This window comes from Xenopus laevis, chromosome 3L (assembly GCF_017654675.1).
Source record: "Xenopus laevis strain J_2021 chromosome 3L, Xenopus_laevis_v10.1, whole genome shotgun sequence".
Lineage (NCBI taxonomy): Eukaryota > Metazoa > Chordata > Amphibia > Anura > Pipidae > Xenopus > Xenopus laevis.
Window position 1 is genome coordinate 26,983,897 of NC_054375.1, and position 65,272 is coordinate 27,049,168.

The 65,272-nt window shown below is 41.1% G+C and overlaps 2 protein-coding genes across 3 annotated transcripts; one reads left to right on the plus strand and one right to left on the minus strand.

The window, feature by feature from the left end:
- Positions 1 to 277: 277 nt before the first annotated feature.
- dctn4.L (dynactin subunit 4 L homeolog) lies at positions 278 to 18,484 on the minus strand. Of its 2 annotated transcripts, XM_018251073.2 has the most exons (14): positions 18,157 to 18,484; positions 16,721 to 16,791; positions 15,572 to 15,750; positions 14,350 to 14,393; positions 9,605 to 9,712; positions 8,444 to 8,464; positions 6,850 to 6,923; positions 6,623 to 6,735; positions 6,187 to 6,296; positions 6,026 to 6,099; positions 2,685 to 2,739; positions 2,205 to 2,312; positions 1,923 to 2,020; positions 278 to 1,474 (listed from the first exon to the last, which is right to left on the minus strand). In XM_018251073.2, the coding sequence occupies exons 1-14, from the start codon at positions 18,289 to 18,291 to the stop codon at positions 1,252 to 1,254; spliced, it is 1,413 nt and encodes a 470-aa protein (XP_018106562.1). In that variant the 5' UTR covers positions 18,292 to 18,484; the 3' UTR covers positions 278 to 1,251.
- A 14,155-nt stretch (positions 18,485 to 32,639) lies between these two features.
- Positions 32,640 to 52,903, plus strand: LOC108710825 (small integral membrane protein 3-like). The gene is made up of 2 exons (XM_018251996.2): positions 32,640 to 32,841; positions 51,856 to 52,903. Exon 2 carries the CDS (start codon positions 51,883 to 51,885, stop codon positions 52,057 to 52,059), a length of 177 nt encoding a protein of 58 aa, XP_018107485.1. The 5' UTR covers positions 32,640 to 32,841; positions 51,856 to 51,882; the 3' UTR covers positions 52,060 to 52,903.
- The last annotated feature ends 12,369 nt before the right edge of the window (positions 52,904 to 65,272 follow it).

Here is a 65,272-nt window from a genome sequence, read left to right on the forward strand (position 1 = left end):
ACGGCTGCTACTGCAATGCATGCTAAAGATCCAATATAAGGCATATTGACGAGTCACACTGCAGTAAAATTGCACTAAACAAAAATTATATTGCGGAGGTCATAAGTATGTCTTGTAAGACCACATTAGGTCCATGGGTTTCCAGCTGAAGAGCTAGATGAATATATTATTACCTTATACTGAGTGAAAGGAGCAGAATTTGAAAATTTTAAATAAATAAATAACTGAATTAGATTAAAAAAATCTGAAGTTAGCCTGAATAAGGTGATTGCGTCAGTAATTTTAGTGTATTTTATTCCTCAAACAGCCAGGCTAAAAAGGGATATACTGAGTTCCAGTAGATCATGCAATTGCCAGGGTTTGCCACTTCACTGTTATAAGGTTCACCCAACAGAAAACAACAGGGTTTTAAAATGCAAATTCTAACAATAAATAAGGATTTAGCATATATATATTGGTTCAGGCAATGCATCGCACACACATGGTATTAAAAGTTATTTCCAGCTTTAGGTGAATTCATGTTGCTCTTGAAAATCCAAAGATCTGGATTATGTTCCAAACAAAAATGATGAAGCAGATGCATTGATCCCTATTATAGTGTATTACTAAAATGAGACATCTTAACTGTGGGGTACCAACAGTATTCATATTTAAAAGAAGCTGGGAAATAAGATAGTCTAAAGAAGAAGCCGTGGGTTCAGCCAGTAGCAATTGATATATCAGCGCTATTGTAAAACAGCAAGATCATGTTTTTTTCACCCACAGATGGGAACAAGTCAAGAACTAAATAAATGCCTGTTAGTAAGTGCCGTGTTACATTAACTATATCTATATCCCAGATATAGAGAATCTAGCAGCTAAGGAGATGCTAGTAAATGTTTCCCTAATTCAAGCTTAGAATATGTATTTAGTTTAGCTACACTGTATAAATATAAGTAGAACAGTTTTGCAGGTGCAAGTTAAGTGTGGGAGGTGCAGATCTTTGTGGGCAGTTTAGCATATTGATGTTTGACAACGTGTATGGCATAACTTACTAGATTGTTCCTAACAGAGTTAAAGAGATCCCCTAAAGGTCAGACAAGCGATGCTACTGGCAGACATACTTGCACTGTTGTTTCTTGTTAGACAAACACCACTGAGCACTGGCTACCTAAACCACTGGTACCACCACCCTAGCCTTATTCATCATTCAGAGCTGGAGAAGTTGGCCCCAGTTAACCTCTCCTGTGCAGGTGCCAGCTATTCAGCATCTTACTGGGCTGGTGGTACCACAAGTCCCAGGTCAAGCTCCACGTGATGAGTAAGCCAGACTGCCTCTGAACTGGATTCGTTGTCTTCAAGAGGTCTCATAGGAGCTGCCAGGTTTCGGAAGTCATGTTTAAGCTTAAAACTCACAATCACTTTTCCTTTTTCTTGAAGAGGAGTGACTTTGATGAAAACTCCAACTTTATTGGCCTTCCTAAAGGCAACAACACTAGAGAAAAGAAAGAAAAAAAAACTTTAGCAGCATTATTTGGACAAAAAACAGGCACAGACAAAATAAGGAGTATTGCGAGTGGATTATATGAGCTGTCATTTTATATAAATCAATAACTGGCTGCACAGAACAAGTACTTCCGAGCTCACAGTCATTAGAGATGGTGTTTTTGTCATTAAGCAGGTTTTATATAGATATATAGATAAAAGATTGAACTTGATTTAATTGCACTGGCAAAAAATCTGGGCAGTAACGCATGGCAACAAATCAGATGCCGATAGGTTTTATGTGTTACCGCCTGGGTGGCCCAAAAAGTTTCTACCTTGTAACCCACAACAAGCAATTGACAGGTAGTAGTTGATGCTTGTGTGTTACTAGCCCTTATATAGATATTTTAGAACCATTGTGAATGTTAAATAGCAGCAAATTGGGTCTGAAAGCTTACTCTGGATCATCCTGGAAATCTTGTGGTTCGGCCAGCTCATCATACTCTGCGGCAGCATCTTTTCCTGCTAGAATCAGCTCCTTGCTTGGTACAATCACCTGCAGTTAACGGAGATGAAGTATCTGCTCACACATTCTCTACAGTAACTCTCTAGATCTTTGTGTACAGCCAGCTAAACATATTCTACTTAACCTTGTGCAAATAACAAGGTCAATCTTAAAAATGGTTATTGATCCATTAACAATATCAAAAAAAAATATGATATGATATGATATATGTTACCTTTGCCGTGCTGTTGATGTCATCTTGGTCCCCCTCCTCGCATGGGAGAAGGTTCAAATGACTGAGGTTCTCCACTGGGTTAGTTAAAGTTAAAAGGACCTGGCTTTCCTAAAACACATTTAAGATATGTCAGAATACACAGATTACCATACACACATGGTATGGGGAAAAAAATTGTGGAGTTGTGATATACACCAACAGCCAATCCCATCATTTATTTCATAAGCCTATGAACTGAACGTTATAATGTCTCAATCATTTCGATCATATCTAAATATTGAGATATTCTCAGAAAGAACTCTCTATTAGTTACCTAACCAGCGTGGGGTTAACATAAAAGGGTTTTGCCATCTAACGAAATATGCTTAAAAAATGTTAGTACCTGAATGGCAGGAGCCCCAGAAGGGAATTCCCTAAAATATTTCTGTTAATAATAATTATAAACCAATAACAATAATACAATTCAGTAATGGCACGGACCTTCATGTAACGCAGATTGGGGATAGACATAATCCTCACTTCTGGAACATAACTCCTGCAAAGTAAAACACAGTATATGAGGCTCACTATTACTTTATTTCTCTGCTCACGTTGGTTTTACTGAAATCATTTACAGAAATCTCCAAGTTTAAGATGGTAAGGTAATTATCAATGAGCCTTAAAGGAATACTGTCATGGGAAAAAAAAAATATTTTCAAAACACATAGTTAACAGAATTCTGCACTGAAATCAGTTTCTCATAAGAGCAAACAGATTTTTTTTATCTTTAATTTTGAAATCTTACATGGTTCTAGACATATTGTCAGTTTCCCAGCTGTGACTTTACCATGTGACTTGTGCTCTGATAAACTTCAGTCACTCATTACTGTTGTACTGCAAGTTGGAGTGATTTCACCCCGGTCCCCCCCCCGGAAGATCTAAAAACAGCACTCAACAGTAAAATCCAGGTTCCACTGCGACACATTCAGTTACATTGAGTAGGAAAAACAACAGCCTGACAGAAAGCAGTTCAATTCTTAAGTGCTGGCTCCTTTTGAAAGCACATGACCAGGAAAAATGCCCTGAGATGGCTGGCTACACACCAATATATACTTTCTGGGTCAGAAATGAAATTTTATATTGTAGAATTAATTATTTGCAGTGTAATTTAGAAATTACATCATAAAAATCATGACAGAATCCCTTTAAGGTCTGAGACTGTATGACCAGCCTTATGCTGGGATCTTACAAGAAGTAAAAGGGACAGCTGTTCCTCTAAATTCCTTATCTGTGATGCACCGGCCCATAAGGCAAACTGGCTAATGAATTGTTCATTTTTGACATACATGCACAAATTGTTGGGCAGTATATGCGAAACTAGACAAATGGCCCAACCAAATCTGGAAATGTTTTGGCCAGCTTTAGCATGACATGGCTTAGCATGGCTTTAGTCAAGCCTTAAAGGGGAAGGAAACCTCGTCGGCGCTAACCCCCTCCCCCCTCCTGTATTTTGCCCACCCTCCCTCCTCCCCCCTGGCCTACCCCTCCCGCTGGGCAAATGCCCCTAACTTGTTACTTCCCCTTCTGCGCAGGTCCAGTCCAGGGAGTTCACAGGCGACATCTTCTTCCTCCTTTGACCGGCGCATGCGCAGTAGGATCGTTTCGCCGGTACGATCTACTGCGCATGCGCGTGACTTTTGGCGCATGCGCAGTAGATCCGTACCAGCGAACCGATCCTACTGCGCATGCGCCAAAACGCCGGTCAAAGGAGGAAGAAGATCGCGTGGAAGAAGATGTCGTCTGTGAACTCCCTGGACTGGACCTGCGCTGAAGGGTAAGTAACAAGTTAGGGGCATTTGCCAGTGGGAGGGGTAGGCCAGGGGGGAGGAGGGAGGGGGGGCAATACACGGGAGGGGGGAGGGGGGTTACCGCCGACGAGGTTTCCTTCCCCTTTAAACTAATGTCACAAAGGGAGATCAGTAAAGGTTATCTGCATCTTATTTTTCACAGTCTTTTTTTTCAGGGAACAATTGCACTCTGCACTAATGAAGCAGCCCCAAATTCCCCCAACACTAAAAAGTTAAAGGGATACGGTCATGGGAAAAAAATTTTTTTTCAAAATGAATCAGTTAATAGTGCTGCTCCAGCAAAATCCTGCACTTTAATCCATTTCTCAAACTTGCAAACAGATTTTTTTATATTCAATTTTGAAATCTGACATAGGGCTAGACATTTTGTCAATTTCCCAGCTGCCCCTGGTCATGTGACTTGTGCCTGCACGTTAGGAGAGAAATGCTTTCTGGCAGGCTGCTGTTTTTCCTTCTCAATGTAACTGAATGTGTCTCAGTGGGACATGGGTTTTTACTATTGAGTGTTGTTCTTAGATCTACCAGGCAGCTGTTATCTTGTGTTAGGGAGCTGTTATCTGGTTACCTTCCCATTGTTCTTTTGTTTGACTGCTGGGGAGAAAAGGGAGGGGTGATATCACTCCAACTTGCAGTACAGCAGTAAAGAGTGATTGAAGTTTATCAGAGCACAAGTCACATGACTTGGGGCAGCTGGGAAATTGACAAAATGTCTAGCCCCATGTCAGATTTCAAAATTGAATATAAAAAAATCTGTTTGCTCTTTTGAGAAATGGATTTCAGTGCAGAATTCTGCTGGAGCAACACTATTAAATGATTCATTTTGAAAAAAATTTTTTTCCCATGACAGTATCCCTTTAAGCATGGGTGGGGGACAAGGGGGGGAGGTTGCTTTGGAAAGGCTGCCTCAGGAGGCACAGAGGTCAGGATTTCCCCTGCGAGCATATTTAAGTTATTTCTGCAAAGAATATTTCAAATGACAATACTATTTCAAACCACTTATCAGAAATGAGAGTGCATCTATTTGTCAGTAACAGGAGATACATAAATCAAAATATGCAGCTCTGGCCAGATGTATCCTGTGGGCACGGCTCAGACAAAACTCTAAACATTATACGAAAATGGAGTGCATAAAGACTTATTTTCAAAAGTAAAACCTCAGAGAATAACCTATAAATTCAAATAAAACCAATGAATTCAAAAGAACACAAGACATTAGATCATGCAGGGTTTTGGGTAGATAGTTTAGTAACTCGGTGTAAGAAAGTTGCTTTAACTTTAGTTATTAACCTGGAAAACCTCTGATGCGTCTACACAACCCTGTCTACACTGGAATACAGTTAATTATCATAATAATTATCCACATAATTAAATGGGTTGTTCACCTTTGAGTTAACTTTTAGTATGATATAGATAGCCATATCCCGAAACAATTTGCAATTGGTTTTCTTTTTTTGTTGTTTGCATTATTTAGCAGCTCTCCAGTTTGCAATACCAGCAATCTGGTTGCTATGGGCCAAATTACCCTAGCAATCAATGTATTGATTTCAATAAGAGACTGGCATATGAATGTGGGGGGGGGGGTCTGAACAGAAATATATAATAAGTATAAAAAATAGCAATAACAAATGTGTAGCCTCACAGAGTATTTGTTTTTTAGATGGGGTTAGAGACCCCTGTTTAAAAGCTGGAAAGAGTCAGAAGAATTAAAAAACTACAATACTAAAAACTAAATACTAAAATAAAAAACATACTAAAAGTTAACTTAAGAACCTAGCTATCCTACAGCTTGCTCCCAGTAGCCAGGTTTAGCCTCCAGTCAGATCATTAGATCTAATACATCATGGAGTGTCTGCCGTTTTCAATACATTATAAATGATAAGTAATTTTAATATCAGCACAACACACGCTCATTTAACTTCACCAAGTTTGGAAACCTTTCCACGGTCACCTAACAATTGAGACCAATCAACTTACAGGGCCACCAGCTGGATCTTAAACTTGATAGATGTTGGGTTAAATTCAGGCTTGCTCAAATTATGTTCACATTTCTGGTTATAGGGAGAGAAGAAAATGAATACTTTAGTATAATGGTTAAATAGAAGTTAAATTCTTGATGAACTCATTTAGGTACTCACCCTGCATCGCAGTGATCGCTTGATTAATAGATGTTTGTGGCGAGGATGCAGCTGTGAGGCACATATGGGCTGGAAGTCTGGTTGTAACAAGCGCTGATCCAGAGTGGTAACTGTTATCAGACAAGACTCTATTATTGTCTTAAATAGTGATCACATAATGTGCATTCAATCATATTGGCCAGAGTCCCAGTGGAGATAAAGGTCTTATCATATTGACACATAGTAGAGTCAGTTTCCACAGGAGTCAATTAGCTGGGAGGAAACCCATTCTAGCTCAGAATGGAATATACAATCCAGGTTCTGCAAGGTAACCGTGCTAACCTCTGTGCCAAACCTATACAGCCGAAAGGCTGGATAAATGCAGCTACAAAAAAAACTACTGCTATAATTCTACAGAATCAGGGGTGTTATTTGGCATTTAACATCCAAACAGTACCTTCAGTTAGATTGATAGGCCTGGTGTAATAATCATCTGGCAATGGTTCCACTTCTTCAACAGCTTGCGCTGACTCAATCTTTATCTCTCTCTGGTCTTCGCCTTCTTTAAGACTGGAAATAACAAAAAGTCAAATGCTCTTACATGATTTATTAACCCTACAAAATTCCAAAGGGCAACTTTAACTCAAACAGCAAAGCCTCATGTTAGCAGGAATCCAAACTTACGTCAGTCCAGTAAGGGCAGTAATAGGCGCCCCTGGCCTCTGGCGCTGGAGCCTTGTTCCACGTCCATATTTATCCTGTAAAAAGAACAATGTCATCATTGCACTAACTTCAAGCTAGATAGTTCTTTATTTGTTAATGAATGTTGATAGCTGAAGGGATGCAACTTTATTAAATGCATGAAATGATGCTCATTAAGCAAGGTTTCTTATTCTTTTTAGCTTGAGTCCAAGATTCAGGGTAAAATAGTTTGGTGACCCTAGGTTTCATAATTATGTATCTGTTTTTAAAGGAGACATATAGGATAAATGAAAAAAACCCTAATTTTGTAGGCAATTATGAGTATTATACGGTGTTGCTTTTTCATGGTGCTAAAAATTAATATTATCTTTAGAAATAGTCCCTTTATTGGAGCTCCCTGTAGATGTTCTCTGGTCCCTGTCGGTGTTTCAAATGAGGGCGTGTCCTAACGGTCCCTGCCAGAAACACAGTAGGAGGGGGACAGCCAATCACAGCCCTGCAGTCACTCAAGCACAGACAGGCTTTAGTTCCCTATCAGGTCCTGCTAGATGATGATTGGTTCCTATTCTACAGTTCAGTGAGCCTCCGGCTCCCCCGAACAGCCTGGGAATTCAGGGAGCAGGAAATGGAAGAGAAGGGAGGGATTATTAGGGGTTTTGCAGAAATATTCAATAAATAAGCCTGAAACACTTTTTTTAAGCACAATTCTTCTATATCTAAAGGAGTATAACCCACTGGTAAGTTCTTATTTTTTACACAATATGTCTCCTTTAATGACTATTTTCTGTTGTAGGGGAACACAGCTGCTGATTTTCTTAATACGTTTTTTTCTATGTAACGATACCAAATTGCTTGCCTGTGCTAAAGCATTCCTTATAGAAATAAATGCGAATACCATCAGTTATTTCCGCTAGATGGTGCTGTTCAGAAGTCTATAGAGAATTCCATGGACAACGTACAGTCGTCTTGACTCGGATTCAAAAACGGCCCTGGCAATTCCAGTACACGGAGGCCGAACAGCCCCCACGCAGGCCCAATAAATAGTGACTGTCTATGGCATCTTTCAGAAGCCCCTCTGGCATTTAAAAGAATCCACAGATTGCCAGTTTGGCCTGGCAGCACTAATAAGTTTTGTGGGTGCAATCCGCCAGAACATAAAGGTAGCCATACACTATGAGATTTGCTTGTTTGGAGAGGTCTCAAAATGATTTAAATTGGGGCATTTAGAAACCGTTGGACGAGGATCACATTAATGCACCAATCTTGCCCTTCTTAAAGGAGAATTCAACCCCCTAATTTGCATCCCCCTTTCCCCCTACCCTAAATAGGCCCCCCTCCCTCCTGGCCTACCTGGCACCCTGGGCAAATGCCCCTAAATTTCTACTTACTTATAGTGCTGAGCCAAATGTCCTCTAATGAATAAATGGAGCACTTGAACCTAAAAATTGCACCCAATTGAATTTGAGTTGTGCTTATTGTGGCTTCAGTGTCACATTTTTATATCCATTGCTGCAAGAGGCATCAGATATTAAAAAGTTATTAAGCAGAGCAGTGATGACAAAGCCTTGTGACTTACCGCCACATGAATAGTATGTTGCTGGAGAAAAATCCCAAACGTTTGCAATCAAAGTAAAAACAAATAAAAACAGTTACCACTGAAATCGGTCAGTAATACAACATATGAATACATCTTTCTTGTGGTTTTTGATTTTGCATGTAGCCTAAATGGCCATCACCATCACCATCATCGGAAGAGCAAAAACTACTAAACAAGCTTCTTCTACAGGAGCATTATTTACAATATGTATGCTGCTGAATCCAAATAGCTCATGTATGGCTCAGAATGTAACCAGTGGCAGCTAGCAGGCAGAGGACTGCCATTATAGATCGGGCTTGGACAGTTACAAAAAATTGATAAATACAAATGTAGGTGAATCAGGATCAACCACCTAAAGGTAGCCATATATGGGTTGATACTGGAACACAGCTGTATGTACAGCTAATCACTGTATATGCTCTGTCTAGACCCCCACAGTGTCTCCCCACAAGGACTCCCACAACATGGGGCTCCTTTCACCTTGATTTGGCCTGCAACCTAGCTTGATTAATCATGTAAAGATCTGGCTGGTGTGTCTGCGACCTGCTCAGGCTGAAATAAATCTATGCCAACATAGATGTACAAGCACAAGTGTACTTGGCTCAATCCAGTATATTTGTATACGGAGGCTATGAGACAATATAAGAACAAAAAAGGCTAATTAGAGTTTATTTTCCATTCCAACACCCTTCCTAGTTATAGAACAGCATGTCTATTATTCATAAACATGAACTGAAATATGGCAGCTGCTAAAACAAATTTAACCTACACTTGTTTTTTAAAAGAAAATATTAAGCAACAGATAGTATATCTCAAATTTAGTGGTTTATTAAAGAATCTTACCAAACTAATTGGTGGGTGCTGGATCAAATCTTTTTGTATAATTATTCACATAGAACCGCACTCCAAATTTTTAGTGAATCACATCTCCTTTATCGCATAAATCTTGTGTGTCCAACATTTCGGGACCCCCTTGGGGCTTTTATCAAGGAAAAAGATAAAGGCCCTGAGGGGAGCCGAAACGTTGGACACACAAGATTTATGCAATAAAGGAGGATGTGATTCACTAAAAATTTGGAGTGTGGTTCTATGTGAATAATAAATAAAAATTTTAGTGGTTTAAGTAGCAAGGACACTTACAGAAAAGGCAAGCGGCATATAGTTGCGACGTCGCACCAGCTTCTTCCTGTCGCGTTCAATCTTTTCCTTCTGTGCCAGTTGCTGGTAATACTCTAGTAGTTTATTAATCTAGGAAGAAAGAAGCCCCAGCCAACCCATATCAGAGAATGATTATTATATGTAAATGCTTTAGGGAATTTTCAATTCCTGCTCCAAACTGGAAAGCATCCATTGATTATCTAATACTAAAGGTTTGTTTCAATGTGAGCACCCCTTTAAAGGATCAGTAACATCAACATTTTTATTTTTTTAAAACAATTTTTTTGTATACTATGAGAAAAAACACCCAACACATATTGACTAAAAAGTTATTCAGAAATAACTTACCGATTGGGTGATCCATCGTGCGGTGCTACATTTCTCCTCCCTACCTTCCTTATTCTTATAGCCAGGGAGGAGAAAGAGCGCTGCATGATGGGTCGTCGCCCTGTTGCCTTTTCTGAAGTGGAGCGCAAGCGGAGATTCGGTAAGTTATTTCTAAATAAAGACTTTGCAATTTTAAAGTTAAACATGTGTTGGTGGGGTTTTTTCGTAGTATACAAACAAAAAAAAATTTTTTTTTTGATGTTACTAGTCCCTAAAAAACAGAATACCTGGTATTACCACAGATGTGAACTACATATGCACGTCGAAATCTCGATTTGCGTTTTGGGACTTTCCTTTAAACTTAGTTAAGGAAAGAATGCAATCAAAAATAGTTATAATATTTAATTCAGTATTACTGTATTTAAAGGTTAGAACTGCCAGATTCTGAGGTTTGGCTAAAGTCAACGACAGAGTAGGACAAAATAGTGTATGCGTAATTAAGCCTGCAATAAATGAAATTAAATATTTTTAAATCAATAAATAATAAATTAAATATAAATGTATTCTATTTTTACACAGACAGCTAATTCCACTGAAAATGTACCATGAATCATACTTTGTCTGGGTGTCTGTCAGTCCCCGTCCCCCCCACCTTGTTCCATCGTGAAGTGTTGTATTCTGGGACTTGAACTCCCTCAGCTTTCCAGAAAATCTGTGCCCCACCTACTATGAAAAGCAGAAGAAAGTCAAGACCCACATGACATCATTTCACAATGGAACATGATATGGGTGGGGTTGCATTACTAAAGCGTAGATAGGGAACTAGTGTCTGTAAACAGAAATATGCTATCATGGGTTCCTTTTAATCTATGGTATAACTATAAGGTATGTATGTGTAGGAAAAAAAACTAGGATTTATATACCTACCGGTAAATCCGTTTCGCTGTAGTCGACGGGGGGACACAGGAGACCAGTGGGGTTACGCTCCATCCTCCTGGAGGCAGGACACTTGATTGAATAAGACAAAAAGGGTGGCGTGCCTGGATGTTCCAGCTTTACCCCTAGTACATCCCTCTTCAACTCAGTTCGTACCAAGAAACCGTACACAGAGAGAAGATATAACAGTAACACTATTTCAACAATCAACCTACAGAGGGTGGGAAGTCCTGTGTCCCCCTGTTGACTACAGAGAAACGGATTTACCGGTAGGTATATAAATCCTATTTTCTCTGGCGTCTCCGGGGGACACAGGAGACCAGTGGGGACTTAACAAAGCAGCCCCAACAGGGAGGGTGAATAAGAATTAGAATGTGATGCCTTTAGTCTCGCACCGCAGCATGCAATACTTTGCGACCAAAGGCTGCCTCTGAAGAGGCAAATGAGTCAATTTTGGTAGAATTTAGTGAAGGTATGGATTGATGACCATGTAGCCGCTCTGCAGATCTGCTCAGCCGGGACAGAGTTGTGCCAGGCCCATGATGCCCCTACTGCTCTGGTGGAGTGAGCTCAAACCCCGGAGGGGGGTGACTTCCCTTTAACAATGTAGGCTTTTTGGATGCACTCACATATCCACCATGGTGGCTTTAGAGGCCGGTTGTCCGGCTAATGGTCCAGCTGGAATGACTAGCAGGCAATCTGACTTGCGAGTCTCTTTGGTTCGTGATAGGTAGATTTTTAGCGGTCCGACCACATCACGGCCGGCATTCTTGGGATCCGGACATAAGGATGGTACTACAATGTCTTCGTTGATATGAAATGATGAAACAACCTTTGGCAGAAATTTCGGGTTGGTACGAAGTACCGCCTTGTCCTTGTGAAAATTTAGGAGATGAGGATCACATGAAAGTGCACCTAGTTCTGATACTCTGTGTGCTGAAGATACTGATAGAAGTAGAACTACTTTCCAGGTCATCCATGATGGTTTTACTGAGCTTAAGGGCTCAAAAGGAGGGTCCAGGATTGCATCGAGAACCACATTGAGATCCCATGTGGGCAGCGGTGTTTGACGTGGGGGGGCTATATGTGCCACCACCTGTAGAAAAGTCCTCACCGAATCCTCCAGGACCAACTTGCGCTGAAAAAGCAGAGATAATGCTGATACTTGAACCTTCGATGAACTTAGTTTAAGATCTAAGTCCATCCCTCTTTGTAAAAAGGAAAGAATGTCTGGAATGTAGCATTTTTGAAATTGGACCCCATTTTCTTGACACCAGGTCCAGTATGTCTGCCATTATAGGCCTTGGACGATACTGGTTTTCTAACCTGTAACAACGTGGCTATGACGTTTTCGGAAAAACCCTTTAGCCTCCAGATGGATTCTTCAACCGCCAGGCGCTCAAATTGTAAAGTCCAGGGCTGTGGTGGTTGATTGGTTCTTGTCTTAGTAGATCTAGTCTGTGTGGCAGTGGTATCGCCTGATCCACAGACAGCTCCTGGAGGTCGTAAAACCACGTTCCTCGAGGCCAGAATGGTGCTTTGACAATCACAGAGAGCTGCGAGCGTCTGATCTTTTTTAGTACTCTTGGGAGCATAGCAAGCTGAGGGAAAATGTACCCCAGTTTGAAGTTCCAAGGCTGTGTCATTGCATCGATTACTTCTGCCAGTGTCTCGGCAGCAGGTGAAGAACCGTGGAACCTTGCGATTGCATCTGGACGCCATGAGATCTATCTGTGGACGTCCACATAGCTGTACCACCTCTTGAAACACCTCGTGATGCAATTCCCATTCTCCTGGATCTAGCTGGTGACGGCTGAGAAAGTCCGCCTGCACATTGGATACTCCTGGAATGTGTATTGCGGACAGTTGTACTGACTTCTGTTCTGCCCAATGGATGATCAGTTGCGGCTCTGTGAGTGTGCCCCGGCTTTATGTGCCTCCCTGCCGGTTGATGTAGGCCACTGCCGTGGCATTGTCGCATTGTACCTTGACGGCCCGGTTTTGCAGTGGTGTCTCCCAGTGGGATAACGCTAGACGAATTGCTTTGAATACGAATACTTCGAGAATGTTTATTACCAACTGTGACTCGTCTGGAGTCCAAACGCCCTGTGCAGTCTTGCCGTTCCCATTGTGGTGCCCCTGAATCGGAGGGTGCACCTGCTGCCTGTTCGTGTGATGATCCTTCCTCTGCATCCTCTAACACACCAGGAGCAGCATTGGCATTATGTGCCAGTTGCCCCCCCCCTCCCCTGGAGAGCATGAGCGGCAGAGAGGATCAGCTCTACTCATGGGGAATTTAGTGTTGCATTTGATGCATGCAAAGTAAGACGTCACAGCCTAGCAACTATCCTAGAGTGCACCTAACTTTCGCGCCAGAACCGATCGTGCTAGGAAGCCTGCCTTCCCAGCTGCGCCGAGCGGTGACGTCACTTCCATGAGCCTTGTGCGCACTGAACCTTTGTGCAAAGAAGCCGACAGCAAGGGCAGATCTCTGCACCCCAGTCGGAACGCACCTGAACTTCGGTGCTAGTCATCAGTCAGGCAGAAGTTGTGGCCTGAAGAAAGCAGCATCCACAAACAGCAGGAAGTCAGCTACGAGTATGGGAGAGCGGGGGCAGATCAGAGGGGGGGACACAAGCAGGCTCAGAATAAGCAGCACAGCCAACAGAACAGGAGGCTATACTAACATACAAAGGACATCCCGGCCAGAATACCTTGGGCCCTGATGGGCAGGTCCAAGTCTGGGTGGTCTTAGTCCCCTAAGGGAGGTGGTGACCCCGGGTGTCTAATTCCAGCATTGGGGGGGTTAGCCTTTAGGAATCAGGTATACCTGTTCCTTGCCTAGCCCCTGGTGTCAGTGCTACCCACTGACCGACGAATTCCTTGGAAGGGTCTCCTAGAGACATAGGGTCCAACCTCCTGTGGACAGGACACTTAAAAAACGGAGTTGAAGAGGGAAGTACTAGGGGGGTAAGGCTGGAACATCCAGGCACGCCCCCTTTTTTTCTTATCCAATAAAGTGTCCTGCCTCCAGAAGGATGGAGCTTAACCCCACTGGTCTCCTGTGTCCCCCGGAGACGCCAGAGAAAGAGACACACACACACTTATGCTTATAGATAAACTTAAATGGCTAAGATAATGTCAAAATAGGGGTATATTTTCTCTTTAAATAGAAATGTCCATTATAATTATGGAGTTTTTAATTAAGGCTAGCATTCAGAAATTGTTGCCCTTTTTATTGGAAACCACAGGGATCATTTTACATAAGTTGGGAAAAAAACAGCCACCTTTTCTTTGTAGAGCTGTACCATCTCTCAAACAACTCCCTACACTCAGTATTCCAGTTCATGTCTCCCTGCACCATTTACACAAAGCCTTTTACTGGGCTATATATGAATTGTACTGTAAACACAGTGTTTTAGTTTAAGATATCAAGTAATTAACATTTACAGGTATATACTTACCCTCTGTGTGTGTAGATTCTCAGGTTCCTGCCATCCACCACTAGCTGCAACAGAAAACATGTTTCCCATTACAACAGTGACCAATATATGTTTTTCCCACATTTTCATTTGAATAGGAATGTGTTGTTATCAGTGAAAAGAAACTGTAAGAGAAATATAAGCAGCTAAAAGCCCCCCAAAGCCGCCCCCAGCCCAGCAAACCTTAGTAAAGGCGACCCTCTGACACTGTTAAATCATCTTCCTGAGTTGTTTCAGTCACGCTGGGGGCTGAGCAATCCCTCCATAGGCTAGAGTCCCGTTTTCATTAGTAATTAGCCTATGGAGGGATCCCGCCGCCACCAGCCCAGTGTGACAAACAACTCCGGAAGATGATTTAATGGTTTTGGAGGGTCACTTTTACCAAGGTTTGATGGGATGGGGGCAGCTTTGGGGGACTTTTAGCTGCTTATATTTCTCGCACAGCTTCTATTCACTGATACCAACATGTCAGTATCACTTTAAATTGCTGTGCCTGCCCATCAGCCTTTCTCAGCCAGATAGCTGTTTCTGCCTAAATCCTGACTGTCTTGCAGGTATGTGCATGCCTACATCATATTAAAGTTGACATTTAATTTCAGATGGAACCTGAGCCTGCAAATAATCTCACTGTACTGGCTCTGCAGCAAAGTTACAGTATATGATCTCTCTCTGATATGAAGATTAGATATCCAGAAAGCGCTGAATTATGAGAAGGCCATGTCCCATAAAGTCACTTTTAAACAAATAAATGTATAATAAAACAGTACAAGTATGGGATATGATTTTCGGAAACTCATTATACAGAAAGCTCTGAATTACGGAAAAGCCATCTCCCATAGACTTCATTTTATCGAAATCAAAATTTGTAAAAATTATTTCCTTTTTCTTTGTATTAATAAAACAATACATGGTACTTGATCTCAACTAAGATACAATTAATCCTTATTGAAAACAAAGCCAGCTTTATTTAATGTTTACATGATTTTCCAAATTATGAAAAGATCAGTTATCAGGAAAACCCTAGGTCCCAAGCATTCTGGATAAAAGATCCCATACCTGTACTTGACAGTATTAGCTACATAAATTCATATTGGTAGCATTTTTTCTTTGTAGTCTTCAGATTTGAAAAGTTTCAGTACAGACCACTATCATTCCGTGTAAATCCTATTTAGTTTTTGTTCAATTTGTTTTTTGAAAAACTCACCAACAGATTTGTCAGCCATCCCAACATCCCTGGAAGTCCAACGACAAAATCCACAGGCGAGGTAATAGGCTTTCTTCATGGTAGTTTTGGCTGGGTCATCTGGGAGTGGGGCAGGTATGTTAGTTGCCCGGGTGGAAAGAGTGTGCATGCAGCAAGGGCAGTCAAAGCAGTTTGCACACCTGTAAAAAAAAAAAAAAAAAAAAAAAAAAAAAGAAAAAAGACACACGTCCATCAAGTTGAACCTTTAAAGTCTATATATAACCTGCCTAACTGCTAGTTGATCCAGAGGAAGGTAAAAATACCCATTTGAAACCTCTACAATTTGCCCGAGAGGGGGAAAAAATCCTTCCCGACTCCAAGATGGCAATCAACTTGTACTATGAGCTATCTTCCATAACTCTGTATTCCCTCACTTGCTAAAAAGCCATCCAACCCCTTCTTAATGCTATCTAATGTATCAGCCAGTCAAGTCAAATTTTGCACTTCAGGCCGAGAGATTTTAGACATGTCAAGGAACCCCAAGGCGACGGACAGCTCATTTATTATATACACTCAATTTCTTATACATGAAAGGGAGTTTAACTTAAATTCAACTGTGTAAGTACTAATTTTCTTTCCAGTATGGGTGATTGATTTACAATGCTGAAATTAAGATAAAATCAACAGACTAAACATGTCTATGATACATCTGTGGTATAGGGTCTCCAAAGGTAAAGCAGTTACTCACCACATAGGGGAAGCGGCCCAGGTGCACCGCCTTGAGCCCTCAGCAGGGGGACAAACCGAACACCAATTGGAAGCAGGCACTCAATGAAGACAAACTTCCACCAGGACAATAGTTCAAAGTAAAAAATGTTTATTGTGTCCACAGCCTTAGACTAAACATGTCATCATCTGATGCACCTTACTGGCAGGTGCACTAACAGGGGAGGAAGCAAAATCAACCAAAATTCCTTTTGTCTTTCTGATGGAACCCAAAAGATCAATAGCATTTAACCATAACCATAAAAAGTTTGGTCTGCACTTGAAATTAAACGTGTGCTTTACCACCCTAAACATGGAGCATATTTTGCTGATACATTGATTTACACATCCCTGTGTATGGGAATATTAAATCCTCCGACCATTTGGAACTTAACACAAACAAACCTGTTCTTTTTCAGCTTTGCTTCTGCTGATGGCATATTCTCCAGGCAGCTGGGACAGTAGTGCGAGTCCACCTACAGAGAAAGAATTTAGGTCAACATATTTTTCAGGTAAGGGTCAACATAAGTGTAAGCATAGGCTTCCTTGCTAAAAGAGCCATGTAAATAAAGTGATACACAACAGTGTTTTTGATAGTATCTTAAAGGAAAGTGAATATAGTCTTTCAATGCCACCCACCATAGAAGAGTAAGTTTCTTTACTGTTTAACAGGCAACATGGCAAGTTCAAAGAGAAGCAGAAATAAAAGTTATAAAAGTATAAAAATTCTGTAATCAAGCTTAGAGGTAGTTAATTAAATTACCAATGCACAGATAATCCCTCTGTTACCGAAACAGTCACAAAAAAGGGGGGGGGAAGGAGGGATATACTGGTAATTTAATTATCTATCTACTCAGCAACAAAAAAAAAAAGGAGTCAATTTAATTTTCCTATTTGCCCTGAAATATTAAATACCAGAGATGTGTATGTGATTAAAATAATACACAAAATGCAACAACAAAAATAAATTTTATATATATATATATATATATATATATATATATATATATATATATATATATATATATATATATATTTATTTATTTATTTATTTTTTTAATTACAAATTGTCAATGGTTTTAAAGTTACATGTATCTGTATTGCTATTGAAAGGAGTGTTTGTCCCTGTCTAGTCTCTGCCCTTATGTCTAAGACTGTTGATACAATGTAAGACAAGGCAGCTGATTAACAGACCTGTCGCTGCTGGGGAACTAAGACTATTGCAACATTGTTTAAAAAGTAACAAGCAAATGCTGCTTTCAATAGCGATTGTTTTTACAAATAACTTGAAAGTTAATGCACTGGAAATGTTTTAATAAATGGAAAGTTGATTAGAATTGGGGCTTATTTAATTAGGCAATTTTTTATTTTTGGGTTTGACTTGCCATTTAACCCTCGAGTATTGGGCTGTCAGTGGGATGGTGGGGGAATGACAACTGGTGTTTGCAGACGCATATATTAATATTATGTCATTAATCATAAATGACCTGCACCTTGATCTAAATTCTCCCCCACACACTTTATTTATTTTTTTGCTGTGGTTCCAATGCACTAGCCGCCCTAACCCCACACTTCACAGAGAACGACAGAGCTCAGTCAGAGAGGCCTAGTTGGGCATAACACAAACAGCATCCACGGACTCAAATGAGAAGGCTACACCCAGCACAGGAGCTGTTCCGGTCACAATCCTTTGCCTAGTTGACACTTCCGCAGCTCCTCAGCCAATCACAGGCAAAATAATAATGACATCAACCAATGAGATTCCCAGCAGCCAGGCCAGGGCGTAGCCAGTCGCCTTGATACCGGCGAGTTAACCCATATCGTTGCCTAGCGGAGCTCACCTCGTGAGAGACACATTCTAGGGAGCGGAGCTCGCTGCAGTATCGGCAGAAATAGAGTTGAGAGAGAGGCGCTCGAATAGGCTTGTCGCCGTGTACTAGGTACAATACTCTGTCTAACTGCAGCAGCGACGCCATCTTGAGCCACAGGGAATATGAAACGCAGAAGCGTCTCCTGCGGCGTGCGCGCTCACGAGCTGTAGGGGCGTGAAACAGTGCCTGATCTCCGCCTGCGTGCTGCGTGCTCGTTCCAATGTTGTGATTGCACACTCCTCTATGGGTGGTCTTTAGTAAGTGGTTACTGTCAGTGACGCTATAGAGGAAGGGTAGCGGCTAGTTCCTAGGAAAGGACCCGACGTCACGGTCATGTGATCCTATCATGTGACCGCTCCACTGCGGCTTTACCTATTTGTGAGCGGCAAATTCAAACATGGGAAAGTGGTAATGGGTTCTAGTGGCGGGCTGCCGGCTTTTGACAGGACCTGCAACTAAATTCCCAGGGTTGCCAACTTGTATTGTAGGTTTAGTACAGGTTGCAACCTCTACTTTAGGTTTTGGGCCAGTTCATTGTGTCGCTGGATGTTTGTAGGGATTGAAGGCATCACTGCCTCTGAATTTCTGTGGGGTGAGGGGGGGGATCACACAGAAATTCTCAATATTTAGACACCCAAATGCAGCTACAATATTGTTGTTGGAGCTGGGGTTTTTTTATCATTACTCTCGCATAATTACAATGCAACAATGGCAAGATAAAATGAAAGGCAAGACATACTGACACAGCTATAACATAGTGAATAAAGTACCCCCTATTGTAAAATATAAGGATATTATAAGTTACCGAGGAGTTTCATGACCGAAGGCTGAGAGAGACTTCTAATATCCTCATATTTTACAACTGGGGGTACTCTAATTCTAATACACAAGTTTCAGTGAGTCGTGTGACAGAAATGACATCAGAACTCATTTATTACTGATGACATCAGAACTCACCGTTTATAAGGATATAATTTACAAGATATTCATGCTTTTGTGTAGTATAATATTAAATTCATTAACCATAAACAGGTTTTCTTTTCTGCCATCCACTGAAAGTCTCCTTTAATGGAGAATAATGTAATGGACAACTTGGGAACAATAAATTGTATAGAAACTGTTGCCTTGGTGTTTCATGAGCTGACGGAAAATGTGGAGCGCCCAGTCAAGTAATAGAACATGGATAACGGTCATGAGAGGGACTTCTATTTAAGGAGAGGATTATTGCCCCTAAACCTCATTTTCCAGTTTGCTGCCCAGTTTCACAACTTAGACAAATCACTCTGCAAAGTGGCAGCATCCTGCATGGAACCTATAGTTCTGCATAATTTAGTATCATCAAAAATAAAACAGTACTTTCAATGCCCACCTCCAGGTCATAAATAAACAAGTTGTAAAGCAAGGGACCTAGTACTGAGCCCTGCGGTACTCCACTAACAACACTGGTCCAATTAGAAAATTTACCACCACTCTTTCTAGTCTATCTTTTAGCCAGTTCTCTATCCAGGTACAAATACTATGTTCCAGGCCAACATTCTTTTAATTAACCAGTAACCTTTTGTGTGGCACTGTATCAAATATGCTTTAGCAAAGCCTAAGTAAATCATATCCACTGCCATCCCAGAATCGAGGCCCCTGCTTACCTTCTCATAAAAAGAAATTAAGTTAGTCTGGCAAGATCTATTACGCATAAAACCATGCTGGCACACACTCATACACTCTTTGTGATTTGCTATAAAGTCCATCCTTTTGTAACCATTCGAAAAAGCTTTCTTACCACTAACGTCAGACTAACTGGCCTATAGTTTTGAGGCTGAGAACGGGATCCTTTTTTGAATAGAGGCACCACATTAGCAATTCGCCAGTCTCTCAGCACTATGCCAGAACTCAATGAATCCTGAAAAATTAAGTAAAGAGGTTTGGCAATCACAGAGCTAACCTCGCTAAGTACCCAGGGATGAATACCATCTGGGCCCGGACCTTTGTTAATCTTAACATGTTCTAGTCTCTTTTGAATTTCCTCATGTGTGAACCATGCATCATTAGTTGTATTACTAAAATTGGGACTATTAAGAAGGAAACCTTCATTAACTGGTTCCTCATTTGTGTAGACAGGCGAAAAATATGAGTTCAGAATCTGTGCATTTATTTTGTTTTCATCAACCAGCTGACCACCCTCTGATACTAAAGGTCCCATCCCTTCCTGCTTCATTTTTTTACTATTAAAATATTTAAAAAATAATTTTGAATTATTTTTAAAAAACATCCTTTTCCATATCAATTTTAGCTTGCCTTATAGCTTCTTTGCATTATTTATTGGCCTCCTTGTACCTTATAAATGATTTGGCTGTCCTAGCTAACTTGAAAGCCTTAAAAGCATGTCTTTTCTTACCCACCTCAACACCAACACTATTGAACCAAAAAGCTTTTGCTTTGCAACGATGACCAATGTAACAGCTCCCCTAGTGGTAATAAATACGTATTGTTTTGCTTATTGTGCCTATGGGAAGAAATTGTAACTTTCATTATTACTGGGGATTAAACACAAACGGCTGGAAACCTTAATGTCTTCTTGTTTCTTACATTTCTCTAGGGCTCACAGTGGCTCTACAGGAAGGAGGAGAGGATCTGTAAGATCAATGATTTGGAGAGCATGAGGAAGGACATCATTGGCGAAATAAAATGGACAAGCTATGATTATTGTATAGCTAGAGACAGCCTGGAATTAACAAGGTGATGGAAAATCAGATTTATGGCTGAGGTCCTGCAGGACAAGATGAAGGCCAAATCCCAACTGAAACCCCTCTACAAACAACTAGAGGAGATAAACTGGGCAATTTTCAGGAAGTTCATGGAAACATATCCAGGTACAGTATCTAATGAATTTATTTGTTCAATTATTACTATTTTATAATAGGGCTGATGTATTGAAAGCCATTGCAATACTGTGATTTTGTTAAAAACAACCACAAAAAGAAGATATAAATCCTGTGCAGTTGAAACCTATTGAGATGCCATAGAAACTAATAGGAAGTGTATCTTCATCATTTTGGCAAGGAATTGGGATTGGGATCAAATGGCTGAGAAAAAATGCAGAGAAACCTGTGATTTGCAACTTGTCCCATAATCACAGAGGCAAATGGTTCATTCACATTTAGTAATGTTAATTTGCATAACTGCCATATTTCTGATTAAAATCCCCCAAAATGTTATAGAATTTCTACAGAGATATCACTTACTAAGGTAAAACCCTTGGGTACAAGTTTAACGTTATTTTGTTTGGTTTTGCAGAGAGCCCACCAGCACCGTCGCAGTTTACACGGTACCACATATCGATGCACCTCTGTGTAGGTGATCTTCAAAACACAGAGGTGAGTGAGCCATTCTCAATTCCACCAGCGGTGCCTCCACTCCAATACACCATGATTCCACCAGTGATGCTCCCCCTTACACCTAAAATATGGTTCCATAGACAGTAGCACCCTTAGGCCACTTGGTAGACCCTGCATTCCTTTTCAATCCATCCCTCAAACTACAGAAGCCGGGTCTGCAGGCTGCCTGGGGTCCAATGGAATGGCGAGGAATGCAGGGTTCACTTTGTAGCTTAATGGTGCTCGTGTATATGCAGCCATATTTCCTTCTATTTTAGTTCCCTCCACTGCAATTCCAACCACAGTGTCCCTTATTTCCCCAATTATTTCTACAGTAATTCCACCAGCGGTGCCACACTTACACCTCAAATATGGTTCCATAGACAAGAGCACCCTCAAGCCACTCGGTAGACACTGCATTCCTTTTCACTCCATCCCTCAGACTGCAGAAGCCGGGTCTGCAGGCTGCCTGGTGTCCAATGGAATGGAGAGGAATGCAGTGTTCATCTAGTAGCTTTAAGGCGCTCCCATGTATATGTAGCCATATTCCCCTCTGTTTCAATTCCCTCCACAGTAATTTCACCAGCGCTGCTCCCCTTACACCTAAAATATGGTTTTATAGACAAGAGCACCCTTAGGCCACTCAGTAGACCCTGCATTCCTTTCCATTCCATTCCATTTAAGCCACTTGGTGAACTCTGCATTCCTGTCCACTCCATCCCTCAGACTGCAGAAGCCGGGTCTACAGGCTGCCTGGGGTCCAATTGAATGGAATGTAGTGTTCACCTTGTAGCTTAAAGGCACTCAAATTGATACTGACACAATCATAGGAACGTGTCAGTATCAGGTGCTGCACCCGCAATAGTTCCCCTCAAAGCCACCGCCAGCCCCACGAACCTGCGTTGTACCGATCCTTTGACACTGCTAAAAGATATTCTGAGCTGTTTCAGTGACACTGGTCTGGGGGCAGCACAATCCTTTCATATGCTAATAACAAATGAAAACAGAACTTCAGCCTATGGAAGGATCACTCTGCCCCCAGCACAGCATCACGGAAGCAAGACAGAAGATCCATTAGTAGCGTCAGAGGGTCATCTTCTTTGAGGGGAACTATTCCGGGTGCAGCAACTACTTGATATTGACACATTCCTATGTTTTTTATAGCAACGTAACTTTGTATTACCGCACACCTCCTTCCACTTTTTCTGCGTAGTGGTGCTGGTCCACCGTTGACCTTGCCTGGTCACCTTAATGCTTTGTATTCTCGAAAAACGGTCCGCACACACCAATGTTGCAGTCGGGGATAGTGCCCCTTTTATTAATGCCACCAACAATAAATATTCAACGTTTCGGGGGGACACAGCCTCCCTTCTTCAGGATCAGGATCCTGAAGAAGGGAGGCTGTGTCCCCCCGAAACGTTGAATATTTATTGTTGGTGGCATTAATAAAAGGGGCACTATCCCCGACTGCAACATTGGTGTGTGCGGACCGTTTTTCGAGAATACAAAGTTTTATAGCAACGTGTCAGTATCGCTTTAAGGGGTGATATGATACTATGTACTGTATAAATATATAAGGGGATCATATAACAGTCTCTATAATGCTTTATTTACAAGTAGGTCTTTCCAGCTGACAGAAGAAAGAGGTTCCGGCTAAATATTCGGAAGGGTTTTTTTACAGTGAGAGCTGTGATGATGTGGAATTCTCTCCCTGAATCAGTGGTACAGGCTGATACATTAGATAGCTTTAAAGGACCAGTAACATCAATTTTTTTTAAAAAAAAAAAATTCGTTAGTAAACATCAAAAAATAAACACCAAGACAAATAAAATTTTAAAATTGCAAAGCCTTTATTAAGAAATAACTTACCAAAACTCCACTTCCTGTCCTCTACAGAAAAGGCGACACGGCGACCATCCATGGTGCGGCGCTGGATTTCTCCTCCTTGGCTCTGTCTGATGCTGTATTGGCAGCATGTGAAGCGGCTGCTGCATCAGGGAGCATCTACTAGAAAATCATGTAATAATTAAATAGTAATGGCTTCCACTGATCACCTTTGGCCAGTTAAGATACAGGGGAAACAGGCCATACCTACTTGCAAATTCAGGGATAGCAATATAAGTGAACCAGTACCATAGCTGTCTGCTCATTTAGAGTAGGATTTATGGAAACAACATAAAAACACCAGATCATAGGCAGGATGTTATGTTACCCCCAAAGGGCTGCCTCTGGACCCTATAGTTGGTGTCTTGGAGCAACTTAAAGAAATGTGAATCACAGTATTCATCCATTGGCAGCTCTAAACAAACCTTGACAGACTTAGAATTTCAAGGATTTTGTATGGACCAATAAACTTAGGTCATAACTAGGGATGCACCGAATACACTATTTTGATTTGGCCAAAAACCCCTAATCCTTCGTGAAAGATTTGGCCGAATACCGAACCGAAGTGGAAGAATGTTTTACTTCCTTGTTTTCTGACAAAAAGTCACGTGATTTCCACCGCCCCTAATTTGCATATGCAAATTAGGGTTCGGTTCGGCCTGGCAGAAGGATTCGGCCGAATCTGAATCCTACTGAAAATAGCCGAATCCCGAACTGAATCCTGGATTCGGTGCATCCCTAGTCATAATTGGGCAGAGGGAACCTGGAATTGGATATTTTTAGTAGACTGCTAAACCCTGGTACCTAGGAGTAGTCCTATGATGAATGTCAATGGCTCTGTTAGAGAAGGTCCTTAGACAGGATAGGAATTACCTAGAATTACCCTAGTTTATAACCCTTTACTGGACCTGTCAGGTATTTGCCTAATACAGATGGTTCCTGCACTGTTAGAGAAGGTCCTTAGACAGGATAGGAATTAGCTTGTTCTTAAATGAACTGACTAGTTTATATCCCTTTACTGGACCTGTCAGGTAATTGCCTAATACAGATGGTCCTTGTACTGTTAGAGAAGGTCCTTAGAGAGGATAGGAATTAGTTTGTTCTTATATGAACTGACTAGTTTCTATCCCTTTACTGGACCTGTCAGGTACTTACCCAATACAGATGGTTCCTGTACTGTTAGAGAAGGTCCTTAAACAGTATAGGAATTAGCTTGTTCTTATATGAACTGACTAGTTTCCTTTACTGGACCTGTCAGGTATTTGCCTAATACAGATGGTTCCTGTACTGTTAGAAAAGGTCCTTAGACAGGATAGGAATTAGCTTGTTCTTATATGAACTGTCTAGTTTCCAGTGGCATAACTACTGGGGGAGCAGGTGTGCAATTGCACCAGGGACCACTCCTCCTCGGGGCCCGCTGGAGATCGCGCTGCAGTGTGGTAGTCCCTCCAAAAATCACGGTGGTAAGTAATCCTCTCATCTAGAGGGGTGGGGGAGGGGCCCGGGTGCACATCCTGTGCCCTGGCCCGGAAGACTCTAGTTACGTTACTGCTAGTTTCTATCCCTTTACTGGACCTGTCAGGTTTTTGCCTAATACAGATGGTCTCTGTAATGTTAGAGAAGGTCCTTAGACAGGATAGGAATTAACTTGTTCACATATGAGATGATTAGTTTCTATCCCTTTACTGGACCTGTCAGGTAATTGCCTAATACAGATGGTCCTTGTACTGTTAGAGAAGGTTCTTAGACAGGATAGGAATTAACTTGTTCTTATATGAACTGACTAGTTTCTATCCCTTTACTGGACCTGTCAGGTAATTGTCTAATACAGATGGTCCCTGTATTGTTATAGAAGGTCCAAAGACAGGATGGGAATTAGCTTGTATGAACTGACTAGTTTCTATCCCTTTGCTGGACCTCATATGAAATAGCAGTTAAACAGTCTAACACAGATGATGGATTTCACAAATCTTATATATGAATAACTAAGTACTATCTCTAAAAATGGCAGAAATATGTCCTTTAATAAGTTGCAAATAGTTTTCTATCTATTTAACATACCATAAGGTTAATATATTGTGAGGGCCTTTATAAGGATGAGAAATAGCTAGCTCTATTAGAACAGACTAGAGTCTATCCTTATTTGGGACCTTACTTTGAAGGTCCTTGTACTGGATGGCATTTAGCTTTGTCATTATAGACTGGACTAATTCCTATCCTTTTCTGGTACCTCACCACTAGAGGCATTAGGTCCTTTCTAGGGATAGAAACTAGCTCACTGCCATTTGAATCATCTATTTCCTATCCACTGAGGGACGGTCCTTTCCAGGGATAGGAACTAGTCGCTACTATAGAGGAAGCCGAGCTCATGGGGGTAATAAGGGGAAGAGTTATAGAAAATACAAGTTTTACTAAGGATTTTGGGAGTAAAATTATATGAGGCCAACAAGAGTTCTGATCCTGGTTCAGGGACACATGGAATAAATGCATGTTTCATTGCTGTTATTGCATTTACATCAATTTGTCCTTCAGCTGGATTTTGTAGATCCAAAATGATGTGATAACCCTGCGCCTGATGTATGCATTTAGTTTACGTTCAGGAACCTTCATGCAGGGTTGCCACCTTTTCTGGAAAAAAATACCGGCCTTGCTATATATTTTTCCGTATTAATAACAGTGTCATCACACGTCATTTTTTTACCGGCCAGTAGAGACGTGCGGGTCCAGATTTTCAGGAACCGCACCCGACCCTAACGGCAACACCCAACCCACACCAGGCCAGACCCGGCTCCTCCATTTAAATATTTGTGCCCGCCCCGCCCTACAGTGACATCACAAAAGGGGCAGGTGCAAACCTATAAATTGAGGAGTTGAAGTGTTAGATCGCTGGGAGAGTGGAGGGAACCGCTTAACCCGAACCCATCCTCGACCCGAAGACTTGATGCGTTAGCCGGCCCGACCAACCCGCAGGTTTCGGGACAGATCGCACATCAGAACCAGCCAGACCACAACCCTACCTGCAGGCCTTCAGCTATGAGTGAACTTTGACTTTGGTTGCAACCGGTTTTGAACCGGACAGTCAGGTTTTTACACCTGCTGTCCGGATCGAAAATACTTGCCCGGTTTTTAGAAGCCTGAAAACCAGGCAAGCCTGTTACCTGCTTTTCTGGGCCCTGTGGCTAATCATGGGCTTCCACGTCACAGGTCCGCCCTTTTATGTCACAGGTCCGCCCCTTTACTTCACTGGTCCCACCTCTGATATCACGGGTACCGCCCTTGCCCAACTCCCATTGGCTGTTCAAAGACAGCTCTGGTCAGGCCCAGATTTGGGGGAAGACCACAAAGGCCCGGGCCTAGGGCTGCATACTGCTCAGCACAACTAATTTATTTGGGGGATGCATAGCTCTTTTAAATCTCATGTGTGCCACACATGTAGGGAGCTGTGATTGGTCAGTCCGATGTACCCAAAATGTCTAGCTTGTGGCCCCCAATTTCTGCCAACAAAGTGAAATTTGCATTTAAAAAATAGGTGTTTGCCTGAAGCAATACATGGTTTAGTGCAAGTGGCTGATTTTGAAAAGTTCTAGATTTTCTTTCATTCTAGTCATATTACAGGCATTTTTCTGCTGGTTTGTTTCCTGGTGCATACAGACCTGTATGTTTTCTAGCCCAGTATTAGCCAAAAAGTTACACTGATTTGATGACTAGTGTTATGCAAGCCCTCCTGAATCCTGCTGGATTGCAGGTTTGTCTATGGATCAGGGTGATGAATTGCTTCTCTGGCAGGTGGTAGAACTGGCCCTACCCATGACCAAGCCCCTACGGCAATCTCCCACCTGGTTTAGACTCCTGTTCTGATGTATCGAAGAACATGCTGTTTTGATTTATATAGTGAATAAAGTACCCTCTCTTGTAAAATATAAGGATATTATAAGTTACCAAGGATTTCCATGATCATATAAAAACACGAAGGCTGAGTGTTTTTATACAGGTCATGGAACTGCGAGGTGAATTGTAATACATGTATTTTTCAACTGGGGGTACTTTATTTATTTTGCACAAGTTTCATGAGTCATGTGACAGAAATTACATCACTATGCTCCGAATATAACCGATGACATCACCAAGCACCATTTATAAGGATATAATTTACAGGATATTCATGGCTCTTGAGTATTACAAATGTATATCCACTGCCTCCAGGAATAAGAGTAGAACTACATGGTGCGCTTCCCTGCGTTCCGACACGATGAAAGGAAACGCAGGCGTCCTGTTGGATGCTCCGAATCTAATGTAATTAATGCAAATGTCGCACGCAGAAGCTCATTGCCTCCGTCACGACTGTTGGATGCGAACACTGCATGTTGCGTCTTCATCCGACAGCAACGAGCTTCTACGTGCGACATTTGTATTACATTAGATTCGGCGCATCCGATGTGACACCTGCATTTCCTCTCATCACGTCGGAACGCACGGACATGCATCTTGTAGTTCTACCCTAGACTGTGAGCCAACAATTTGTCAACTTAGGCATCACTAGGTCTGGCATACAGTATAAAGAAACCCTAGTGCTGAGTGTAAGCTCTGCTGGGGCAGGATTTGATGTGCATGGTATAAAAGTGCTGCATACCATGTTGGTTATTTAAAGTAAAGTATAATAATAAAAGCAGTATCATATTATCATAGGCTATTCTGCTATTCATTTGGTGCAAGTACATACATTTAAAAAATTGGGGTTTTTAGTCACAGCCTCTTGATCATACAGTTTTTAAATTTTTGTAACAAATTAGCGAGCTTAGTAGCATTTCCATTGTACATGAATTTTATTATAATTAGCCTTGGAGATGCTCTTACAACCCCATTTGTGTTTCTTTGTGTTTCTTTGTGTTTCATCAAACCAAATTTGTTTTACAATTAAAGGGATACTGTCATGGGAAAAAAAATTTTTTCAAAACGAATCAGTTAATAGTGCTTCTCCAGCAGAATTCTGCACTGAAATCCATTTCTCAAAAGAGCAAACAGATTTTTTTATATTCAATTTTGAAATCTGACATGGGGCTAGACATATTGTCAATTTCCCAGCTGCCCCAAGTCATGTGACTTGTGCTCTGATAAACTTCAATCACTCTATACTGCTGTACTGCAAGTTGGAGTGATATCACCCCCCTCCCTTTCCCCCCCAGCAGCCAAACAAAAGAACAATGGGAAGGTAACCAGATAACAGCTCCCTAACACAAGATAACAGCTGCCTGGTAGATCTAAGAACAGCACTCAATAGTAAAAACCCATGTCCCACTGAGACACATTCAGATACATTGAGAAGGAAAAACAGCAGCCTGCCAGAAAGCATTTCTCTCCTAAAGTGCAGGCACAAGTCACATGACCAGGGGCACCTGGGAAATAGACAAAATGTCTAGCCCCATGTCAGATTTCAAAATTGGATATAAAAAAATCTGTTTGCTTTTTGAGAAATGGATTTCAGTGCCGATTTCTGCTGGAGCAGCACTATTAACTGATTCATTTTGGAAAAATTTTTTTTTCCCATGACAGTATCCCTTTAATGTTTTCAGAGTATTTGGGTGCAATTTAAATATCTGTTTTCCTTCAGCCAGATCAGGCAAAACTGATCTATCATAAATCAATGCACAACTTACAGCAAAAACAAAAATGGGAACATAGGGTATGTTTGCAAATTCTTCTTTAAGTATCATATTAAACATGACAAACATACATAGAAATGTATTACAGTTACATTGCAGTTCACCAAAAAGTACCCTTTATGTGAAAAATTGAAGCAAAAGAAAAAGCAGACATGGAGCTGACGTTTCAGACCAAAAGTCCTTTCAAGGGGATTCTGATGTGCACAGATCTTGAAATATGCATTGGTGCACATAGGTGTTTAAATACATTTAGTATGTTGAATCTAGTGACGTCACATCCGCTAACATCACGTCAATGACAGGCAAAACGTCTAGACTACACTTAATGCATTCTATAAACCATTGCCTATTAAACTCTGCATACTGCTGGCTTGTTTAAGTGTGCAGTCATGGTAGCATATAAACACGGCGCTGTTGTTTACATTTTAAAATGCTGATCCCATAAAATAAATATCACAGAAGTACAATATATAAACAGTGCCAGGTCACACTTTCATGGTAAGGGGAGCGATACATAGATTATATCACTGTGCAATCTTTTTATATGTGTTTGTATTTCATACATATCCAAACCACTGACTGCTACTGCTACAAATGGAAAATCAATTCTAACATGTACTATATCCATGGAGCAGGAATTTTGTAGGGATGGCTAACAGTAACCGGCACGGCACAGATATCTATAGATTCCTATAACACCTCTCACTCATCTGCCAGTGTCCCATTCACCCAAAGATAAGTGTTTGGACAGACCAACTAATATCCCATCATAAGATAGTCTTTTGAACCTGTACCCCTAAAGGTAACTTTTATAACCAGATGGCCAGGCAGTATGATCAAAATGGAATAGTCTGACCAAATATATGGGCAGCTTTACTGACTCCAGATAATTGGATTGTCCAGAAGCTGTATCAGAAGTCATATTAAAGGAGACATATAGCATAGTTTAAAATCCCATCCTTATTTTGCAAGCAATAATGAGTAACATATGGTGCTGGTTTGGTGCTGGGCTAAAAGTTAATATTATCGCTAAAAATGTCCCCTTTATTGGAGCTCCCCATAGACCTGCTACTATTCCTGTTTTAAATGATGGGTGCACAGTCTCTGTCAGAAGCACAGTAGGAGGGGGACATCCAATCACAGCCCTGCAGTCACACAAGCAAAGACAGAATTCAGTTTCCTATCAGGTCAGCCTAGCTGCTAATTTGGTTCCTATACTACAGTGCAGTATGCTGCGTGCCGCCAGCTCCCCTGCACAGCCTCGGAAAGGAGGCAGCAGGGAGTTCAACAGATGAGTGGGACTGTTATGTTTATTCCAGTAATTTTCTATAAATTAACCCAAAACACTACTTTTTATTGCACATTACTTCTGTATTTCAAAGAGTATAATACACTGACACATTATTTTACACATAACATTCACATAACATAACATTCATAACATTTTCTTTTAGCTTTTTTTTAATTCACTTAAATTGTAATTAATTACATTTTAAATTATTTCCTTTTTTTGTACAGGTATCGGACCTGTTATTCAGAATGCTCAGGACCTGGGGTTTTCAGGATAATGGATGTTTCAGTAATTTGGATCTTCATACCTTAAGTCTACTAGAAAATCATTTCAACAAAACCCAATAGGCTGGTTTTGCTTCCAATAAGGATTAATTATGTCTTAGTTTGGATCAATTATCATACCTTGCAACTGTCCTGTTTTCCCAGGACAGTCCTGATTTTGACAGCTCAGCCCACAGTCCGAGATTGTTGCTGAAATATCCCCAGTTCCTTTTTGATCTCCTGCACTGAACATCCAGAAAAAGATACAAAGTTTCTAAAACTCAATTAATTAGAGGCTTTTGACAGAGCCCAGAATATGTGGCAGCTGCGCTTAGATACATTTGTAACTATTTAAGATAAGCAAAGATACCATTGTAACTATCTAAGATAAGCAAAGATAAAAGTGAAGCTATATAAGATAAGGTCTCTTGGGAGAAATTAAACTTTCAGCTTAAAGAGCAATTCACCTTCATTAGCAAAACTGTAATAACATATAAAACCTGACCCTGAAACCCCCAGAAATGTGTTCAAACTTTCGATAGCCTACCAAATTTTGTAAAATGGATGTGGGTGGGGTGTGGCCGTAAAATGGGTGTGGTCATCGCACACTACACTTGGCAATTTTTTTTGTCCCAAATTTTGGGAGGTACACTATGGGGCACATTTACTAAGCTTGAGTGAAGGATTCAAAGTTTTTTTTTGGGGTATTCGACCATCGAATAGGCTACTTCGACCTTCGACTACGACTTCGATTCCAACGATTCAAACTAAAAATCGTTCAACTATTCAACCATTCGATAGTCAAGTACTGTCTGTAAAAAAAACTTTGACTACCTACTTCGCCACTTTAAACCTACCGAGCTACAATGTTAGCCTATGGGGACCTTCCCCATAAGTTTGCTAAGCTTTTTCTGATCGAAGGAAAATCCTTTGATCGATGGATAAAAATCCTTCGAATCATTCGATTCGAAGGATTTAATCGTTCGATCGAGCGATTATTCCTTCGATTGTTCGATCGAAGTATTTGCGGTAAATCCTTCGATATTCGAAGTCGAAGGATTTTACTTCGACGGTCGAATATCAAGGGTTAATTAACTCTCGATATTCGAACCTTAGTAAATGTGCCCCCATGTATAGTTATAGAGAAAAAGGAAATCATTTTCAAAAATGTGGATTATTTGGATAAAATGGAGTCTAAGGGAGATGGCCTTTCAGTAATTCAGAGTTTTCTGGATACCTGGTTTCCGGATAACGGATACCAGGCCTGGAATAATAAAATAGTACTGTGTTCTTGTAACTTACTTTGTATAGATCGATAAAATCCTATTGGATTAATCGAATAGGTTAATTTACCAGTAGGTCTTTCTAGCCTACGCAAGGTCACCCATTATGATTAGAAGAAAGGAGATTCCTCCTACATATTCGGAAGGTTTTTTTTACAGTGAGAGCTGTGAAGTTGTGTAATTCTCTCCCGGAATCAGTTGTACTGGCTGATACATTAGATAAGAAGGGGTTGGATGGCTTTTTAGCAAGTGAAGGAATACAGGGTTATGAAAGATAGCTCATAGTACAAGTTGATCTTGATCTAGTCCAATTGTCTTATTGGAATCAGAATGAGGTTTCAAATGATTTTTTTTGCCTTCCATGGATCAACTAGCAGTTAGGCAGGTTAAAATAGAGTTAAAAGTTTGAACTTGATGGACGTGTGTCTTTTTTCAACCTAACTTACTTACCATGTTACTATGAATGTTTGAATGTTTTAGTATGGTGATCAAAATGATGGTAAAAGAGCCTTTATCTGAAAACCTCCCATGCCAAATTAATTATTGTGGATAATAGATTCCATAAAGAAGGTGCAGTGCACTGGACATTCTTTTTTTTCCCACTGCGTCAGTGAGGATGTCTCATTCAGAAGTGTATATTGTGTTTCCTTCACTAGGTGGCTTTCTATCAAGCTGAGAGATTTGGGAGTCCCTTGTTTGTAGAGGAAGGAGGTAGTGAAGTTTCCCCTCCCTGCAAAGTCAGACACATCCCCTCTCTAAAGTCAGAGAGAGAGAGGCATTTGCTGATGAGAGGATTGCTGCAAGGCAGATAGTGTAGTCACATTGTGCCTGGGCTGTGTGTAACCCCTCCTGAATAAAGCCGCTCCATTCCACTTCTACGATCAATGGAGCAACATTGAGAAGGTAGGTGCTAATGCTACAGATTCAGCAGATCTTACTGGCAGCGAATGGGGAAGCGAGTACTTTGTGTGTGTCTGACAGTAAACATTTTCAAAGCAACGTTCTTCCGAGTGTCAGCTTTCCACTGCCAGAAAGAGGGAAGTTTTAAACTTGTTACGTGACCCTTTCCTTTGTCACTCAAGAGAAGGGACCGATCACAGTATTTCTGGATAGGTTTGTGTTTTTTTTTAAAATTGTTTTAATATTGTTACAACCCTCTGTGAAACATGTTGGTACTATTGAAATGAAATAATGATACCCAGGATCATTTAATTACCAGTGTAAATACACAAAGAAAAACCATCCTGATCTTAATTGGTTTTCTGACTTTGTTCTGACACAACTAATCCATAGCAAACAGTTTCTGTAGAATATTGTAATAGATGAGCCATAGTTTATTCTTTGTACATATACCCTGGATATCTGTATTTGTACATGCTAGGAGCTGCTATATTTATTACCACAGCTGAGACATTCTTCCTTTAACCATTTCATGGAGAATAGAAAATAGCTCCCAATCCCCTGTGTTAATGAAGATAGGCTTTGGTGGTTTTGTGAGCAAGCTATACCCTCACACTTTATTCTGTCTACTAGGGAAAATTAAGAATTGCTCTCTGCAGTACAGTTATAGACACTAGCATATGGAAACCCATTATCCAGAAATCTTTTACTTAATCCAATTTTTGACTGATTATTTATTTTTTTAGTTCTGGAATAATAAACCTTTTAAGGCTATAGCCACATAGGCGGAAGGCTCTGGCTGTTGTCAGCCTGCTTATTTTTGTAGGCTGAGAGAAGCAGATCTGCTCAGTGCCCCAGCTCCATTGATTTGAATCTGATAAGCCTGTGTGCGCACACACACAGTGGAGGTCAGCCTGGAGATGTCCCCTTTCGCATATTTGGACTGACTTCAGCCTGTGTGTGAGCGCACACAGGCTGATTAGATTTAAATCAATGGAACAGGGACACTGAGCAGATCTGCTTCTCTCAGCCTGCAAAACAGCTGGAGCCTTCAGCCTGTGTGCAGAGTTACTAAACTCTGAATGCAAAAATCCCGAAAAATTTTGACTTTTAAAAAATCACGAATTTTTCAGAATTTATTAAACCCAGAGGATGGAAAAGTCTGGAATAGAAAATCTGGCATCTCAGACCTGTTGAGGTTGCATATAAGTCAATGGGAGAAGTCCCAATGATTTTTTGATGTGCGCTGGGTTTCGTACAATACCCCGAAGTTTTCGGGCAAAAAAAGCATACGTTTGCAGGTGAAAAATGGTGAAAATCTGATCTTTTTTCCTGTAGAGCAAATTTTTGGGAAAGTGTAATAACAAATAAGCGTAAAAAAAACCTGAGCAGATTTGATCAGAATTTGCAGAAAATGTTGAGATAAAATCAGACTTTGATAAATAAGTGTCCTCAGTATTGTTTCCAAGCAAGCATCCTGCTATTTTGCATGAAAATGTGGCAAACAATGATCAATGTTTAATTAGAAAATTACATGAGATTTCCTCATCAGGATCATGGCTGTTCCAGGCTGCTTTCCAGAATTTTGATTTCGAAACCTAAAAACCTAAGAAAAAAATATAAACAACAATTAAACCCAATAGAATTGTTAGTGTTAATGATATCCTGGTCTGGATCAAGTACAAAGTACTCTGTTCTTATTACAGGGAAAAAATCATTTTGATAAATAAAAAAAAACTCTAGGGGAGTTGACCTGTCTGTAATTTGGATCTTTATGGATAACAGATCCCATACCTGTAATTAATTCTACCATTTAACCCTTTAAGTGCCACAGAACGTAGAATCTACGTTCTGTGGATCAAAGGACCAAAGTGCCACAGATCGTAGATTCTACGTTCTGCAGCACTTCCGGGTTTGCGAGCGGAGGAGCGGCTGTTAGAGCCGCTCGCTCCGCTCCTTCACGATCCCCTGCCCCTAGACAACGAGCAGAGCAGGGGATCGTGTGGCCCCTGGGGCGCGATCGCCCAGGGGCCCCAAAGCAGCAGCAGGGACGCGTTTCCTATGCGTCCTGCTGCTGCCTGCGCCGCACTTCCGCCCAGCTCCGCCCCCACATGGCTGATGATCGTTGGAGCTGGAGATCTGCTGCGTGGGACCCTTTCTGATCGATCTGCAGCATCTACCCCAGGTAAGTGTAACATTTACACACACAAAAACACACAAACACACCAACACACACTTATTACAGTAATATACACTTACATTCACACTTACACACACTCACACATAGATTTTTGGGGATTGGGGGGGTCACACACACTCACAGCACCCATGTACACTTGCACACGCGCACATGCGCAAATAACATGCAATTTACCCGTTGTGCACACGCATATGTACATATATGGCTTTGTGGCTTTTTTTTTTTTTTTCTTATCGCATCGTCTCTTTTTGGGCTAAAAAAAATGTTTTATTGCCGTTCCGAATAGCGTATTCGCTAACCGTACTGTGCAATAGCTTTTGTATGTTATTTTGGTGGTTATATTGCAATTTTGGGTATTTTGGTGCATTTTTAGCCATTTTATTGAATTTTTAGCCATTTTATTGCATTTTCAGCTCTGCATTTGTGTTGTTCACTTGTTTCTGCCCGTATAATCGATTTGGCCCAGCTAAAATATTCAAACGGTAATTCTGGTGGCCGATTACACTAGTGTGAAAAAAAAAAGCATTGATTTTTGTGGTTTTATTAGTTTTTGGTGATTTATTTGCATTTCACACTGTTCTGTGTTATTTTGTTTTGCCTATGTAAATTTTATCTACTATATATCCATTTGGGGGTCTCTGTGCGCCACATAGTTTGGTATATCTATGCATATTGGGCATCAAAGTGTTCAGTAGACCCCTGTCATTCATATTTAGGATGTTTTATGCTGATACGTTACGAAATGTGGGGCACATAATGGGGTAAAATTCAAGCTTTGTGACGATTTTCAGAAATTTGATAAAAACCGTTATGTTCAGCATTGCTTTGCAGTTTGGCAGTTTGCTGTAGAAACACTTATTTACCATTTTGGATTCGTCAGAATGTGTACTTTCTGAAAATATATGGTTTTCTGGGGTCTCTGTACTGTTAGGGGGGTCTAATGTCGCATAATACACACACCAGGTGCTTATATTGCAGCAGCCAGCGCGTCAGCTGTGAAAATGTCTATACATATTGTCATTTGGGGGTCTCTGTGCGCAACATAGTTTGGTATATCTATGCATATTGGGCATCAAAGTGTTCAGTAGACCCCTGGCGCTCATATTTAGGATGTTTTATGCTGATAAGCTACGAAATGTGGGGCATATAATGGGGTAGAATTCAAGCTTTGTGACGATTTTCAGAAATTTGATAAAAACCGTTATGTTCAGCATTGCTTTGCAGTTTGGCAGTTTGCAGTAGAAACACTTATTTACCCATATTGGATTCGTCAAAATGTGTACTTTCTGAAAATATATGGTTTTCTGGGGTCTCTGTGCTGTTAGGTGGTCTAATGTCGCATAATACACACACTGGGTGGTTATATTGCAGCAGCCAGCGCGTCAGCCGTGAAAATGTCTATACATATTGTCATTTGGGGGTCTCTGTGCGCCACATAGTTTGGTATATCTATGCATATTGGGCATCAAAGTGTTCAGTAGACCCCATGCGCTCATATTTAGGATGTTTTATGCTGATAAGTTACGAAATGTGGGGCATATAATGGGGTAAAATTCAAGCTTTGTGACGATGTTCAGAAATTTGATAAAAAACCGTTACGTTCAGCATTGCTTTGCAGTTTGACAGTTTGCAGTAGGAACACATATTTACCCATATTGGATTCGTCAAAATGTGTACTTTCTGAAAATATATGGTTTTCTGGGGTCTCTGTACTGTTAGGGGGTCTAATGTCGCATATTACACACACCAGGTGCTTGTATTGCAGCAGCCAGCGCGCATCAGCCGTGAAAATGTATACACTATTGTCATTTGGGGGTCTCTGTGCGCCACATAGTTTGGTATATCTATGCATATTGGGCATCAAGTGTTTAGTAGACCCCTGGCGTTCATATTCAGGATGTTTTATGCTGATAAGTTACGAAATGTGGGGCATATAATGGGGTAAAATTCAAGCTTTGTGACGATTTTCAGAAATTTGATAAAAACCGTTACGTTCAGCATTGCTTTGCAGTTTGACAGTATGCAGTAGGAACACATATTTACCCATATTGGATTCGTCAGAATGTGTACTTTCCGAAAATATATGGTTTTCTGGGGTCTCTGTACTGTTAGGGGGGTCTAATGTCGCATATTAGACACACCGGGTGCTTATATTGCAGCAGCCAGCGCGCGTCAGCCGTGAAAATGTATACACTATTGTCATTTGGGGGTCTCTGTGCGCCACATAGTTTGGTATATCTATGCATATTGGGCATCAAAGTGTTCAGTAGACCCCTGGCGTTCATATTCAGGATGTTTTATGCTGATAAGTTACGAAATGTGGGGCATATAATGGGGTAAAATTCAAGCTTTGTGACGATTTTCAGAAATTTGATAAAAACCGTTATGTTCAGCATTGCTTTGCAGTTTGGCAGTTTGCAGTAGAAACACTTATTTACCCATATTGGATTCGTCAGAATGTGTACTTTCTGAAAATATATGGTTTTCTGGGGTCTCTGTACTGTTAGGGTGGTCTAATGTCGCATAATACACACACACCGGGTGGTTATATTGCTGCAGCCAGCGTGTCAGCCGTGAAAATGTCTATACATATTGTCATTTGTGGGTCTCTGTGCGCCACATAGTTTGGTATATCTATGCATTTTGGGCATCAAAGTGTTCAGTAGACCCCTGGCGCTCATATTTAGGATGTTTTATGCTGATAAGTTACGAAATGTGGGGCATATAATGGGATAAATTTCAAGCTTTGTGACGATTTTCAGAAATTTGATAAAAACTGTTACGTTCAGCATTGCTTTGCAGTTTGACAGTTTGCAGTAGGAACACATATTTACCCATTTTGGATTCGTCAGAATGTGTACTTTCTGAAAATATATGGTTTTCTGGGGTCTCTGTACTGTTAGGGGGGTCTAATGTCGCATATTACACACACCGGGTGCTTATATTGCAGCAGCCAGCGTGCGTCAGCCGTGAAAATGTATATACACTATTGTCATTTGGGGGTCTCTGTGCGCCACATAGTTTGGTATATCTATGCATATTGGGCATCAAAGTGTTCAGTAGACCCCTGGCGTTCATATTCAGGATGTTTTATGCTGATAAGTTACGAAATGTGGGGCATATAATGGGGTAAAATTCAAGCTTTGTGACGATTTTCAGAAATTTGATAAAAACCGTTACGTTCAGCATTGCTTTGCAGTTTGACAGTTTGCAGTAGGAACACATATTTACCCATATTGGATTCGTCAGAATGTGTACTTTCTGAAAATATATGGTTTTCTGGGGTCTCTGTACTGTTAGGTGGTCTAATGTCGCATAATACACACACCGGGTGGTTATATTGCAGCAGCCAGCGCGTCAGCCGTGAAAATGTCTATACATATTGTCATTTGGGGGTCTCTGTGCCCCACATAGTTTGGTATATCTATGCACATTGGGCATCAAACTGTTTAGTAGACCCCTATGTTTATATTTAGGATGCTTTATGCTGGTAATGATACATGGACAATACGATGCTGGAAAGTTGAAGCTTTGAGGCAATTTTCAGAATATTTTACCAAAACCGCCAAATTTGGCAAAGCCTTGCGACTCAGTAGTTTGGGGCAGAAAGGCATGGGTACCCATTTTAGATTCTGTATAATGTGTACTTTCCAAAAATATATGGGTTTGGGGGGTAAACATATATTTCTGTGTTTTTACCCCACAAAAATGCAGTCAATGTGTTGATTTTTCATTAGCTGAAGTTACCCACAGGACTATTTGTATGCGCTAACTTCATTTTGGGGCCTCTAACTGCCATATACTTTGGTAAACCTATGCACAGTGGGCACCAAACTGTTTGGAAGACCCCTGGCAATCATATTTAGGGTGTTTTTTTTTGGTGCGTAACGATACGTGGGTGATATGGTGCTGAGAAGTTGAAGCTTTGAGGCAATTTTCAGATATTTCACCAAAACCGACAATTGTGGGAAAGCCTTGCGACTCAGTAGTTTGGAGCAGAAAGGCATGGGTACCCATTTTAGATTCGGTAGAATGTGTACTTTCCAAAAATATATGGGTTTGGGGGTAAACATATATTTCTGTGTTTTTACCCCACAAAAATGCAGTCAATGTGTTGATTTTTCATTAGCTGAAGTTACCCACAGGACTATTTGTATGCGCTAACTTCATTTTGGGGCCTCTAACTGCCATATACTTTGGTAAACCTATGCACAGTGGGCACCAAACTGTTTGGAGGACCCCTGGCAATCATATTTAGGGTGTTTTTTTTTGGTGCGTAACGATACATGGGTGATATGGTGCTGAGAAGTTGAAGCTTTGAGGCAATTTTCAGATATTTCACCAAAACCGACAATTGTGGGAAAGCCTTGCGACTCAGTAGTTTGGAGCAGAAAGGCATGGGTACCCATTTTAGATTCGGTAGAATGTGTACTTTCCAAAAATATATGGGTTTGGGGGGTAAACATATATTTCTGTGTTTTTACCCCACAAAAATGCAGTCAATGTGTTGATTTTTCATTAGCTGAAGTTACCCACAGGACTATTTGTATGCGCTAACTTCATTTTGGGGCCTCTAACTGCCATATACTTTGGTAAACCTATGCACAGTGGGCACCAAACTGTTTGGAGGACCCCTGGCAATCATATTTAGGGTGTTTTTTTTTTGGTGCGTAACGATACATGGGTGATATGGTGCTGAGAAGTTGAAGCTTTGAGGCAATTTTCAGATATTTCACCAAAACCGACAATTGTGGGAAAGCCTTGCGACTCAGTAGTTTGGAGCAGAAAGGCATGGGTACCCATTTTAGATTCGGTAGAATGTGTACTTTCCAAAAATATATGGGTTTGGGGGGTAAACATATATTTCTGTGTTTTTACCCCACAAAAATGCAGTCAATGTGTTGATTTTTCATTAGCTGAAGTTACCCACAGGACTATTTGTATGCGCTAACTTCATTTTGGGGCCTCTAACTGCCATATACTTTGGTAAACCTATGCACAGTGGGCACCAAACTGTTTGGAGGACCCCTGGCAATCATATTTAGGGTGTTTTTTTTTGGTGCGTAACGATACATGGGTGATATGGTGCTGAGAAGTTGAAGCTTTGAGGAAATTTTCAGATATTTCACCAAAACCGACAATTGTGGGAAAGCCTTGCGACTCAGTAGTTTGGAGCAGAAAGGCATGGGTACCCATTTTAGATTCGGTAGAATGTGTACTTTCCAAAAATATATGGGTTTGGGGGGTAAACATATATTTCTGTGTTTTTACCCCACAAAAATGCAGTCAATGTGTTGATTTTTCATTAGATGAAGTTACTCACAGGACTATTTGTATGCGCTAACTTCATTTTGAGGCCTCTAACTGCCAGATACTTTGGTAAACCTATGAACAATGGCCACCAAACTGTTTGGAGGAACCCTGGCAATCATATTTAGGGTGTTTTTTCTTGGTGCGTAACGATACATGGGTGATATGGTGCTGAGAAGTTGAAGCTTTGAGGCAATTTTCAGATATTTCACCAAAACCGACAATTGTGGGAAAGCCTTGCGACTCAGTAGTTTGGAACAGAAAGGCATGGGTACCCATTTTAGATTCTGTAGAATGTGAACTTTCCAAAAATATATGGGTTTTGGGGGGTAAACATATATTTCTGTGTTTTTACCCCACAAAAATGCAGTCAATGTGTTGATTTTTCATTAGCTGAAGTTACCCACGGGACTGTTTGTATGCGCTAACTTCATTTTGGGGCCTCTAAATGCCAGATACTTTGGTAAACTTATGAACAATGGCCACCAAAATGTTCAGAGGAACCCTGGCAATCATATTTAGGGTGCTTTTTCTTAGTACGTAATGATACATGGGTGATATGGTGCTGAGAAGTTGAAGCTTTGAGGCAATTTTCAGATATTTCACCAAAACCGACAATTGTGGGAAGGCCTTGCGACTCAGTAGTTTGGAGCAGAAAGGCATGGGTACCCATTTTAGATTCTGTAGAATGTGTACTTTCCAAAATATATGGGTTTTGGGGGTAAACATATATTTCTGTGTTTTTACCCCACAAAAATGCAGTCAATGTGTTGATTTCTCATTAGATGAAGTTACTCACGGGACTGTTTGTATGCGCTAACTTCATTTTGGGGCCTCTAAATGCCAGATACTTTGGTAAACTTATGAACAATGGCCACCAAAATGTTCAGAGGAACCCTGGCAATCATATTTAGGGTGCTTTTTCTTAGTACGTAATGATACATGGGTGATATGGTGCTGGGAAGTTGAAGTTTTGAGGCAATTTTCAGATATTTCACCAAAACCGACAATTTTGGGAAAGCCTTGCGACTCAGTAGTTTGGAGCAGAAAGGCATGGGTACCCATTTTAGATTCTGTAGAATGTGTTCTTTCCAAAAATATATGGGTTTGGGGGGTAAACATATATTTCTGTGTTTTTACCCCACAAAAAATGCAGTCAATGTGTTGATTTCTCAGTAGCTGAAGTAAAGTCCTGAACAATTTGGATGCGCTAACTTCATATTTGTGTCTCTAAATGCCAGATACTTTGGTAAACCTATGCATAATGGATATCAAACTGTTCAGTGGACCCCTGGCAATCATATTTCAGGTGCTTTTTCTTGGTACGTAATATAGTTTGGGATATGCGGAGCAGCAAAATAAAACCTTTGAAATGATTTTTCAAAATTTTGAATTTTATTTTGAAAAACCGCTATGTTCAGACAAGCTTTTCTGTTTGGTAGTTGGGAGTAGAGAGACATAGTTACCCATTTTGTAATCGGCAGAATGTGTACTTTTCAAAAATGTATGGTTTTCTGGGGTAAACCTATGGTTTCAGGATTTTTTGCCTTGGAATCTAAAGCATGCCGTTTTCTGCCTTAGTGCTTTCAAAATTCAGTAATATACTGCCGGGAGTTTTTGCTGTACAGAAATCCTAAATCTCCCTAAAACTATACATATCTGGTATTGGCACGTTCGAGAGACATAAGGCTTTCCAAATCAGTTGGATTTTCATCTGTAAAATGAAATATTTTTCTGGTATAAATTGATATACAATGAAAAATGGTAATTTTTCATTTTTTTTTGTTATTTAGCACTATAAATTTTTTTGCACAGGTGGAAATACATGAAAACTCAGGCAGATTTAGAAAGCTCAGTTTCTACCGAAAAAAACAATGTATAGTTTTCCTAGGTAAACTATAGGTTTCCCCTCAGAAAATGCCCCTAAAGTGAGAGAGCACAAAATGCTTAAAAACGGCTGGCATTTCGCGTAACCAAAATGTGAAATTCTGCTGGCACTTAAAGGGTTAAAATTGTATTCTTGAACCAATACATTTATTTTTTTAGCTGTAATATTTAGCTGAGCCAGCACTTCACAATGGAACTGCTTTCAGATAAGCTGTTGTTTCTCAGTATAAACTGGACGAGTCATGGTTGGACTTTGCACGTTGTTCTCATATCTACCACTATGTAATAGGGCATGGAAGCATTTTCAGCAATGAGATGTTATTTGTTACATTACCATTGTCTGTCAAGGGATCTTGGGAGTGTGACAACAGCCAAAACAATGTATGTCTGCTAACCATGATGTGATATGTTCAGTTTTAACTGGCTATATGGGGAGCTTGGGGGGGGGGGAAGTGCGAAAATGTGCCGGCATAAAGGAGCTCCATTTCCCTTACCCAGGGCCCAAACTAGTGGCTGCCAAGGATGGGTTTTCCGTACCCTGCTTCTCAGGAAAGCGTGTCAAGTTTTAAAACTAAAAATAAAGACTGCCACATTTCCTTTGCACTAAAGAACAATCTGCTTTCAATTAGCATTTCTTGCCAATGACTTATATTTTCCTAATAAATTTAGAATGTTTCTTATTTATCTCCAAAACACACAAAGCACATTAATTATAGTGGATAACAATCTAGTGCTATTACTTTCGCACAAGCCATCATGTACTGGTAAACTACGTGAAGAGCATTATGGTCCTATTTACACAGCCTGGTTTATGTCTTTTACCAGAAAAGAAGTTAGAATTGTATTTGCTTCTTAGAGCTGCTGAGCTTTTCCTCTCTTGGTTGCTTCATCCTAATGCTTTTACTGGCTTTTACTCTTAGTAACACAGATAAACAGAAAACCCAATCTGTCCCTTGACAGACCTCCTGTTGTCTCAAAGGGGTGGTTCACATTAATGTCAACTTTTAATATGATATAGAATGGCTAATTCTAAGCGACTTTTCAATTGCTATTCATTTTTCTTTTTTATACATTATTTGCCTTCTTCTTCTGACTCTTTCAAATGGGGTCACTAACCCCATCTAAAAACAAATGCTCTGTAATGCTTCAAATATATTGTTATTGCTACTTTTATTTCTTTTCAGGCCCTCTCCTATTCATTCCAGTCTCTTATTCAAATCAATACATGCTTGCTATGACAATTTGGACCCTAGCAACCACATTGCTGAAACTGCAAATTGGACACCTCTCCAAATGATCTCTGCGCAGTTTATTCACCCACACGTTTATTCACCCACACGCTGGGTCACAAGCGGGCTGATCTTGTCATTGAGCAAAGGACTAGCGACTGGATTATACAGTGGGCCTATGGAGACCCGTCAAACAGGGGCCACATTAAACACGCTGATGCAGACTGCAACTTTCAGCCAGATATCAGTCAGGCAGGCCCTCCTGAGAGCCCCAAACATAGGCTGATAAGCTGGCCTACTCATTGTGAAAGTAAATTGTAAGATGGGGGCAGTACTGCTCCTTCCAGTGGGATCTCTAAGTGCCTATGACAAGTTCCCACAGAGTAAGCATCAGGACAGCAAAACTCTCTTAAAGAAAAAATGGCTTTTATTTCAGTCGGCAGCAAACAGGTACAAAATGAATCAGTTTTTCTTTCCAAACAACAAAAATACTTTTTCGGCAACAGTTGCAGTTTAATAACAACAAACAGACAGCAGAATTACAGACCTTTCCTTGAGTGTCCATGTGTGTAAACTGGCCACAGACGCAAAGATCCGATCGTACGAATCAACATACGATCAGACTTTCCCATCTCCCGACCTGCCACTAACCATTCAGATCAAAGTCTTACCATTCCGATCAAATAAAGTACAAAAGAACAGATCAGCCGATGTTCTGCCCCTACAGCAATCGTACGAAAGTTATGTCCGACCAAAGCTAGTGACAGTCTCCCATTGAAAATTGTACGATCGGCAATACACGCAGAGATATTATCGGCAGCCGACAGAAATTTTCTAACATGTCCGATCGACCAAATGACCGATCTCCGCCGGACGAAAAATGTTGGGACTCTCCACACACGGTCCGATAATCGTACGAATCCTCGATTCGTACGATCGGATCTTTGCGTCTATGGCCAGTTTAAAGTTACATAAGATCCTTAATGTAAGGATCCCAGAGCCTCTCTGTGTGTTTCTCCTAGTTGCTACAGTGCCATAAGTAACTATTGAAAAATTTTAATTAACATATATTGGACTTTTAATAAATATATATAATGACTTCTCCATTAGGCAAAATCAAATTTTTGGGTTTAAATTCAGCAAAGAGATACAAAATAAAGGCAGTTTTTCTTTCCAAACAACAAAAATAGCTTTCGGCAGCAGTATCAGTTCAATAACAACAAAAAGACATCAGATCTTTCCTTCAGTGTCCGTGTTTGTGTACAGATACATAGGATCCTTAAAGGGATACTGTCATGGGGGAAAAAAATTTTTTCAAAATGAATCAATTAATAGTGTTGCTTCAGAATTCTGCACTGGAATCCATTTCTCAAAAGAGCAAACAGATTTTTTTATATTCAATTTTGAAATCTGACATGGGGCTGGACATATTGTCAATTTCCCAGCTGCCCCAAGTCATGTGACTTGTGCTCTGATAAACTTCAATCACTCTTTAAAAAGAACGATGGGAAAATAACCAGATAGCAGCTCCCTAACACAAGATAACAGCTGCCTGGTAGATCTAAGAACAACACTCAATAGTAAAAACCCATGTCCTACTGAGACATATTCAGTTACATTGAGAAGGGAAAACAGCAGCCTGCCAGAAAGCATTCCTCTCCTAAAGTGCAGGCACAAGTCACATGACCAGGGGCAGCTGGGAAATTGACAAAATGTCTAGCCCCATGTCAGATTTCAAAATTGAATATAAAAAAATCTGTTTGCTCTTTTGAGAAATGGATTTCAGTGCAGAAGTCTACTGGAGTAGCACTATTAACTGATGCGTTTTGAAAAAAACATGTTTTCTGAAGACAGGATCCCTTTAACGTCAGGATCCCAGACCCTCTCTGTGTGTCTCTCCAAGTCTGTTACAGTGCTGTGATGTTTATACAAATGGTCTGTAGATGTCACTGTGCTTATACTGTGCATACTTCCTGGTAGCTTGAAAGCGAAAGTTACTGTTGTGTAATGCCTGCATGAGCCTGCTAATAAAACACTGTTATACTCTACTAATCCTCGGCTACCCAAAACATAATAAGTGCCATAAGTAACTATTAAAAAATTGTAATTAATGTGTATTGGAAATTGCTTAGAATGACTTTTCCAATTGGCAAAATCTTTATTTTTGGGTTGAAATTCCCTTTAAGCCTTACCATTTGACAGTTGGGGCTTAAAAGTTTCCCTGCTTTATCATTAGTGCAAAAGGGTAGGTGCAAGGTTAGTGCTAGGGGAAATGATTTTAAATTAAAAGACATTGTACAATGAGGGGCTATGATGTAGTACATGATGTTACAAACTTTGGCCAAAGTATGGTATTAACCCCATATTTTTTTAAAAACATATACACTGGCTATCATCTTTTAGTTTGGGTGGAGGTTATATTGTATATTTTTAGCAGCTGGTCCACTCCACAACATAGGTCAAGCAGAGCATTGGAATATGGGTGCTTATAGCAGCTGATCAACAATACAGAGCGCTGGCAATTGCTTTTTTTGGTGTGTGTATATTTTTAATGGATAATGGCCAATGTTTTCTGCTAATGGAAGAATTTATCAAACCAGGTAATTTTTCCATGCAATCTTTTATTCTGTAATGTTACAGAGTGAACTCCTCTTTTCCTGGCACAGTGCAATAAAGATAAAAGAGAGCCAGAAGGCTGCTTAGTATGCGGCAACTGTATGCTGGCTAGACACAGATTTCAAGTAACTCAACAGGGATTTAGCAGAAAGCTATAGCAAATATAAAAAAGTCATTATTAAACTACTTTGCTAAGGTACAGAAGCCATGATGTAAGCCACAATGGTGTGAAACTGGGTAATTTATTTTTCTTTATAAGAAAAATAATTGTAGAGCCCTAGCTGATTAAAATTGTGCAAAACTAAAAAGCTATTCCCCTTCAAACATTGGTTTTGTCAGAGGCACAATCATGGTGGATATTGCTGCAGCCTATGAAGAAACTGCTGAAAAGCTGTTCATAGCAAATTACAGATATGGGATACAATGTCATTTCCCACAATGCCCTATTTAAACAAATTCTTCAATTCCAATTAAATTTTGAATAATTAAAGAACAGCAACAAAAAAAAAACTATTTTGATTCGGTTTTGAATAATAAAATTGGCTGCAAAGTGCAAAAAAGTTCCAGGCCGCTTATTTTTGCACTGTGCACAGTGCCCCAGTGAAACTTGCTGACTGCACCCTAAAATGATGTGCAATGGGCTGCAGCTTACACTATATGCAGAATAACCTGTATGCAGAATGAGTAGGCATGGGTGCAATGGGCTGCAGCTTACACTATATGCAGAATAACCTGTATGCAGAATGAGTAGGCATGGGTGCAATGGGCTGCAGCTTACACTATATGCAGAATAACCTGTATGCAGAATGAGTGGGCATGGGTGCCCCCTGAAACACCCCAAGCTTGCACGATATTCAGCACACACCATGAATATGCGCTAAAGGGGAGGTTTACCGTTATGTTATGCTTAAGATGGGTCCCCCCGATCAATATCAGGCCAAGAATTTACCTGATATCGATGGGTATGTTTGATTTTTCAAATCGTGCACCACAATGACTAGTTGATGCGGTCCTACGACCCATCGGCGCCCATTCTCTTTGTTGTATTCCGGCCCTAGGGCCAAACGTTCGGATAAACCCTATATTGCCCTGCTGTTAATGGGCATATTGGGGAAAGATCAGCTACCTCATCAAACGAGCTGATCTTATCGTGCATGGCCACCTTAAGATACAAAATAAGAATATCCAGTGTCGAGCTGGGACACCAGGGGCCCACCGAAAAACCTTTACCAGGGGCCCACCAATAAATCTTAGACCAGGGGCCACTCTCAGTACTATTATTCTTCCTCTCCTCAATCAACCTCTATTCTCCTAATCTTTTTTTTATTACAGTATACTCTGTTATTCAATCTATTTAGCCTCTTTTTTCTCATAGAAATAGGGAATGGCCATGAAATAGGCCAAATGGTTAAAAGGGGCCACTGACACCTGGGCCCACTGGGACTTTTCCTGGTATCCAGGTGGGCCAGTCCGACACTGAGAATATCAATAGAGATTCAACCTGCTTTTGGTTAATGGGTGAATCAGCTTTCTAAATGAAAGGCAGAGCAGAAAGGCACATCTTCCTTAAAAAAAAAGAATAAATAAAAAAAAGGGGAAAGATGGTATAGAAAGTTAAATCTATTCTGGACATGCTCCAGGGCGTATACAGACTACTGAAGTATAAATCAATGTTATCTGTGTTTAGATCAATTCTTGTGATCCTTATCGTCCTCCAGCTAGCAATTAATACTTTTAACAGCGTATAAGGACAAGACATTTCAGTATTAGTCCAGATCAATTGGTGTTCAGACACTCAACTCGTTAGACGGGATGTTTCAATCCTTAAACGCTAATCCGCAAGCCTTGTAACACAATATAAGTAGAGAAGAGAGTACAATACACAGATTCGGGGCGAAACGCCCCAAATTCGCCTATCACTATTGACTACAACATGACATGACAGAAACAGCCCTGTGTACCATTATCCTAAAGTACCTAAGTATGCTACAAGCTGAAATAAGCCACGTATGCAACTTATACTATTTAGCATTAGGGAATGTTATGTTACCTTAGAAAAATACACACAAAGGAAGGGTCCAGATAAGAGTTGAGTAAACTCACTGCACATGGGAAGAGGCTAAGTTGCTCTGCCCTGAGCCTTCAGCTAAGGGAGTAGATCCATCTGTATTTTAGTTGATCAGTCACTCAAAGTACCAAACATTCCGGCAGGCATGTAAAATCAAGTTGATGTTTATTTTGTACAATAAAGGTAGTCTTATGTGTTTTGTGTTCACCAACCAACCGCCTATGATTTAGGAGGCTTTTAAAGGGGAAAACTCTATTTTTTTGAGATTTATTATACCCCGAAGCTGCTAAAACTCTGAATCCACCCATCTCAATCCTGTCGAGGTCATGTAGAAGTCAATGGTAGATGTCCCTTTTCCAATTTGAAGATATCGTGGTCTGCACTGGATTTCATAAGATATGCCGAAAAAATTCAGGGTTATTGGGTGATAACTTCAAATAGCATCAAATACAGCAGTTTGGGACGGGAGTCAAAACTGAAAAATCCGTACAATTCCAGTTTTTGCACAATGTTATCAAGACTTTTCCCAGGACCTAATTTTTCCAGTTATTTTATTAATAAATAAGGTAAAATTGTGGATGGGAGTTTGGGTGAGTTTGTTTTATTGGAATTATGAGAAAAATTTGAATTTTAGTACTTAACCCCCTAAGTATTAGTCAGTGTCGGACTGGGGGTCCCGGGGCCCACCGGGGCTGCTGTCCTAGGGCCCCCCTTCCTCTACCTTGCTGAGTCTGCGCAGCTATGTGCCGGAGCACCGCGTGTGTGCGCATGCGTGCAATGTTTTTTACGCCAAGAGGAAGCTTCCGAATTTTGGATCTGGGCTACCTTTATTGTACAAAAATAAACATCAACTTGATTTTACATGCCTGCTGGAAAGTTTGGTCCTGTAAGTGACTGATCAACTACAATACAGATGGATTGTTACTTGCCAATAAAAAGTTTGTCAATAAATAACGTTGCTGGTACGTCTGCACTGATAAAGTAATCCACCCAAGTATAATTGGCACCATAATTTTTTCAGGTTCATCACAGTGCTTCTTCTAAGTGGTCATTTAAGACCTTAGGGGGAGCAAAAGCCTGGTCCTTAGTACCCATTTGCTCAGACCTTGCACCCCACTGCCTGCTGCTATTGCACTGAGCACCCACAGTTACATGGAAACAGTACATATACTGTAAGATGCTGTTTCATAAAAAATGTATAGGTACAGTATGCATTTACATTTATCTATATCACTGTGTACATGTGGATGCATTTGGTTGCTCTTAGCTTCCCAGAATTTTGTATGCAATCTATCTATGTCCCCTATATACTCTACGAACGTCTTATGTATTTCAGTGCAATGGAATTAAAATGTACTGCCAGCTGAATTCTGTGGTTCTTTATCTGGAGCGAGCACAAAAGAGTTGGGCACACTTAAAATACCATGGATTTCCTTTTGAAAGTTAAAAACCACACCCGGTTTATAAAAGTTTACTGGAACTCGTATGGGTGCTAAATGCTTTATTTGCATGACTAAATTGTGGTTGTTAAAAAGGAACAACAGCACTGGCGTAGCATTTTTATGAAATATCGTACAAAGTTTAAACCTGATATTGGTCTAGAGGTTGACCTGTTTTATCAATATTTATTGATATTGTATATGAATTAGGGCCTCCTATACTTCCTGGGCCCCCTTTCAGCTGCAAAGTCGTTTTACTTTGTAGTTATGCTCCTGATCCTTGATGTATTAACAGTGGGGTGGCCCTAAAACTCTAAATTTGTTTCCATTAACTTAAGTTTGGCAATGTTTCAGCCACTTTGCATTTGCATTTGAAAGTGACAAGGATTCAAGGCCACTTATTATATATACAGAAAGTCCATAATGGAAGGTTTTTTTGTCTTTGCTATTGCTCTGGTGGCTGAAGACAATCAATGTGTTTGGAGACATTTTGTTCCATTTGTTATTCTATAATGCTTAACTAAGAGGAACGTCTTTAACAAATGCATGTGCCACTGGTTGATAAACATCTTCATCTCTGCGGATATCAGTTATTCTATTTGTGTAGCTGTATTTTACTTTATACAGTAGATCTGGCAGAGTTAACTGTGCATATTGATGCTCTGTATTTCATCACTCCAAACAGACCGGAATCCTACTGAGATCATTTCTGCCATTTGACCTTGGGTGAACAAAACTGTTAGTGTGTATTATATTATTTTATAATCATATGAATCAGCACGCTGCTCATCTGATTCAAAATTAGTTCTCCTGTGTCTTGCTTTTTGCATTTATTCAGAAGACTGAATGATCTAACATACAGGCCATGCAATGGGGACATTATGGAATAGGCAGTGAATGGCCAGTTCTAATGGTATGTAGATGTAATTGCAAATGAGTATCAGTGGTACAGTACATAAAGCTCTGTTGATTGTTTCAAATACAGTATAGGTTTATATATGTATATACACAGGTTATAATAAAGAGGGGTCTTCAGACCCTTCTTTTGGCCCAATATTTGGTTAAACGGGTTAAGCTTATAATGAGGTTACGTATATGGAAACATGGTTATAGCTATTCGTTTTCTGTTGTTTCAAATCTCATCCAAATTGTTTTTGAGGCTGGAACACCTACCCACTGCTTTGGGCCCCAAATAACAACATAAATAAAGGAGCTTGTTTCTCTTTAAGTTCAGTCTTTCCATTACTGGTACCAAGTGGTTTAAACTCACCAATGTAGATACAGTGATCCAGGTGCACCAGACCCTTAGTTTGAAGGAGTGGACAAATTGTTATGACAGAGGAAAAGATAGGTAGCAGGTACACCAGAAACCCACAAAACAGGCCATCAAAAAAGTAAAAAAAAAGTTTAAAAAACCTTTATTTATACCATTAAGAAAAGCTTTACACTTTTTGTGCCCACATGGCACATAGTGCCTGATACCCATCTTTTCCTAGAAATCTCAAAAATGTTGCCTCAAAATGACATAGCATTTTTGAAACCCTTTAGCTCTTTAGAGGCCGAAGAAGAACTGTGTGTGTTTTGTAATTACGTCAATCATTATTTGTAATTGTGTAAAATGGGTAAAATATGAGGGTGACATATCAGTAGTGGATACAGACAATATTGGATAAAAGCCTGATGTTAATGGGGACAAACTTCCCATGACGTCCTGGGAATTACAGTTAAACTCTTCACACTTATACTCTTGTAATATCAGCACTGAAACTATTAATTGCAAAAGAGCTCTGGGAATCTTTTCCATACTGAAGAGTGACACATAGATAGATAGATAGATAGATAGATAGATAGATAGATAGATAGATAGATACTGAATGTACACTATATGCGTGCATATGTGTAAACTTGTATACATAATACTGTATACTCTAATAAGAAATATGAAACTATTTGAGAACATGAAGTGACCCACACCTGCAGGCTCGGTTCATTAGCTAGGGTTGGGTTTAATAAAGCAAATAACTCTTGCCAACTGTAAATGGTGTCTGCTTGGCAAAGGGTATCTCGCAGCTGGCAGATACAGTATACGAGTGTTTTTCCTCACGTCACAGATAGCAGAATTAATGGAATGACGTCTCTTGACTGGTAAAATGAAGTGACACAGTGCTCCTTGTGGTACTTTCTACAAAAATTATGATTATTACTGACTTGGGGGGGTCTGTATTATAAGGAAACTGTCTTGTCTCTCATGAGATTTTCTTGTTACAGGAACAATTCTGTGGATTGAAAAGCAAAATGAGTGACCTTGCCACGCCCTCACCAGCAGAACTTCCCAAGCATATCCTTGATGTCTGGGTCATAGTCCTTATCATACTGGCCACCATTGTGGTCATGACCTCCTTGCTGCTCTTGCCAGCAGCAGCTGTTGTTATGTACAGAGTACGGACACACCCAATCCGAAGTAACAGGTAGCACGGTGGGAACAGAACCAAAAATGTATTACAGCTATGTACATTTGGACTGACAATTAATAAAAAGACAAACCACGTCAAGAACAACTATCTAATTTTCAGCCTCCTTTTGTAGAACGGAGGCACAAAGGAGATAAGACTGTAGCGACTGCATATATTGGGTGGTTGGATGAAGAAGCATGACCGCACCTGCATTAAAATATAACCGGACATCAAATAATTTGTTTAGTTGAAATCCCAGTGAGCAAATTTCCAGTTTGAATAGAGACATTCTTTCAGCCTTGTATTGTGAAATACAGAATAGGAAGTGAAGAGAGCAAATAATCACCCCCTCCATTAAAAGTGCATGGGAATCCACCATTTTTCACAAGATCCTGCTGATAACACGTGTGTTACTGAAAAATGCAGAACTGAGCATATCAAGCAATATATGCCGCAAAACTGCAAGCAGCTGCTGTATGAAAACAAGTATTCTGTAATATTCACAATATATGTTTATGTATATATCAACACAAACCATTTAGGAAAACAAAGTGAGCTTAGTAGGACTAATTTACTAGTATAGTTGCTATATTGCACAAGTGCAGTTGCCCATAGCAACCAATCTGCAAGTGTTGATCAATTTTGCTACCAGTTAGAAAATGAAAGCAAAGAACTGATTGGTTACTATGGACAACTGCCCTGGTGCAATTGAGCACTTGTCTTTGTTAATCAGCCTCCTTGTCCATTGTAACAGGAAGCTGCCCCGATCTCTCATTGCATTGCAAATGTAAAATACAACATCATTACTGAGGAAAAGTACTTGTGAAAACATTTCAATAAAAACCCACGCATGTTTCACTGACCACCTACATGTACTTTAATCTGTATGGATTTGTTTGAAAGTGTCTGCGAGTGTTGCAATTTAAATCTGTGACTCCTGCTCTGGTATAGATTGCGTTATCTAGAAACCCATTACCCAGAAAGCTCCTAATTACAGGAAGGCTGTTGGGTTTATTTAATGATAAGATGATTCTTAGTAGGCTTAAGGTTTGGCGATCCAAATTGTGGAAAGACCCCTTGGAAAAAGGGGTCCAGAGCATTCTGGATAACGGGCCCTACCTGTGCTTTTATTGCTTAACATCCCAGAGAATGAAATATATTTCTTTATAATACATTTCATATATATACAGTGAACATATCCTTTATAACCGTTGTTCTAGACAACAAGAATATTGCTGGTGCTTTACAATCATGCTATGAATACCTGAACCAGCCAACATCTTGTAGCAGGCCATCCAATCAAAAGCACACGCGTAGCTATGTCAGGAATGCCCTGATTGGATGATAGCAGAGCCAAGCTAAACCAGGCACCCTAGGCAACCAAGGCCATCCACCTCGCCCTTGTAGGAGGAGAGGGGAGACGGCACCAAAGAGCACACATGGTGTGCGGAATAGGGCCCAGACTACGGGTAAATGGTTGGAAGGTACGTGCCCAGCGCCCCCTTCAAATTTGCGCCCTAGACAAGTGCCTCTTCTGCCTAACCCTAGTTACGGCCCTGGATGGTAGTGAATTTTGAGTCATGTTTATGATATATCATAAATGTTGAATCAACCCCTAATCTTACCTGCACCCAGATCTGTTGCGTGTTTGCATTTCGGTGCGGAAAGACACAATGGAACAAGGTGCAGGCAAGGTAAGGGGTTTAGTCCAGCGTAGGGCTGCTCTCAGCCTTTGTTTTTCAGCCTCGTGTGCCATTATCCTAATATAATATAAAATAATACTGCTCCAAAATATGAAGATAGTGAATGTCATTTCATAGTGCTGTGATGATATAATAGCAGCTCAAGTATTTATATATTTTTTTTTTGCTCAAGAAGGTTTTTATTGAGAAGCAGGTAAACAGATACAAGACACGGGTAAACATTCCATGTTCTTACATTCATAAACACAGATTATCACGTCAGATGAATTACAACAAGGATAGAATTGTGATATACAAGAAATAAGCTATACACTAGGTAGTAGCTCCCTCCTGCGCCCTAAGCCAGGAGCCCCAAACTGCTTCATATTGAAGGAGGTTGCCATTTTTTCTACATATAATTTGTTCTGTATTATGTAGATCTTGGACTGATTTACACCATTGTTCAAATGTCGGAGGGTCAGAGCTTTTCCAATGGCAGGTAATACCTTTTCTGGCTAGGAATAAGACTCTTTGTAGGTAAACCTGCTTATCAGAAGGGATATCATGGGTAGACATTATCCCTAGAAGGCACACCTTAGGATCTTTGGGTACGGGGAGTCCTATCTGTTGGGACAGAGTGTTCAATATTGTGGACCAGTAGTGCACCAGGTGGGTACAGTCCCACAACGGATGCAAGAAAGTGCCTTGGTGTAGGTTGCAATGGTTGCAAAGAGGGGATATGGTCGGATTAATTATATGCAATCTAGTTTTAGTATAGTACGCCCTATGCAATATGTAGAGTTGGATTAACCTGTACTTGTAGTTAAGGGAGACCAGTGAGGGTACCTTTAGGGCCTGGGCCCATTGGGCGTCAGTAAGATAAACCAGGTCATGGTCCCATTTATCCTGTGCTTTGATCATATAGTGTTCTGCCCTATGTTTTTGCGTAACCTTGTACAGTTTGGACACCAGCCCTTTGTGGGTAGTAGCTTCTATAGCTTTGGCCAGTGGGGAACAGTCAACGTGGATGGGCTTGGTTTTATTATGCTTGTTCAGTGCTGAACAAATGGCTCTGTATGCCAGCCATTGTGAATTAGGAAGGAGGTGTTCGGTTTTCAAAGTCCTAAAAGGGACTGGGCTGCCCTCATCCCATATCTTGCCTATAGCAGTCAGATTCCCTGTTTCCCATACCTTGTGGAGCACAACCTGGCGCATCGTTGGAAAAGTTGGATTATTCGTAATTGGGGTTTGGGGATGCAGGGAACAAAATTCAATCTGGCGATGCGCTATGGTCCAGATTTTCCTTTGCAGTTTGAGTAAGGGATGTATTTGTGAGTGTCCCCTTGGCGAACCACTGGCTAGCAAGCCCTGGAAGGGCATCTCGTATTGTGGGGTAACAGTGGACCATAGATGCAGGAGGCTCTCATCCGCTATGTGGGGTAGCATTTGCCTGCAGTGGGCTAACTGGGCTGAGATATAATACTGGAACATGTCTGGAAATGCTATTCCTCCTGCCTGTTGTGGGAGTCTTAAGATTTCAAAGGAGAGTCTACTGCGGCCGGTCCCCCATATAAAGTCTCTAAGAGTATTATTGAGAGCTGTAAAGAATTTTTTGTCAATCCAGATTGGGGAATGCCAGAGGGGATATTGAAGTTTTGGGGTAACGAGCATTTTAATCAATTGTATGCGGCCCATTGGTCCTAGTGGAAGCTTGGCCCATAGATCAGTCTTGTTTTTAGCCCAGGCAAGCATAGGTTCCACATTGTGTAAGTAGTAGTGTTCCACCGGTAGGGCAACCTGTATCCCTAAGTAAGTAAACTTGTTCACCAACTGCAGAGGGCAGTGTGTGAGGTCTTCAGAGTCTGTCAGCGGGTCTAATAGGAATAGCACCGATTTTGTGGGGCTAACACATAGCCCTGAAAGGGCACCAAATTGAGCCGTAAGATTGGTCAAGGTAGTAAGTGAGGAGCCCCTGTCCCCCAGGTATATCAGTGTATCATCTGCGTAAAGATGGATTTTTTCCACCTTATGCCCTACTCTAAGGCCAACTATATCCAGGTGGGTTCTCACTGCCTGGGCGAATGGCTCAATTGCTAGGGCAAACAACAGGGGGGACAGGGGGCATCCCTGTCGAGTACCACGCCCCAGGTTAAAGGGGGCCGAGGAGCTTGCATTTACCCTAAGAAAAGCATTGGGTTGAGCATACAATAATTTAACATACATAGTAAACAGTGTACCAAAGCCCATTGTGGACATTACCTCCCAGAGGTATGTCCATTCCACAGTATCGAAGGCCTTGGCAATATCCAGTACAGCCACTGCCCTCGTATTGCTGTTAGGATGTGACAGGGATAGATTCAGGTACAGTCTTCTGAGATTAATAGCCGTTGTCTTACCCGGTATAAACCCTGTTTGGTCACAACCCACCAGACTGGTTATTACCTTAGCTAGGCGATTCACCAAGACCTTCGCCAGTATTTTTACGTCTGCCATCAGGAGAGAAATTGAGCGGTATGACTCACATTTTTGGTGAGGTATCAGTACAATTGCCGCCTCATACATAGAAGGGGGTAACCTGCCCTGGGCCAGTGCTTCCGAGTAAACTCTCTGAAGGATAGGAGCCAGGATTTTAATATGCCTCTTATAGAGCTCCACAGGCAGGCCATCGGCACCTGCCGCTTTGTCGGTTGAGGAATTGTTGGATATCAACCAGGGTAGCTGCCAGTTTGGAGGAGTATAGTTCCCTGTAAAAAGATACAAGTATGTTTTCTATTTCTAGTGGATCAGTTGTGAGCTGCCCATCCGAGTCTTGAAGGGCTGTAATAGGGTCAGGTCCCCCCTGGTGTTTGGCCATGTATGCAAGCATTTTACCAGCTTTCTCGCCGTGTTCAAAGACGTTTATCTTTGAGAAGAGATGTTTACGGTGTGCCCTTTCCCACATGTGTTGTGCATATTGCTCCTGTAGTTGTTTTAGGGCCTGCAGGTTAGAATCTGATGGATTTTGGCTAGCCTCCCAATCCGCCCCAGCCACTTTAGCTTCAAGCATTGCTGTGGCAGCCCTGGATCTTTGCTTGTGGAAGACAATCTGAGCATTAAGGACCCCTCTAAGATATGCTTTGAGTGCTTCCCAGAGTGTAAAGGTGGCCATACACGGGGCGATAAAAGCTGCCGACAGACCGTGTCGGCAGCTTATTGGCCCGTGTATGGGGCCCCCCGACGGGCTTCACCGATCGAGATCTGGCCGAAAGTCGGCCAGATCTCGATCGGATGGGACAGAAAATCCCGTCGGATCGCGGCCGCATCTATTCGTTGATGCGGTCCCGCGATCCGACCGCCCGTTTGGGCATCGTTAGGATCCGATCGTTGGGCCCTAGGGCCCACGATCAGATCAGCCGATATTGCCCACCTCAAGGTGGGCATATCGGAGGGAGATCCGCTCGTTTGGCGACATCGCCAAACGAGCGGATCTCTCCATGTATGGGCACCTTTAGTGTGTCAGTAGAGCCAAGGTTGGCTTCTAGAAAGGTATTGATTGCGTCGTCCAGGTCCTGTTGATTATTAAGTATACTAAACCAAATCGGATTGAAGGACCATCTCGCCAGGGTTGGGGGCTGTGATAGATTAAGTGGGGTGAGCAGAGGGGCGTGATCCGATATGCCCCGGGGTAAATACCTAGAAGTTCCTGCTCTAGTAGCAAATGCCGCTGTGGTGAACAGCATATCTAGTCTAGATAGTACACTGTGGGATGTGGAATAGCATGAGTACTGGAGAATATTTGGGTGTTGACACCTCCACAGGTCCAAGAGACCTAGCTCCTGCATAAGAAGCTTTAAGTTGGAGTTCCCCTCCGGGCCTTGGGAACCTGCCCGCCTCACTCTGTCTATTTTGGGATTCATGACCGTGTTGAAATCCCCTGCACATATAGGGGTGGCCCGGGGGAAGTCTACTTGATACTTGGCCCACTCTTTGATACAGGTGTCTGCATACAGGGGTGGGATGTAAAAGTTTGCCAGTAATAGCTCAGTTTGACCCACCATGCAATGGAGGAACAGGTACCGCCCTTTAACATCTGAACGTAAATGAAGCATTTTAAAGGGGACTTGTTTGTGGACTAGTATAGAGACCCCCGATGAGTGATTAGAATAGGTGCGCCAATGTTTTACTCCCAGTTAGGTGGGTTTCCTGTAGCAGGGCAATATGGGCGCAGTTCTGCTTCAAGAAGTCTAACACTAGTTTCCTTTTTATGGGGTTATTCAGACCCCTGACATTCCAAGAGAGTATGTTAACTGCCATGGAGTCGTTTGAGCTTAACTATCACCCCGGGGTGTCCCACAACCCTAATCCCCGGCTTGGTTTTGCCTACCCGCGGCACACCAGTGTAACCCTGTCTTGGGCATTCGACATGTACAACATTTATAACACAACATTTGTGAATTCCCCAACAACCCCTTCCCGCCCTTTAAACCATTAAACGCAGGCAGAACTTATATCCCATACAAAAACTAAAGAGTTTCTAAATGCGTTGTTTGGACAACGCTGGGGGGGTGTAGGGCCTACTTAGGCCTAGAAGAGCCGAGAGGTGGGTACTAAGACTCAGGTCGCCCTCTCTCCTCTCTCCAGGGGCTAGCGGTAGCACCATGATGAGGATCTGTACCCCTGAGTCTACAGAGATTAGTGTCTTGTGGGACCCCCTGCAAAATAGAAAAAAGGCCATATACAACCTGCCCATGGTGTCGAGTTGTGTCCTGTGTCCATAGTCTAGCGTAACCGGGCGGTACTGTAATGGTGGTACGGAGGGGGCCTAGATGGTTAGGGAGAATCCGGGACCATCCTCGTAGCAGGGGGTCAGAGACGGGATATGAAGGGTCCAGGTGGGACGGTAAAAAGGAGATAAAAAAACAAAACAAAAAAAAAACCAAGAAAGCCAACAGGATAGTGGGGCAAAAAATAAAAACTAAAAAAGGAAAAGAGGCCAAAAAAAGGTGAAGAATAAGGTGCCGAACCGGCGGTGCTGTGGAGTCGTCACGATGCCCGTCTGTGAAGATCCCTCAGCCGTGGGTCATCTCAGGGCTTGGCGTTGCGGGATTCAAGCCAGTCGTTCAGATCCTTGGGTGAGATAAAGAAGTGGTTGGAGCCTTCAGCGGTAACACGGAGCCTCGCCGGGTACATCATGGCGTACTGCAGGTTCTCTGCTCTCAGCCTCCGCTTGGCATCCTGGAATTTGGCCCTCAGCTTCTGAACTTCCGATGAGAAGTCTGCATAGATAGAGATCCTGGAGTCCTGGTAGTGTAGAGTGTTCTTTTCCCGAGCCAGCCTTAATATGGTGTCTCTGTCCATGGCATTTAACAGGCGTGCCAGGAGGGGCCTCGGGGGAGCCCCAGGCTGGGGGGGTCTTGTGGGGACCCTATGCGCTCGTTCCACCGCAAAGGTCGCTGACAGTTTGTTTTTATCAAATGTAGTCACCAGCCAGTTAGTCACGAACTCCTCTGAGGAATTGCCCTCCGCCCTTTCTGGAAACCCGACCATCCTTATGTTGTTTCTGCGGAGGCGGTTTTCCAGGTCATCGGTCTTCTGTATGCAGGTAGCCATTTCTTTATTCAGGTTCTGCAGGGCCTGGGGAAGCGGGGCACACGTGTCTTCAAGATCGCTGATCCTTTGTTCTGCCACGGTCGTGCACTCGCGCAGCTTCTGGAGATCTTGCCTGATAATAGATAGATCGAGCCTAATCTCGTCTGTTTTTGTGTTGATTAACGCAGTGCAGGCCTCCTTCGTGCTCTTGATCTCCGTTATAATATCAAAGAGGGTCGGCTGTTGCACTTGCTCTTGGTCCAGCTCGTCTTCCTCGTGGTTAGAGGTTCCGCCGCCATCTTGGTTTGTTTTACCATCCCGAGCGTATTTTTCCAGGCGAGTTGCAGCCTCAGAGGCCCGCTTTTGGGCCCGGTTCTGACCCATGAGTAGTCTCTGCGGTAAGGGCTCCCAGTTGGGGTACTGGTGGTCCGTGTTTGCGGGTTTGCGTCAGGGGATTTGCAGGGTTATTGCGCCCCAGGTACGGAGCTGAGCCGATACACGTCCTCTCACATGCAGCAGTTGGCCACGCCCCCAAGTATTTATATTTGATTGGTATTCTGTCTTTTCTAACAGGTTGTTTGAAGATGAGATTTGTGCTTGTGCAATAGTTGGAGTGCCAAAGGTTTCTTATACTTGTTACAGATAAATAAGAGATTCTTGCCAGGCTATAACAACACAATGGCCTTTGCACCAACACACCCAGCAATTTAGTTCTTTATACCAGATATGAGCAACACTTATACACGTACAGTATTTGGAACTTTAAAAGGATGCACTTGAAAAATGAGGCAAAATCAAAACTCCCTATCAACCCTCGGTTCCACAAACAGAAGTAAATAAAGTAACCAGAAATGCCACAATATAACGTAAATTAGTCTAAAATATAAACTCAAAAGGACTAAATACAGTATATCCCTCTGCCTTAACGATTCTAAGATATTTCTAGCCAAGTAACTACACCTGCCTGGATTTATTTACTGAGAGAATATTTTCAGACAGTAGTCTACTGTTGTCTGGCGTGACTTGTTAACCAAAATCTAGTCATATTTATCACCAGTATACGTCAGCGTTTAACAAAAAATATCTTATCTTATCTGTAACACAACCCACTACTAAAACATTTCTGAAACGTATATGTACATTTATATGGTGCAGAAGGAAATTGTTTATCTCACATTTATTCTGAGCAGAGAATTAGTGTTTAGTGCCAAGATTATGGCCCCAATGCAGAATCTGGAAAGTCGAACAACTTTTATAGGCCATACATGGGCCAATGAAAGCTGCTGACTCTAGACCAAGTTGGAAGATTGTTGACCTGTGTATAAGGCCCACTAACAGCCTGGTCAACCAAAACTAAAAATTGGGCTGGAAATTCCATTAGACAAGACTGCATGGGAGAGTTGATACAGTCCTCCATAGGCCTCAGTGTATGATCTGATCATTGACTGGGGAGTTTTTTATTTTTAGGCCATACAGACATTTTAAAGTCATTGTGTGCATAAGTGTGGACACTTTTACTCTGCATAGTCGTGCCTATAAAGACATTATTTTATTTAGGCTAGGGAAAAAGAGAAAATATATTTTAAAGTATTTGCCAATATTGTGCACAGATCCTAGAAAGTAAATCCAGTTTTGCTACTACTATTTCCATATTCAACTACTGGCTTTTATAGCACAGACAGTATGAGATCCCAACTGCAAACCTGTTTTGTCTTTACTGAGATCTTCAGTTTACTTTGGTTTTTTCGGAGTATGCTTACTGGAGATATAAATTGCACGTAAGTTGTGCTTACGTTTGTGAAGCCCATGTAGGAGAGCTGATATGTGCAAGCCTATGTAGGACAGCTGTTAAGTGCAATATTGAGGTTATTAGAACCTCATAGCTTTATAGCATTTACATTTCCACCTTTAAAGATTTCAGAGGAGTGCTGAGTAATAATGGGCTTCAGAACGTGAGCTACGAAGAAAGGCTTTCCAAAATAAATTAACTCTTATTGGTTATAAAAGAAATCTGCCTTCAATGCAAACAGATCCAGAGTTTTTTACGTTTTTAACTTCTGTATGTTAGTATGACTATATTGGCAAGAACGATTGCATACTACTAATTTTGTAAGACCACTACAGTTGTACATTTTAACTTGTGAATATGCAATCTCCTATTAGAGGGGTGCTGATGCTAAGGCTATTTGTATAGTATAGAAAATCCCTGTCCCTAATTCTCTGTTGATTTCCCCTTCTGGTCCATAACCCCATTTCATCTTTATAAAGCTTTCTCTCTCCACCCCTCCACCTCTTTTTTCTTTAGGCCACCATTTGGACAGTTGTCAGCTAAGGCATGCAAACTTTCTGTATAGAAAATTGTCTCAACAGTGCCTCTTAGCTAGCACTCTACGTTTGTACTTACAATTAATATTAATTGCCACCTGGGTCAATCACCTGCCGTCCACATCCAGCTCAAATAGAAAAATAAATTTTATTTCACAATTTCATGAATTCACCAATTCATTCACCCCATACCATAAATTAATTCCCCTTAATAAAGCCATTTCATAAATATATTTACAATCAATTGCTATTTCATTACACCAACTGAGAGGTTTTCCACATTCATAAGCGAGTTTAGTTTCTCTGCACCAATCGATTTCTTGATGCGTATATAATTACAGTTTAGCAACTACACTTTCCATCCACTTTGTATATGTTGTAACCGTTATGCCTCAAATCCTTCATATTTAGCACAGAGACCCGTTCATGCAAATAGTTCCCAAATTCCTCAGCCTTTACTCCCCAAAAGCCCTCCATCTGGACTACAACTGGTAAGAGCCTTGCGGAAACTTTTATCTCCAGGTTTTTCACCCCTAGCGATAATAGGGGTATATTTATCAAAGAGTGAAGTTAGAGACCTCCATAGGCCACAGAGTGAAATACCGCCTGTCTCCATTAATTTTAGTTTTTAAAGGCGTATTTATCAAAGGGTGATAGTGAAAGTTCACCATTTAATAAATACGCCTTTAGAAATCCCATTGAAATGAATGTAGAGAGGTGGTACACTCTTTGATAAATATACCCCATAGGCTGACATACATAAAATGCAAGAGAGTTCTTAATTTACACAAATATGCAGGGTATCCACCAGGACGCTATTTACTATTTGAGTTAGGTGTGGACAGCAGGTAATTGGCCTATATGGCAATTAATATTAATTGTGAGTACAAACACAGAGTGCTAGCTAAGAGGCACTGTTGACACAATTTTATATAAAGAACGGTTGCGTGCCTTAGCTGACAACTATCCAAATGGTGACCTAAAGAAAAAAAGAGATATAGGGGAGGAGAGAGAAAGCTTTATAAAGATGAAATGGGTTTATGGACCAGAAGGGGAAATCAACAGAGAATTAGGGACAGGAATATGGAGAGTATATAAGACAGCTGAAGGGGAGCGAAAATGTTTCATGGAAAGTAAAAAAAACATAGGAGATGGATATAAGCAAAATTTTTAATTTATGAATAATGGGATACAAAGAATCAAAATATGGAGAAAGAAGATGATGATGGGAAGGATGATTAAAAGAAATTTGAAGAAGGGTAGTAAAAGAAGAGAAAAGGAGATGGTAGAACAGTACAGAGAGCAAAAATGAAAAGGTAAGTTGCGCTGCATCAAACCTGGAAACCCAACTGTGTCTAAATAAGAATTAGGGTAGTGGCTGATGGGGAGATTTGTCACCTGCGATATTTATGCATGACTGTGGGTGACAAATCTCCCGAAAGTGCCTCTCTATTGGAAATAATTAAAATTGCTGGCAGGAAAACCAACCCATCACTTTGTTCTTCCGAAGTCACCCGAAGTTGCCATTTTTGTTTCTGAGAACCAAAAGATCTTATAAGCCTTTGCACTAAAGAAACTCTGTAAGTGCTGGTCTCTGTACGCTCAACATTGTGCTGCAAATACATATACGTAGAGAGTGAGAGAGATATGTATATATTAGGCGGCCAGGCGCCAGTAATACTAAATCATCGGCAGACATGTGACGGTGCCTGGGCAATATGGATAAAATCAGTCCAGTGTACTACATGCAGGGAATCAGTCGATGGAAAAACACTATAAAGTATGTGGATTAGATGATATACAGAATTTGATATTAATTACAGCTGGGAAGGCTCACTTTTGGATTCATACCAAGATTTCCATTACAGCTGTGTCTGTTCATTACTAGAATTTTGCAAAACACATTAGATAAATATCTCTGAATGGGCCATGAATCTTACAACTGTTATCTGCAGTCCCGCACAGTGCTAACAATAAATAACCAAAAGAGAAGGATTCTATGCCAATGACTACATCCCAACATATGTGTATGGTAAGTTAAGATGTTAGGCGAATGGACTATAACTGGAGTAGGGTCTAAATAAGGCAAGAGGTTGTCAGGGTAGCGGCTCTACACTGTAACTGGGATAGTGTGAATAGTGAGACAATGTGGTTTTAATTGAGGACTGCAACTCTGGGATAGTTTGTATAATAAAGCACAATGGTGTCAGTGGAAAGGATTGTAACTTTGCAATAAAGGGTACAGTAAGGCACAATGGTGTCAGGGAAGGTACTCTAACTGTGACATATTGATACTATGTAAAGGATATACAGTATAGATACTATGTATAGTAAAGCATGGGATGACAAAGTGGTTGTAACTGTTGGAGAGAGTGAATAGTAAGGTAAGATAGTGTCAGGTAAAGCAAACTATTGTTAGTAACATTTACATCTCAAGGATGCACAGCATGTCCATATGCAGCCTCCAGCTTCCTGCATGCAATTAAAGCCCTATAGCAGTCTGTTAGTTGTTATGATTATGTGCAAACAATTATGTGCAAAATTATGTGTCTACTACACAGCGTCAAAATGGCCCACATGATACCAGGAAATTCGTAGTGGGCCTTCCTGCCTCCTGCTCACCCAACTGCCTTGTATGTCAATACCACAGCCATTCACCATTACAATATGAATACAAAGAGGAGAAATGGAGTAAAGGAGAGATAATAGTATACAAGAAGAAGTGAGTAAGAGAATAAAGAAGTGAGTGAACAGGAAAAGTAGTTTGCAGAATAGGCCTGCAGTCTTAAGGTTTTCTGGTGGGCCCGTGGCATCCAATCCGACACTGCTGCTACATAACAATGCCTCCTGTCTGCTGGAGCTGAGCACTGTCTCCTGTCTGCCAGAATTAAACACAGCCTGTTTTTAGCTAAAGCTCAGCACTGACGCAATTCTGTCAGAGTTTGGCACTGGTATCTCTGCGCACTACCCACCTGACATAGCTGAGCACTGCCTCCTGTCTGCCAGAGTTAATCTGCCTTAAGGGGAGGGCAGAGATTCCTTACATATGGTTGCACGTGATCCTGCATCTCAATTCTGGGGGAATCTGTTCTTGTTCCAGGCACGGCAGTAAGTTCATCAGAAAGGTGAGTTCTTCTTGCTCTTTTCTACTGTTGGTAATTTTAACTGACCAGAAACATATTATAATAACCGGTCATCCAGGCTAAAAAAAGATAATTGACTATTAAAAGTTAAGTGCACTAAAGGAGGATATGTAAGTCTCCTGCAAGTGGCTCTTTGCTGCCCCTACGGGAGTGTCTCCTATAGTGAGGTTATAATCTTTCCCTTATAGCTGAAGTGCCCATCTATCCAGATTGGATACATATTTGCTTTCCTGCAGAACAGTAATATAAATTACTTGGCAAGTTTAGCCGCTTGCTCATAATCCCCTGTGCCAAAGGCTTTTTCTGTAGAGGTTTCCGCAGTGATTTGCATTCTCATTGCCTGCTGTAAATGTGATTATCCACACAAAGCAGCAACCAGGCATCTCCACTTTGACATTCAGTTCAGGGCTGATACAGAGCTGCTGAGGGTATTTATGTCATATGTCTGAACCTTGTCTAGAATATTAATGTTGTATGAGAGACACTGGAGATACAGTGTGTGCTCTGTGGCCAG

Excerpts from the sequence above, each read along its gene's own strand:
- dctn4.L (XM_018251073.2), bottom strand. The coding sequence starts at position 18,291 with ATGGCGTCGCTGCTGCAGTTAGACAGAGTATTGTACCTAGTACACGGC. Across the intron at positions 8,465-9,604 it reads ATATGCCGCTTGCCTTTTCT|CAACATACTATTCATGTGGC; the intron begins GTAAGTGTCCTT and ends ATTTTTCTCCAG. Across the intron at positions 6,736-6,849 it reads ACTGCCCTTACTGGACTGAC|TCTTAAAGAAGGCGAAGACC; the intron begins GTAAGTTTGGAT and ends TGTTATTTCCAG.
- LOC108710825 (XM_018251996.2), top strand. The coding sequence starts at position 51,883 with ATGAGTGACCTTGCCACGCCCTCACCAGCAGAACTTCCCAAGCATATC.